Below are 70,767 nucleotides of genomic sequence, written 5' to 3'. Positions count from 1 at the left end.
CACCCACCCCGACAAGCCCTGGGGGGTCCCACAGCTGCAGACTGGGAAGAGGCCTCATCGTTTGGCAAGGTCAGGCGGGTCTCTCCTGCCACATAGCAAAGGCAAAAAGCAGAGAGGCACCCGATTGCCGGGAGTACCAATGGCCTCCTAAAGGGGGCCTGATTCCCAGCCCCAGGATACAGACAAATCCCACTGGAGTCAGTGGGGAGCCAGCCACTAATGGGGTGGGGAAGTCAGATCCCTCTCCCTGATTCCTCTCCATTTGCTCTCCTCCCTTGTTGGTCAGTGCTGGAGTCTAGGCTGCAGGCCACATGCCACATGCTGACACAAGAGTGAGGGGGGATTTGATAGCAGCCTTCAACTCCCTGCAGGGGGTAGGGTGACCAGATGTTCCGATTTTATAGGGACAGTCCCGATATTTGGGGCTTTTTCTTATTTAGGCACCGATTACCCCCCACCCCCTGTCCTGATTTTTCACATTTGCCATCTGGTCATCCTAGAAGGGGGGTTCCAAAGAGGCTGGAGCTCGGCTGTTCTCAGTGGTGGCAGATGACAGAACAAGGAGCGATGGTCTCAAGTTGCAGTGGGGGAGGTCTAGGTTGGACAAACACTATTTCACTAGGAGGGTGCTGAAGCACTGAAATGAGTTCCCTAGGGCAGTGGTCTCCACAGTGCCAGGGGATGCACAAGAGGATCCTTCGGGGTGCGTGGCAGCAGGAGCGCCGCCGGAGCAGTGCCGCTTTTTTCCCCCCCTCCCTCAGCAGTTCGTCCGGAAGTCCAAGCGTTTGTTTGTTTGTTTGTGTTTTGCTTTGACAGTTCGGCCGGGAGCAGGGGGGTGCGTGCTCAACATTTTTTTCCTGATGGGGTGCATGATCAAAAAAGTTTGGAAACCACTGACCTAGGGAGGTGGTGGAATCTCCTTCCTTAGCGGTTTTTAAGGTCAGGCTTGACAAAGCCCTGGCTGGGATGATTTAGTTGGGTTTGGTCCTGCTTTGAGCAGGGGGTTGGGCTAGATACCGCCTGAGGTCCCTTCCAACCCTGAGATTCTATGATTCTATGACATGGGGGCCTGGCTCTGCCTGGTGGTCCACAGAGACTTCTCCACACATGCCCCCCACCCACAGGCCCTCTCTCACTTCCCTCACTGGCCTGGCAATCCCAATGGATGGGGGCAATCCCAATGCAAGGGTGGCAGAGCCTGCTGCCCAGGAGCGTTTGGCACTGAGTCACTGGGCCTGTTGTGGAGCTCCTGCTGGAGCCCGGCCCACCGTGGGCTGTGCTTTAAAAGCCACACTCTGGCTCTAAGCACGTAGCAGCAGGGTGGACTGAGGCAATCCAGGAATCGGACCCTAGACACAACCACATGCTAGAGTTGCCAGGTGTCCGGTTTTTGACTGGAACACCTGGTCAAAAAGGACCCTGGCAGCTCCAGTGAGCACCGCAGACTGGGCTGTTAAAAATCTGGTCGGTGGCACAGAGGAGCTAAGGCAGGCTATCTGCCTGGCCTGGCTCCGCACAGCTCCCGGATATGGACAGCATGTCTGCCCCTAGGCGCAGGTGCGATCAGGGAGGTTCCACACGCTGCCCCCACCCCAAATGTTGGCTCTGCATCTTCCATTGGCCAGGAACTGTTGCTAATGGTAGCTGCAGGGGCAGCACCTGTCGGTGTGGGCAGCGCACACCATGCAGAGCCGCCTGGCTGCCCCTGCGCCTAGGACCCGGACATGGTGGTTGCTTCCGAGAGCCGTGTGGAGCCAGGGCAGGCAGGAAGACAACTGGAAACTGCCTGAGGTAAGCGGTGCCCAGGTGCAGCCTGCACCCTGAAACCCCTGCCCCAGGTCAAAACCCCCTCCCACACCCTAACTCCCTCCCAGACCCTGCACCTCCACCAGCACCCCAAACCACTGCCCAAGGTCAGAACCCCTCCCACACCCTAATTCCATCCCAGAGCCCGCACCCCTCACCCTCTGCCACACCCCAACCCCCTGTCCCAGCCCTGATCCCCCTCTTGGAGCCCGCACCCTGCACCCCCTCCCCCACCTTAACCCCCTCCCCCAGCCCCAAGGCCCCTTCTGCACACAAATTTCCTCCTGGAGCCTGCACCTCCCCACACCCCAAACCTGTCATCCCTGGCCCCACCCCAGAGCCAACCCCCCCCGCTGGAGCCCTCACCCGCTCCTGCATCCCACCCCCCTGCCCCAGCCCAGTGAAAGTGAGTGAGGGTGAGGGAGAGCGAGTGAGGGGAGAGGGGGGATGGAATGAGTGGGGGGAGGGACAGGGGATGGGGCAAGGATGTCTGGTTTTGTGCAATTAGAGAGTTGGCAACCCTACCACACGGGGGGTGGGGGGTGGAAAGCCCCACCCTGACATGCCCCTCCCCTTGGGGTGTCAGAAGACACCTCGGCCAGGCAGGCTGGAGGCTCCCTCCTGCGAGGTTCCTGACCTGCAGCCAGTCTCTGAGCAGGCCAGCCATCTGCTGGCACCATCTGCTGGCGAACAGGTCAACTTGCCTCACTGTGCCACGGCTTCCCACAGTGCCTGGGACAGGAAATAAATGTTGGGTGTCTGCTGGCAAATGCCTGTTGCAGGGTGACCCTGTGAGCTGCTGGAGGAGCTGTGCTCCCTTGGGCACAACAGCAGACTGTGGCTCCACCAGCCAGGCCTTCACAGCAACTTCATTAGACATCTAGACGGGTGTTTGCGGGGCAGCGAGTAGTATGGGCCTGTGGTGCCCGGGATCTATGAATATTTAGGGCCTGGGGGCCCGGCTCCACCAATGTTCGGGGCCAGATCTCTCCTCCGGCCCCGCCGGCTGCCCCCGCATGCCTCCCAGCACCTCCTGCTGCCCTGGCGGCCCTCAGCCGCCGCCACCACCACTGTCAGCGTAGCGGGACTGCCCGCGGCAGCGCTGTGACATGGGCAGTGTAGACCCACTTTATCGCTGGGGAGAGCTCTCCTAGCGATAAAAAATAACCGCCCTGAATGAGGGGTGGTAGCTTTAACGCCGGGAGCATGGCTCCCGCTGAGAAAGTGCTGTCTATACTGGTGCTTTTCAGCGCTAAAACTTTTGGTGCTTGGGGGGGGGGGGTTCACACCCCTGAATGACTAAAGTTTTAGCGCTGAAAGTGGCAGTGTAGACACAGCCTAAGGTGACTTCCTGCTCACCATCTCTGCAGCCCCAGGGGCAGGAGGGGAGGGGGGGGTCTCCACACATTGCCCCCACCCCGAGCGCCAAGCTGCTGCCAGAGGGGTGTGTGGGTCACTTTTGGGAGCTGGTGCTGCCCGAGGTAAGCGCCGACCCCTGACCTCCTCCTGCACCCCAACCTCCTGCCCCCCCCAGAGCCCACATCCTACACCCAAAGTCCCTCCCAGAGCCTGACCCCTCACCCCTCCCACACCCAAACTCCCTCCCAGAGCCCAAACCCCTCCTGCACCCCAACCCCTGCCCCCGAGCCCACATCCTACACCCAAAGTCCCTCCCAGAGCCTGACCCTCACCCTCCCACACCCAAACTCCTCCCAGAGCCCAAACCCCTCCTGCACCCCAACCCCTGCCCCCGAGCCCACATCCTACACCCAAAGTCCCTCCCAGAGCCTGATCCCTCACCTCTCCCACACACAAACTCCCTCCCAGAGCCCAAACCCCTCCTGCACCCCAACCCCTGCCCCCAGAGCCCACACCCTACACCCAAAGTCCCTCCCAGAGCCTGATCCCTCACCTCTCCCCCACCCCCACCCCCGCCCCGAGCCCAAACCCCCTCCGGCACCCCCACCCCCCGGCCCCCCCGAGCCCACACCCTACCCCCAAACTCCCTCCCCGAGCCTGACCCCTCCCCCCTCCCACACCCAAACTCCCTCCCAGAGCCCAAACCCCCCCCTGCACCCCACCCCCCCTGCCCCCCCAAGCCCACACCCTACACCCAAAGTCCCTCCCAGAGCCTGACCCTCACCCTCCCACACCCAAACTCCTCCCAGAGCCCAAACCCCTCCTGCACCCCAACCCCTGCCCCCGAGCCCACATCCTACACCCAAAGTCCCTCCCAGAGCCTGACCCTCACCCTCCCACACCCAAACTCCCTCCCAGAGCCCAAACCCCTCCTGCACCCCAACCCCTGCCCCCGAGCCCACACCCTACACCCAAAGTCCCTCCCAGAGCCTGACCCCTCACCCCTCCCACACCCAAACTCCCTCACAGAGCCCAAACCCCTCCTGCACCCCAACCCCTGCCCCCCAAGCCCACACCCTACACCCAAAGTCCCTCCCAGAGCCTGACCCCTTACCCCTCCCACACCCAAACTCCCTCCCAGAGCCCAAACCCCCTCCTGCACCCCAACCCCCCGGCCCCCCCGAGCCCACACCCTACACCCAAACTCCCTCCCAGAGCCTGACCCCTCACCTCTCCCACACACAAACTCCCTCACAGAGCCTTAGGTGGGGGAAGAGGGGGGACTTGGACCCATTCTGGGCACCATCAAAAATTATCCAAACCTGCTGCCTCTGGGTGTTTGCGATGACCAGGTGAACTGCATGGTGAATTGCCTGCCTGTGACGTTATTGATATAAACTGGGACCATATAGAACATGGTTTGCAACCAAAGTCCTGTAGTGGCACCAAATCTTAGGTAAAGGGGGTCATATAAGGTGTCTAAGACCAGGTTATGGGTTGCTGGTTATGATTATGCTGTCTGTATGTATGTATCCTTTTGTAGTTGAAGTTATAAGTATTGAATCTATACTGTCTGTATTTCAAATTTGTGCTGTGTTTTTGGAAACATCCCAGACAAGTTGGTATTAGCTCTGCCTAGCCTGCTTGATGGCCCATTAAGGACCATCAGCTACACAACTGACCCATGGAGAGAAGGCAGATACGCCTTGTGACTCAGCAAATATGCAGGGACTTACCCATGTGACTCCAGACTCCATTTTGCTGTAATTTTTCACAGTAAGAACAGAGAGGTGTTCTTACACCTGAAAAAGCCTATAGAAGGCTGAAGCCTCATCTCCATCTTGTCTTCAATCCTGCTTCTTACCTCTGGAGGGACTTTACTACAAGCTGAAGCTCTACACAAGGGACTGGATGACCCATCCCAGCGGGGGATGTACTCCAGAGACTTGATTTGAACCTGCAGTTTATGCCATCACTGCTACAAGCCTGAACTAAGAACTTTGCCATTATTGTATGTAATTGATTCCATTTAACCAATTCTAGCTCTCATCTCTACCTTTTTCCCTTTATGAATAAACCTTTAGATTTTAGATTCTAAAGGATTGGCAACAGCGTGATTTGTGGGTAAGATCTGACGTGTATATTGACCTGGGTCTGGGGCTTGATTCTTTGGGATCGAGAGAACCGTTTTCTTTTATTGGGGTGTTGGTTTTCATAACCATTCATCCCCAGGAGGAGTGGCACTGGTGGTGATACTGGGAGACTGGAGTGTCTAAGGGAATTGCTTGTGTGACTTGTGGTTAGCCAGTGGGGTGAGACCAAAGTCCTCTTTGTCTGGCTGGTTTGGTTTGCCTTAGAGGTGGAAAACCCTCAGCCTAGGGCTGTAACTGCCCTGTTTGAGCGATTGGTCCTGAATTGGCACCTCAGTTGGGTCCCGCCAGAACCACATCGTCATACTGCCAGCCAGGTGCAACAGTTGCAGATCTCTCGAGATATCTAGACAGGCTTATGTGCAGGGCTGGGAGGAGCTGGTGGTCATGGTACATGTAGGTGCCAATGACATAGGGAAGGGTAGGAGAGAGATCCTGGAGGCCAAATTTAGACTGCTAGGTAAGAGATTGAAGTCCAGGATCTCCATGGTAGCATTCTCTGAAATGCTTCCAGTTCCACCTGCAGGGCCAATTAGACAGGCAGAACTGCAGGGTCTCAATGCCTGGATGAGATGATGGTATAGGGAGAAGGGGGTTAGATTTATTAGGAACTGGGGAACATTTTGGCAAAAGAGGAGCCTGTACAGGAAGGATGGGCTCCACCTAAACCAACAGGGAACCATGTTGCTGGCATGTAAAATTAAAAAAGTCATAGAGGAGTTTTTAAACTAAACGTTAGGGGGAAACGGAGGAGCACGTGGTTCGGACAGAGACATCCCTTAGGGGAGTATCTAGTAATCTATTAATGGGGATTCTCTGTATCCTAGTAAGGAGGAGAGGTTTAAAATACAGGCAGGATCTGATGTGAAACAGTCAAATGAAAAAAAAGTTCCATTCAATTACATCATGTAATGTCAGACAGCTGAAAAGTGACAAATTGTATAAGTGCTTATGTACAAATGCTAAAAGTCTAAATACTAAGATGAGTGAACTTGAATGCCTAGTATTAAAGGAGGATATTAATAAAATAGGCATCACAGAAACTTGGTGGAATGAGGATAATCAGTGGGACATGGTAATACCAGGGTACAAAATATATCGGAAGGACAGAACAGGTCGTGCTGGTGGGGGAGTGGCACTATGTGAAAGAAAGCAGAAAGTCAAATACCTGTATAGTAAAAATCTTAAATGAACCAAATTGTACCATAGAATCTCTATAGATAGTAATTCCATGCTTGAATAATAAGAATATAGCAGTAGGGATATACTACCGACCAGCTGACCAGGATGGTGATAGTGACTGTGAAATGCTCAGGGAGATTAGAGAGGCTATAAAAATAGAAAACTTAATAATGGGGGATTTCAGCTATTGACTTGGTCCATGTCACCTCAGGACGGAATACAGTGATAAAGTTTCTTGACACCATAAAATACTCCTTCTTGAAGCAGCTAATTCTGGAGCCCACAAGGAGAGAGGCAATTCTTGATTTAATCCTAAGTAAAACACAGGATCTGGTCCAAGAGGTGAATGTAGCTGAGCTGCTTGGTAATAGCGACCATAATGTAATTCAATGTAACATCCCTGGGGGGGAGACACACCAAAGAAGCCCACCAAAGTAGCCTGTAACTTCAGAAAGGGGAACTACACAAAAATTAAGAAGTTAGTTAAACAGAAATTAAATGGTACAGTCCCAAAAGTGAAATGCCTGAAAGCTGCATGGAAACTTTTTAAAGACACCATTATAAAGGCTCAAATTAAATGTATACCCCAAAATAAAAAGCATAGTAAGAAAACCAAAAAACTACCACCATGGCTAAACAGCAGAGTAAAAGAAGCAGTTACAGGCAAAAAGGCATCCTTTAAAAATTGGAAGTTACATCCTACTGAGGAAAATAGAAAGGAGCATAAATCTGGCAAGTCAAGTGTAAAAGTATAATTAGGCAGGCCAAAAAAGAGCAACTAGCTAAATACTCAAAAACTAATAAAAAAAAATTAAGTACTTCAGAAGCAGGAAGCCTGCTAAGCAATCAGTGGGGCCACTGGACGATCGAGGTGCTAAAGGAGAACTCAAAGATAATAAGACGATTGCAGAGAAACTAAATGAATTCTTTGCATCGGTCTTCATGGCTGAGGAATAAGGATATGAGGGAGATTCCCAAACCCAAGCCATTCTTTTTAGATTACAAATCTGAGGAACTGTCCCAGATTGAAGTGTCATTAGAGGAGGTTTTGGAACAAATTGATAAATTAAACAGTAATAAGTCACTAGGACCAGATGGGATTCACCCAAGAGTTCTGAAGGAACTCAAATGTGAAATTGCAGAACTGCTAACTATCATCTGTAACCTATCATTTAAATCAGCCTCTGTACCAGCTGACTGGAGGATAGCTAATGTGACACCAATTTTTAAAAAAGGCTCTAGAGGCGATCCCAGCAATTAAAGGCCAGTAACCTTAAGTACCAGGCAAACTGCTTGAAACTACAGTAAAGAACAGAATTATAGATGAACAAGATTTGTTGGGGAAGAGTCAACATGGTTTTAGTAAAGGGAAATCAAGCCTCACCAATCTACTAGAATTCTCTGAGGGTGTCAACAAGCAGATGGACAAGGGGGATCTAGTGGATATAGTGTGCTTTGACTTTCAGAAAGCCTTTGACAAGGTCCCTCACCAAAGGCTCTTCAGCAAAGTAAGCAGTCATGGGGTAAGAGGGAAAGTCCTCAGTAACTGGTTAGAAGATAGGAAACAAAGGGTAGGAATAAATGGACTGTTTTAAGAATGAAGAATTAAATAGCGGTGTCCCCCAGCGCTGTTCAATATATTCATAAATGATCTGGAAAAAGGGGTAAACAGTGAGGCGGCAAAATGTGCAGATGATACAAAACTACTCAAGATAGTTAAGTCCAAAGCAGACTGTGAAGACTTACAAAGGGATCTCACAAAACTGAGTGACTGGGCAACAAAATGGCACATGAAATTCAATGTAGATAAACGCAAAGTAATGCACATTGGAAAACATCATCCCAACTATATATATATAAAATGATGGGGTCTAAATTAACTGTTACCACTCAAGAAAGAGTCATTGTGGATAGTTCTCTGAAAACATCTGCTCAATGGACAGCGGCAGTCAAAAAACCCAATAGAATGCTATAAATCATTAGGAAAGGGATAGATAATAAGACAGAAAATATCATATTGCCTCTATAGAGATCCATGGTACGCCCACATCTTGAATACTGCATACAGATGTGGTCGCCCCATCTCATAAAAGATATATCAGAATTGCAAAAGGTACAGAAAAGGGCAACAAAAATTATTAGGGGTATGGAATAGCTTTTATATAGGAGAGATTAAAAAAGACTAAGACTTTTCATCTTGGAAAAGAGATGAGTAATGAGATATGATAATCTATTAAATCTTGACAGGTGTGAAGAAAGTGAATAGGGAAATGTTATTAACTCCTTCCCATAACACAAGAACAAGGGGTCACCCAATGAAATTAATAGGCAGCAGGTTTAAAACAAACAGAAGGAAATATTTCTTCACACAACACACAGTCATCCTGTGGACCTCGTCGCCAGGGGATGTTGTGAAGGCCAAAACTATAATGGGGTTCAAAACAGAACTAGATAAATTCCTGGAGGATAGGTCCATCAATGGCTATTCACCAAGATGGACAGGGACGCAACCCCATGCTCTGGGTGTCACTGTCCCTAGTCTCTGCCAGAAGCTGGTACTGGACAACAGGGGATGGATCACTCAATCGCCTGTTCTGTTCATTCCCTCTAAAGCACCTGACACCGGCCACTTTCGGAAGACAGGATACTGGGTAGATGGACCCAGTGTGGCCATTCCTATGTAACCCATTGGCCATGGCTGACACAGGACAGAGCATTAACAGCTCTTTCCCCACAATGACTGGGAGCCTGAGCTGGCCAGAGAAAAATCCCATTGGGAAACCTGTCTGGTGGGCAAAGGGGCTTCCCCACCAGTGAGAACCCCAGCAGAAATGCAAATCTATTTTAGCTCCTTCTACGGCTCCCTCTATCGGGACAGTCCCGATTTTATCAAAGCCCCTTGGCCCCCCCAAAGGGCGGAGCCCAGGGCGGTCGCCCCGATTCACCTGACCCAAGGGACAGCTCTGCCCACTGGGCTAGGCACTGTGTGGCCCGTAACACAGCATTCGTGGGTTTACCCCATGCTGCGGGGCAGTATGATCGCATATGAGCTGGGGATTAATATGTCCATTGCACAGAGCACATCGCAAGTTCACATGATTCACCAAAGGAATCAGTGACAGGCAAGAGTGAAAACTGACCCCAGCTTTCCTGTGTCCTAGGCAGGGCCTGAACCACACAACCATCCTGCCACTGGCCACAATGGAAAGTGCTCTGGTGTTCACAGGGCTGGAACTCCTTCTCAGCAGCCTCTAAGTCCATACGAATTTCCTTCACTACCTCCAGAGATCCTATCCACACAGAGCTTGTGGAAACATCACAAGCACAGATTTCCCCGAGAGGGGTCACATCCTCCGCTGCACTCTGGCTACAGCCAACCGATGTACCCAAAGTCCCATGCTGTGAGTAAGGGTGGTAAGATTTTGCCTGAGAATTCCATGCTTTGGGGCATTGGGTGGCAGGAGGGAGCTATGAAACTGCCTTCATAATCTCAGCTCTGGATCTTTCAGCATCTAAGAACATGCCCCACTTACGGAGTTCAGAAGTCATTGGGTTCTCCAAGTAGCTGCTTAGAATCATAGAAGATTAGAGTTGGAAGAGCCCTCAGGAGGTATCTAGTCCAACCCCCTTCTCAAAGCAGGACCAATCCCCAACTAAATCATCCCAGCCAGGGCTTTGTCAAGCCTGACCTTAAAAACCTCAAAGGAAGGAGATTCCACCACCTCCCTAGGGATCCCATTCCAGTGCTTCACCAACCTCCTAGTGAAAAAGTTTTTCCTAATATCCAACCTAAACCTCCCCTACTGCAACTTGAGACCATTACTCCTTGTTCTGTCATCTCGTACCACTGAGAACAGTCTAGATCCATCCTCTTTGGAACCTCCTTTCAGGTAGTTGAAAGCAGCTATCAAATCCCCCTTCATTCTTCTCTTCTGCAGACTAAACAATCCCAGTTCCCTCAGCCTCTCCTCATAAGTCATGTGCTCCAGCCCCCTAATCATTTTTGTTGCCCTCCGCTGGACTCTTTCCATTTTTTCCACATCCTTCTTGTAGTGTGGGGCCCAAAACTGGACACAGTACTCCAGATGAGGCCTCACCAATATCGAATAAAGGGGAATGATCATGTCCCTCGATCTGCTGGCAATGCCCCTACTTATACCGCCCAAAATGCCGTTAGCCTTCTTGGCAACAAGGGCACACTGTTGATTCATATCCGGCTTCTCATCCACTGTAACCCCTAGGTCCTTTTCTGCAGAACTGCTGCCTAGCCACTTGGTCCCTAGTCTGTAGCAGTGCGTGGGATTCTTCCATCCTAAGTGCAGGACTCTGCACTTGTCCTTGTGGAACCTTATCAGGTTTCTTTTGGCCCAATCCTCTAATTTGTCTAGGTCCCTCTGTATCCTAGCCCTACCCTCCAGCATATCTACCACTCCTCCCAGTTTAGTGTCATCTGCAAACTTGCTAAGGGTGCAGTCCACACCATCCTCCAGATCATTAATTAAGATATTGAATAAAACCGGCCCCAGCACCGACCCTTGGGGCACTCCACTTGATACCGGCTGCCAACTAGACATGGAACCATTGATCACTACCCGTTGAGCCCGACCATCTAGCCAGTTTTCTGTCCACCTTACTGTCCATTCATCCAGCCCATACTTCTTTAACTTGCTGGCAAGAATACTGTGGGAGACTGTATCAAAAGCTTTGCTCAAGTCAAGGAATAACACATCCACTGCTTTCCCCTCATCCACAGAGCCAATTTTCTCATCATAGAAAGCAATTAGGTTAGTCAGGCATGACTTGCCCTTGGTGAATCCATGCTGACTGTTCCTGATCTAATGAGCTAATTCGTGAGCTAATTCGTTTCCAAATAAATGGGAGGATAATCAATAGTGCATCTGAGACTAGGGTGTATGATTTCAAAAGGGCTAATTTTACTAAATTAAGGCGACTAGTTAGGGAAGTGGACTGGGCTAACATATTTAGGGATCTAAGGGCAGATGACGCCTGGGGTTACTTCAAGTTGAAGTTGCAGGAGTTGTCAGAGGCATGTATCCCGAGAAGGGGGAAACGGCTCGTAGGTAGCAGTTTTAGACCGAACTGGATGAGCAAGCGTTTTAGAGGGGTCATTAAGAAAAAGCAGAAAGCGTACCAGGAGTGGAAAATGGGAGGGATCAGCAAGGAAACCTACCTTATTGAGGTCAGAGGGTGCAGGGAAGCTGTGAGAAAGGCAAAGCGACGAGTGGAGATGGACCTAGCGAAGGGATTAAAACCAATAGCAAACGGTTTTTAGCCATATAAATAGGAAGAAAACCAAGAAAGAAGAAGTGGACCGCTTAAAACTTTAAATGGAGTGGAGATTAGGGATAATCTTGGAATGGCACAATATCTGAACGAATACTTTGCCTCGGTCTTTAATGAGGCTAATGAAGGGCTAAGGAATAGTGATAGAGGGACCGATGGGAATGAAGATATGAGGGTAGACATTACGGTATCTGAGGTAGAAGCCAAACTTGAACAGCTTAACGGAAGTAAATCGATAATCTTCATCCTAGAATATTAAGGGAATTGGCGAGGATATTGCAGCGATAATCTTTAATAAATCCTAAATTCGGGATTGTACCGACTGACTGGAGATTAGCTAATGTAGTTCCTATATTCAAGAAGGGGAAAAAAGTGACCCGGGAATTATAGGCCTGTTAGTCTAACATCTGTAGTATGCAAAGTCATGGAAAAATCTTAAAAGAGAGAGTGGTTCGGAGCATGAGGGCGATGGCAACTGGGATAGATTACAGCATGGATTTACGAAAGGTAGATCATGCCAAACCAACTTGATCTCCTTCTTTGAGAGAGTAACAGATTTTTAGACAAGGGAAATGCGGTGGATCTCATATAGCTGGATTTCAGGACGGCGTTTGATCCGGTACCGCAGGAAGAATTACTGGTTAAATTGGAAAAGATGGGGATCGACGTGAAAATCCCGCGGTGGATAAGGAGCGGGTTAAAGGAGACTGCAGAGGGTAGTATTGAAGGGGAACTGTCCGGTTGGAGGTTACCAGTGGAGTTCCTCAAGGCTCGGTTTTGGGTCCGATTTTATTCAATCTATTTATTGCTGACCTGGGAACCAAGAGTAGGAGTGGGCTGATAAAGTTTGCGGATGACACCAAGTTGGGGGGTATTGTCAATTCGGAAGAGGATCGGATATTCTCCAGGGAGATTTAGATGACCTTGTAAACTGGAGTATTAGTAACAGGATGAAATTCAATAGTGAGAAGTGTAAGGTTATGCATTTAGGGATGTCTAACAAGAACTTTAGTTATAAGCTGGGGACGCACCAGTTGGAAGTAACGGAGGAGGAGAAGGACCTAGGAGTCCTGGTTGATCGCAAGATGACTATGAGTAGGCAATGTGATGTGGAAAAGCTAATGCGGTCTTGGGTTGCATTAGGCGAGGTATTTCTAGTAGGGATAAGGAGGTGCTAGTCCCGTTATATAAGGCGTTGGTGAGACCTCATTTGGAGTATTGTGTGCAGTTTTGGTCTCCCATGTTTAAGAAGGATGAATTCAAACTAGAACAGGTACAAAGAAGGGCCACTAGAATGATCCGAGGAATGGAAGGCCTTTCGTATGAAAGGAGACTTGAGGAGCTCGGTTTGTTTTCCTTAACCAAGAGAAGGATAAGAGGAGATATGATTACACTCTTTAAATATATCAGAGGGATAAATACCAGGAAGGAGAAGAATTATTTCAGCTCAGTGCTAATGTGGACACGAGGACGACGGATATAAACTGTCAGTCAGGAAATTCAGGCTTGAAATTAGACGGTTTCTAACCATCAGGGAGTGCAATACTGGAACAGTCTACCGAGGGAAACAGTGGGGCGAAGGACCTCCATGACTTTAAGATTAAGCTAGATAAGTTTATGGAGGGGATGGTATGATAGGATAACGGGCTTAGTCAATAGGTCAATTATGTGCCTGGTATGATATAACCTTTTCCAGAGGGTTTGGCTGGAGAGTCTTGCCCACATGCTCGGGGTTCAGCTGACCGCCATATTTGGGGTCGGGAAGGAATTTTCCTCCAGGGAAGATTGGCAATGGCTCTGGAGGTTTTTCGCCTTCCTCCGAAGCATGGGGCAGGGGTCACTTGCTAAGGAGTGGGTGGATCGGCTTATGTGGCCTGCATCTTGCAGGAGGTCAGACTAGATGATCATAATGGTCCCTTCTGATCTTGAATTCTATGATTCTATGATTCTACGATCACTTTCCTCTCCTCTAAGTGCTTCAGAATTGATTCCTTGAGGGGAGGTATAGCTCAGTGGTTTGAGCCCTGGCCTGCTAAACCCACAGTTGTGAGTTCAATCCTTGAGGGGATCACTTAGGGATCTAGGGCAAAAATTGGCTTGCCTAGTAAAGGCAGGGGGCTGGACTTGATGGGGTCCCTTCCTATTCTAGGAGATTGGTATATCTCCAATTATTACCTGCTCCATGATTTTTCCAGGGACTGAGGTGAGGCTGACTGGCCTGTAGTTCCCCAGATCCTCCTTCTTCCCTTTTTTAAAGATGGGCACTACATTAGCCTTTTTCCAGTCATCCAGGACCTTCCCGATCGCCATGAGTTTTCAAAGATACTGGCCAATGGCTCTGCAATCTCATCGGCCAACTCCTTTAGCACCCTCGGATGCAGCACATCCAGCCCCATGGACTTGTGCTCGTCCAGCTTTTCTAAATAGTCCCAAACTACTTCTTTCTCCACAGAGAGCTGGTCACCTCCTCCCCATACCGTGCTGCAGAGTGCAGCTGTCTGGGAGCTGACCTTGTCTGTGAAGACAGAGGCAAAAAAAGCATTGAGTACACTAGCTTTCTCCACATCCTCTGTCACTAGGTTCCCTCCCTCATTCAGCAAGGGGCCCACACTTTCCTTGACTTTCTTCTTGTTGCTAACATACCTGAAGAAACCCTTCTTGTTACTCTTAACATCTCTTGCTAGCTGCAACTCCAAGTGTGATTTGGCCTTTCTGATTTCACTCCTGCATGCCTGAGCAATAGTTCTATACTCCTCCCTGGTCATTTGTCCAACCTTCCACTTCCTGTAAGCTGCTTTTCTGTGTTTAAGATCAGCAAGGATTTCACTGTCAAGCCAAGCTGGTCGCCCGCCATATTTACTGTCCTTTCCCGTTACTGAGGAGATGCACACACTGTGCTTTCCCCTCCCAGAGACTGTGAGACCAGTAATATGAGACCAGGGGAAATGACACTGACAAAATAAAACCAGGTTAAAGTTCTGAGTAAGAGACTGGGGCTCTTCTGCAGCAGCTCAGCTGTCCCTCTTGCGTTCCACAGCCCCGCAAATGTCTGGCCTCACACTCTAGCCTGTGCTTTTGATAATCGGATACGTAGCAGTGTAGGGCCTGCTTTGCACTTGTCTCCCATAGAAGGCTAGATTTCAATAAGAACTCAGCATCCCCCAGGCTCCCATCCTGCTGAGTTCTTTGGAAAATTCTGACCTGTGTGTCACTTCCATAAGTGCACTGTGGGTATGAAGGTGGACTCCTCCACTCAGTCACACCGGTGGTTGTATTCTACACCTGCCCAGCCTGGGTGTCAGTGACAACCCCGTATGCAATGCAGAGCAGAATTGGACCCACTAGGTATATGTGAAGGGCTTCAAAGAACAGTTTCAAAGCTACAGGAACACCAGAGCAGAGCATGAAATCCCAGAAGAAAGAATTCCTCATTTTACACAACCTTTCCTCCACCATGCTGCCCAACTGCAAAGAGCCCTGGGATTATCGGCGCTGCATTAACCCCAACAAAGGGAACCCCCTGCCCCCCAAGAAATACACCCACAACGGGATTTCTACAATTGTTTTATTATCTGCCCAGGAAAGTTTCTCCGAGATGTGGCTCTTTCAGCTTATCATGCGTTATTAGCGATGGTCTGAAAGAAAAGCAACCCAAAGTATATCAGGGCAGGATACAATAAACTACGGCACAAATTGTATTCCCAGGGCTTCTGAAGCCCTTTGCATGTGTAACATGATGCCCCTGAATAGCTCGAACCTGGGACCTAGGGATCAGAACTAACCCAGCAACCTCTAGTGCCTGAGCTGAAAAAGCTGCTTCCCTTAGCCAAGGCTGGAGCAGGCTCATCAGCCTCCGCCTCTAGGCCAGCAGCTCCCAGACTTTTTACTAAGACAACCGACAACTGCATTTTGTCACCATTGCCCCTGTGCACCCCACCCCCCCCGCTCAGTCCTCCAGCCCTGTTCTCCCCTCCCCTCTCCTTCTCAGCCCTTCAGCCTCCTGCTCCCCTTTCTCTCCCCAGCCCCCCAGCTCTCGCTCTCCGAGTCCTGCAGACCCCGTCAAGCCCCTGCAGCCAGGCCACAAATCACTATCCCACTGCTGGTGACCGTCCATTCGCTGGCTCCAGCAGCTTCCTCTACGCTGCTGCCACCGCCCAGGGGAGTGAGAGCACGGGGGGCCCAGACCCTTCCTCCAGGACCCGCCGTTTGGGGTGGGGGTGTCCACTCCCCGCCACACGCCAGAGGTTACCCAGCTCCAGGCCCTTTCCTGACACAATCTGCCCTTCTCGCTGCACTCAAACAAGGAAGGGGGAACGGTTGCCCCCAAATCATCTGCTAGGAAAACTGAGGCCCCCAAGGCCCAGGCCTGCTCTCAGTGACGCTGGTTTGACATTTGTGGAGTTTGTCTGGGCCAGTTTGTGCCCTGAGTTACACAGGTGTAAATCCAGAGCGCCATGCCCCCCACTGCAGCAGACGCCCTGGTGTAACTGAGAGGGGAGCCTGGCCCTGACGCCAGAGGAACTCTGACCCTGGGAGCAGTGAGATCCAAATCCAGCCCCAAGGCGTCAGCCAGAGCACAGGGCAGCAGAGCTGGGAGCACAGTGCAGAAACTCCAGTTTGCAGGTGCGTGCTTCAGCCACTAGGCCATGCTGCCCCCCCAACACCTCCCTCTGCCTGCCTCCAGCCACAGCCAAGCCAGATGTTCTGTCTCAAACCATCCCTAGAGCTGGGTGGTTGGTGCTGCAGGCCACTGAGCATCCTGCTTGTGGCTCTGGGCTGTGTGCCCAAAATGATGGCTCCCAGCAGGCTCCAGGGTCATCACACGTGTCAGCGGAGAAGCACATCCAAGCTAGTTTGTCTCCAGTATCTGCTGTGCTGAGACCAGCTCTTCCAGGCTCCAGATCTTACAGAAACCCCTTTGCAGGCCAGACTCAGCTGTTCCTTATTTTGCTCTGCAGTGACATGGGCTGCTGGAAGAGGTGAGGCACAAGGGGGACCAAAGGTGATGTCACATGACCCCGGGGTCCCGCTTGCTCAGTGCTGTGTGCAGGGCAGCTGGCTGTGATCTCTGGATGGGGCCCATGGCACTGAGCTCGGCGCAGAGCCCCAGGAGGACACCACACTCAAGGGGCCTGCACCAGACTCAAATTCTGTTCCTGGAGAGAGCCCCCAAACATTGTCCGTCTGTCCCGTCCCAGGACCCCCTGCCCGGCCTTCGGATTTCTCCCTGACCCTCTCCAGGAACAGACCTCCCTCCCGCTGCCGCGCAGTAACATGGCTGGGGGCTCACCTCTGCAATCCAGTCATCGAAGGCGGAGACGCGGGTGAAGACAGTGGGTTTCTTTAAGGCGTTGCACCCAAGGGACGAGACAAAGCTGGCGATGCCGTGCACCTGCCATCTCCCATCAGAGGCCTGGCAGTTAAGGGGGCCACCAGAGTCACCCTGAAAGACAGACAGCCCCCATGGGTAAGGGCGAGTCAGATCCCTGATCCCTCACTCGCTGCCTGCTACAGCTGCACACCAGGCTCTGGGGGCGAAGTCCAGTCCACTGGGGCCATCTCCACGGCTGTCACCGCAAGGAGGCCTAACCAGTACCTTGAACTCTCTCACCCAGAGCTGGCTGTGAATTGGTCAGGCTGAGAGGAGGAAAACATTCCAGTGCAGCTGAGTCTGACCTCTCCGCCCCATGGGATTAGGCGAACAAAGACAAGGCTTTGGCATCAGCCCTGCAGGAATGTCTGAGCAGGAGTGTTACCTACGCCTGGGCGGGTGAATGGGAGCTCTTCACTCAGATGCTCAAAGCAAATTTCCAACCTGATATTTGTACCGTTTACAAATCACATAGCGCTGGTGTTCCAGCCTCACTGCTCTGGTTTCTCCTCCTTGACTGGCTGACATGTAACTAACTAACAGACCAGACGCTGTCAGTTTTACAGTCGATCTGTGCTGTGCTGGCAGTGCCAGCTGCCTGTTGTGTGTCTGGGTGTGATAGCTACAGCCCAAACTGCAGGCATCAGCTGATTACCGGGAGAAAGGGTGAAATTACTATGAATCACACTTCAGAATTTCCCATCCTGGCAACTGATGAGCAGAGAAACATGGATAAATCATTCCCTGAACGTTCCTTGCTGAGCTATTCTAATGGGCTTTGCCTTTCAAAGCTGGGTGCAGGCTGCACAGCTACGTGGAGATGAGTTTCTGCCTCCTGCAACCTTCCTGTACATCTTTGGTGGGTGCAGTGAGTGCTGCCTACAACAGCGACAAAGCATGTCCCCCCCCCACCCCGGTAACAGCTGAGTCACCACTGTATGTTTGACTAGTGGGTGCCTGCATCAGATGCAGTAATTTGGTCAGACAGATCATATGCACACACGAGCCAGCGCTGCACCCAAATTTTCTGCCGCTCTCTTTCTACTCACGTTGCAGCCTGATCTGATGTCCCCGCCGGCGCAGACCATGCTCTTTCTGATAGCGATGCTGCCCCACCAGTCACTCTGGGTGCAGTGTGCGTAGTCCACCACCGGGAGCAGAGCCTGCTGCAGCTTCTCAGGGAGGGACCCGCCAGCTGCAAACGGAAGATGCACCCTTCCTCAGTGACACCAAGCCCAGGCACTGGGTTCGAGTGCCACCTCTCCTGTCTCATTTGGAGCTCAATCCCATGCAGCACTGAGCACCCCTGGGAGCTGTTGATCACCTTCAGTTCCAATCGAAGTCAGTGGGTGCTGGGAGCACTCGGCACCTTGCAGGAGAAGGCCCTAGGTGATGTTTGGCTCCTGCTGCTCTTGACTTTCCGACAGAACCAGAGAGAGCCTGGGCTGGTTGGAGGAGCTGGTGATGAGCTAGGGAACCTGTCACCCCTTCCTCCCCAGCTTGACGCCCTCCCACACGGGTACCAGTCAACGCTCACTGCTGTCTGATGGAGGGCGGGTGCCCATCCAGCTCGTAGGGGGAAGGTGACCATGTTCTAGAATAACTAGTTCTGGTGACACAAATTGGCAGCTTCCCTGGTGCCCCTGGAGGAGGCCCCCCTAGGCCAGGATCGAGGCACACTGGCAAGGGGCAATGCATGTGGAAGAAACCCTGAGCTGCCCATGCTGCACTTCATTTGTGGAGACTGGTCTCCGGGGCTGGATCTCTGAGGCCTCTCAGTGCTAGCGGAGAAGGAACCCACCCAGAGGGACAATGAACTAATGCGTCCCCAAGCGATGCACCCCAGCGTGGCTGCCCTTGTGCTTTCCCATGAGAGAGCTGTCCAGCGCAGAGCCCCCCGGGCACGTACTGGAGAGGCGTCCCCAGCCAGTGATGTAGCAGGGATAGTCGTTGGGCAGGACCTCGCCTGCAGGCGGGAGGCAGCCCAGCTGCACTGCGTCGTTCAGCTCGGCACTCCGGGACAGCTTGAGCAGGGCGATGTCATTGCTGCAAGAGAAGGAGTCAGAGCTCACTGGAAGGGCGGGTGGCTCGGGGGTCTGGCCATGGAGCCGTCCACCAGCAGACCAAGCGAGACGCCAAGGATGTCACAGGGCGACAGCTCTTATTGGCTCGGGGCTCAGTCCAGGTCTCTGGGGGACAGGTGTCCACAGCATGACAGACCCCCCTTGTGGGCAGCCTAACCAGCGAGGCCTGGAGACTGCGCTCGAGGTGTCCCCCCAGGGCAGCAGGAGGGGGCCAGGGGGGGCTGCTCTCCTGCTCCATGGATTGAAGACATCACTGCCTAGGGCTAAAAACCCACCCCTTGCACCAAAGGGGGATGATACGTCCCTTAGAGACTAACACATTTATTTGAGCATAAGCTTCGGTGGCTACAGCCCACTTCACCGGGAATCATAACATTCAAAAAGCAGTGGGAGAACACTTCAGCCTCTCTAACCACTCAGTGACAGGCCTGAAGGTGGCACTTAGGTTTGAACAGGGACTGGGAATGGTTGGGCCATTACACACATTGAATCTATTTCCCCATGTTAAGTATCCTCAAACCTTCTATGCGTCATCTCGGTTATCACTTCAAAAGTTTTTTTTCTCCTGCCGACGACAGCTCATCTCAATTGATTGGCCTCTTCCAGTTGGTCTGGCTACTTCCACCTTTTCATGTTCTCTCTATGTATAAATATCTTCTTGCTGTATGTTCCAGTCTATGCATCCCATGAAGTGGGCTGTAGCCAGAGGTAAAAGTAAGCTGGTACGGGCCGGTACGGAGGACCGTAAGAAAAGGAGACTGACTGAGGGAGGGAGAGAGAAGCCTGCTCCCTGTATAAGAATAGTTTAAACTCAGCTGTTCCCTGATGGTTCAGCCCCCAGGGCTCGGTTTCTGGCCTCCTTGTTAATTTCACTCACAGTAGCTGGGGGGAGGGGGTCGAGGGGAGGGTGTGTTTGACCATGGCAGGGGCAGTCCTTTTCTGCCCCTGGGATGGGGGGATCTCTCCAATACTAATATACACAACAAATACAAGCATTTGGCTGCACAGCCTAAATCCAGAGCTAATAAAAGCAGGTGGAAGGGGAAAACTCACTGTCACATTGGTTTCTCGGCTTCTCCCTCCCCCTCCTCCAGCCAGGCTGCAGACAAGGCTCTGCATTCCCCCCCCCCCCCAGCAGGGGTTCTCCTCTAGGCTCTAGCTTGCAGTAGGGACACTGGCTGAGATGCCTGCTGCTGCTGCCTGCAAAAGAACAGTTTAAACTCAGCTGTTCCCTGTGCAGTTCAGTGCCCAGAGTTAGGAGCCGTTTCTGGCATCCTTGTTCATAGGCGGCAGGTTTGTATAATTTTTATTGGTGCCCCGCCCTGCTCCCGCCCTGTAAGCCGATATAAAATGAAGCTACAACGCATTGGCACCACAAGATTACAAGGGTCAATTAAAAGTGGAAAGTCAGAAGCAGCACTTGCCTACTTCAATATACAGTATTATATTTTGTTGCACCTGTTGTGATGAAGTGGGAATGTTCTTAATATTTTCTCTGAATACTGTGTGGGTGCCTCAGTTTCCCCTGCAAGATGCCAACTGAAGGTGTTGGGGACAAAGAGATCAGGTGGCCTCCTTGTCCAGAACAGACACAAAGGTCAGAGGAGGGAGTGTCAGTTTGAAGCTGGCTGGGGAAATGGGGAGACATCCATAACTTGGGTCTGGGCTCCCCACCCCCTAAGATGGACCTGACTGAGGGGTCCTGTTTTCTGTACCTACAAGCTCTGTTTTGGACTGTGATCCTGTCATCTAATAAACCTTCTGTTTTACCGTCTGGCTGAGAGTCACGTCTGACTGCGGAGTTGGGGTGCAGGGACCTCTGGTTGCCCCAGGACCCGCCTGGGCAGACTCGCTGTGGAAAGCACACGGTGTGGAAGGGGATGCTGAATGTTCCGAGGTCAGACCCAGGAAGGTGTAAGCTTCTTGCCCTGCAGACAGTATGCTCAGAGAGAGGAGGCTCCCCCAGAGTCCTGACTGGCTTTGAATGGAGTAGTTCCAAAGCATCCCAGCATCCCCTTCCACACCATGCGCTTCCCAGAAGTCTGCACAGACACTGACACTCCCTCCTCTGGCCTTTGTCTCTTTTCCAGGCATTAGGAGGCCACATGATCTCTTTGTTCTCGAACACCTTCAGTTGGCAGCTTGCAGGAGAGTGGCCCAGGCCATCAGTTGCCCGGAGACAGGGTTTCAGCCATTCTCTGTGCAGACAGCTCACACTGTCCCTCTAGGGCTCTACAACAATCACACCCCCTTATCCCACCATCTAGATCCTTGAGAAACGCAGAGAGGAGACTGAGGCACCCACACAGTATTCAGAGAAAACATTAAGAACATTCCCACTTCGTAACACCTGTATACGACTAGTTATATACTTTAAAGGGTGTAAAATAATCAAGTATTGTGCTAAACACAATGATACTCCAAACTGACCACCAAATTTAAGTGGCACGTTTTCCCCCTCAGGTGAGGGCTCTGGGGTGGGGCTGGGGATGAGGGGTTCCCAGTGCAGGAGGGTGCTCAGGGTTGGGGTGCTGGGGGCGCAGGCTCTGGGCATGGCTGGGGATAAGGAACTTGGGGTGCAGACAGGCTGCCCCAGGGCTAGGGCCAGAGAGGACTCCCCCCACACACACTGGCAGCAGCAAGCTCCAGGGGAGGGACCCCTCCTCTTCCCCCCTCCCCCCCCCCGCCCACCCCGGCAGCACACTCACTCTGCACCACGGTCACTGCACATGCTCCTAGGGACTCTCTCAGGTCCAGAAAGCTCACTCGCCTCCCCTAGGGTGGGTGCCGGGGGGGGGGGGAGGGTTGCCATCACGTGTGGCCTCCCCTGCTGCTGCCCCTCACCATAGCCTCACTGGGGATGGGGGATGGGGCTGCCCCGTGCCCAGTGTGGGGCAGGAGTGGGGACTGCAGGGTGGTGGCTCGGGGGGGGGGGGGGCAGGGTGTCACAAAAATCACACAAGGCCCAGCTACTCAGGTCTAGGAAGTCCCCCATCCCCATCTCCCCTGTGGTGGGTGGGTGGGTGCTGGGGGGGGATTTCCATCACATGTGGCTTCCTTCCTCCCCTGCTGCAGCCTGCTGCCCCTCGCCCGAGCCTCACTGGGGGTGGGGCTGCCCTTTGCCCAGCACTGGGCAGGAGTGGAGGCTGCGGGGGGGAGGGGGTGGATCACAGGGTCAAACCTCACCGAAGCCCCAGCAGCTGCTCAGGTGAGTGAGGTCCACCCCAGATGTCCATCTCCTGGCTGGAAGTCCCCTTGCCGTCTCCTCCAGGTGGGTGCCGGGGACGGGAGAGAGAGGACTGCCAGGCACGTGTGTGCCTCCTCCCCCCTCCTCTCCCCCCCTCCCCAGGTGCTCCAACAGTCTGCTGGCCGCTGCTCTCTACAGCCTGAGGCAGAAGCAGCGGCAGGCAGCCGGCAGCACAAGCAAGGGAGAGACACGGGCTGTGTTTTTTCAGGCAGGGAAGCTCCGAGGCGGAGGGGGGGGACGACACTCCGGGACGGGGGGGCCAGGGCCCGCTCCAGGCAGGGCCAGGGAAGAAACCCAGCTCCAAATATTGGTGGAGCAGAGCCCCCAGTCTTGAATATTGGTGCTCGGGCACCTTGAGCCCATATAACCTGCCACCCATGTCCTTGTTAATTTCACTCCCAGTTGTTGTTGGGTGTGTGTGACCATGGCAGGGGCAGTTCTTTTCTGCCCCTAGGATGAGGGGATCTCCTAAACACAATCAAAATCAGGAACCATTTCCAAGTTCAAATCTATCCCATTCCCTCCCCAGCAGAGGTGAAAGTAAGCCGGTCCGGTCTGGTACGGCATACCGGCAAGAGCCAGTACACTGTGCTGGACCGCATCGACTTCCACGGCAGGGATTGAAAGGGCTCTGGGCTGCCCACGGGCTCTGAGCCCTTTAAATCATGGCCACGGCTGAGATTTAAAGGGCTCAGAGCTCCCCTCCGCTGCGGGCAGCCCAGAGCCCTTTCAATCCCAACCACGGCTCTGGCGGCCGGGCTGGGGCCAGGATTTAAAGGGCTCCGGGCTTCCCTCAGCAGCAGGAGCTCTGGGCCCTTTAAATCCCTGCCCCAGCCCTGCAAAGCTCAGGGCTCCCCGCAGCAGCCAGAGCCCCGGGCCCTTTAATTTGCCTCTGAGCCCCGGGGGGCTCCCAGCCACCTCTGCAGCTGGGAGCCCCTGGTTGATTTAAAGGCTCTGGGTCTCCCAGCCACAGCTGGTTCCCCAGGGCCTTTAAATCTTGAGAGGCCCCGCCCCTTCTGATTGAGGCCACACCCCCTCAGGACTCCGGCAGTACCGGTAAGTCCTGTACGTTACTTTCACCCCTGGCTGTAGCCCACGAAAGCTTATGCTCAAATAAATGTGTTAGTCTCTAAGGTGCCACAAGTGCTCCTGTGCTTTTTGCGGATACAGACTAACCCGGCTGCCACTCTGCAATATGTCCCTGGCACAGAGCTTGGCAAAGAGAGCCCGCAGCCCCCTCACCGGTCCCGTCCCAAAGGAAGGGCAGTGTGTGCTGATCAGGACGAAGACCCCAGCCAGGTTGGGTCACAGGCCTGCCCAGGGCCTGCTCTGCTATGAGCGGAGCCCATGGCCATGGAGCCAGCGTGGCAGATAAAGCCACACTATTCCCCTGCTGGCTTCTGCAGCCCCTCAGCACCCGCCGGCCTGCAGGGTGCTGCCCAGGGCACCGGCGACATGGGAACAGCTCTGTGTGTGTCTTTCCCTCCCAAGCCGTTCGGATAACAGACTGTTCCCCGTCTGCCGCTGCCCTCCCTGGGAGCCCTGCCAGCCCCAGGCAGCGCAGAAGGGCGGGCAGCCGCAGCCTGGCACGCGCCTGCATTGCCTTACCCGCAGGCCACGCAGATGGAGTTCCAGCGAGGGTGGACGAAGATGTCCTCAGGATTCACCGGGATGCGCTGCTCAGAGCCCTCTGCTACGCTCCTGTCGTACTCCCCCAGCACCACCTCGTAGGTGCGGGATGTACTGGAAGGAAACCCCCAAGAGCCTGTGAGGGGACAGCCCAGGGATTGCAGCGGGGGGCAGCCTGCAGTGCCCCCTTGGGACTCAGAGGGGGCTGAGTCCTGCACACCATGCAGGAGACATCACCCTACTCCCTGTGTTGGCCTCTAGCCCTGATCAGCAGCAGCAGCAGCACCCCCCAGCTGGCCCATCCCAGCCTGGGCACTCGGGGCCCAGCCAGCCCCTCACGCGGGGACACACAGCGCAGGGACACTGTCGTGGCCGGACTGGCCCCTCGAAGGAAAGTCAGGGCCACTCTACCCCTGATGGTCTTCTGTAAGGAGACTGAACCTATCCTGAACCCCCTCTCCCCAGTAGTGAGGTGCTCAGCAGCTAATTGGTTAACAAGCATTAGGCCTGTTAAGGGGCTCCCAGAGCTCAGCTGAAGGAGGAGCTCCTGGAGGGAGGGGCTGGGAGGCTTTTAAAAGGTCCACGGCCTCACTAAGCGGATGAACTAAAGGAATCAGGTCCCAGGAAAAGGGGAATGTCTCTGAAAGACTCTGCTTGGGTGGGGAACCCAGAATGGGGGCTGACATAGGTGTCGTTTGACTACATTTGGGGCGGGTGGCTCCAGTCAGGCCAATGGGGCCGTGCATGGCTGGGGGGGGGCACATTCTGTGCCTGCCCACAGGGGCACCATTTCAGATTGGGGGGGGGGGCGCAACTTTAACTATGATTCCAGGGGGTACTTAGGCAACTGTAAACTCCAGTGTTTTTGTAGATAATAACTTAGAAACTATCAGACAGGAGCACGGTACCTAATTCCTATATCAAGAAAGAAAATTAAATAAATATTAGACCCACTCAGCTCTAATCCTAACATGCTCTGACACCTTGTGGGAAGTCACTTAAGGGACACTGGCTAGGTTTAAAGTGGTCATGTATATTCTTACTCAGATACGCTTACTGAAGAGGGAAGGGACCAGCGTGATCAGCTAGTCTGATCATGCACCTCGCAGGCCACAGAACCTCACCCACCCACTCCTGTAATAGATCCCTAAGCTCTGGCTGAGTTATTGACATCCTCAAATCGTGGTTTAAAGATTTCAAATGACAGAGAATTCACCATTTACACTAGTTTAAACCTGCAAGTGACCTTATGCCCCATGCTGCAGAGGAAAGTGAAAACCTCCCCCAGGGTCTCTGCCAACCTGACCCAGGGAAAATTCTTTCCCGACCCCAAATATAGTGATCAGTTAGACCTTGAGCATGTGGGCAAGACCCACCAGCCAGACACCTGGAAAGAATTCTCTGTCATAACGCAGAGCCCTCCCCACCTACTGTCCCATCTCCAGCAGCTGGGGATTTTTGCTACTGGCCATTGCCGATGGGCCACATGCCATTGCAGGCAGTCCTGTCATACCATCCCCTCCATAAGTTTATCAGACTCAGTCTTGAAGCCAGTCAGGTTTTTTGCCCCTACTCCTCCCCTTGGGAGGCTGCCCCAGAACTTCACTCCTCTGATGGTTAGAAACCTTCGTCTAATTTCAAGCCTAAACTTGTTGATGGCCAGTTTATATCCATTTGTTCTGGGGTCCACGTTGGTGCCTAACTTAAATAGCTCCTCTCCCTCCCCGGTATTTATCCCTCTGATATAGAGAGCAATCGTATCTCCCCTCAGCCTTCTATTGGTTAGGCTAAACAAGCCAAGCTCTGTGAGTCTCCTCTCCTAAGGTAGGTTTTCCATTCTTCAGATCATCCTACTAGCCCTTCTCTGCACCTGTTCAGTTTGAATTCATCTGTCTTAAACATGGGAGACCAGAACTGCACACAATACTCCAGATGAGGTCTCACCAGTGCCCTGTATAATGGTACTAACACTTCCCCGTCTCTGCTGGAAATACCTCGCCTGATGCACCCCAGGACTGTGTTAGCCTTTTCATGGAGGGACGTGCCCCAGGCTGCAGAGCGTGTCAGTTACAGGGCTCCATGGCAGACCTGGGCCCTGTGGCTCCTGCCCCAAGACCCCATGGTGCATCGGCCGCATTAAATTTTAGGCAATCGGAAGAGGAGGAGGCTTACGAGATGCAGTGCGCAGCCGTCATGACCCATGTGGGAGCAATGAGGGTTCCCCCGCAGGTGTGATGGAAAGCACCATCCCTCTCGTACTGCAGGGAGATCTGCCAGGAGACAAGACAGGGCAGTGGGGGACCTGCTATGGAGCTCCAGGGCTCCCCATCTTCTGGCTCCACTGTGGGGAGGCTCTGAACAGTGGGAGCTTTGGGGTTAGCCACCCACTGAAACAGCCAGAGACCATGGCCCATCGGAGTGCTAGCATGGCCTGGCCCGGCTGTGGAGGCAGGCTGCTCTCTGGGGGGCTGTGGTTACACACAGTGGAGTTACCATGGCACACAGTCTGACGGGGCAAACCCTCTCCCTGCTCACACAGCACCAGAGGGCAGCAGGCACCGAGGGGCTGACCCATGTGGACTGTCACTCAGAAATGCCCTGGGAGTTGAGGGGAGCAGCTAGTCTCTGGCTCCCACTGGCACTCCCTCACGCCCACCCCCTGGCAGAGCCCTGCTGCCCCTTCCCAGTGAATTGTAGGGCTTTTTTGCTTCTCCCTGTGCCCATCAGTGCCATGGGCTGGAACATGGGCACAGACACAGAACTGCTAAGAAACTCAAAGGCAAGGAATCCGCCGTGCCCTCCCCAGACTGCTGTGAGCTGGAGCCCAAAGTCTGATGTTTGACAGGGCCCTGATTTCAGAGGGTGGGGCTCAGCTATGTCTGAAACCAGCCTCGTAAGCACAGCCGGAAGCTTGTGCCAAGCCTGGCCTTGGGCTGCCCAGTCTATCGGTAGGGGCCATGGAATGCACACGGCGGGACCTGCAATAGGCACAAGCTGGGATCCGGATAAAACAGCTGCTAGAATTTCATGCACATCAGAGGTGGGACTTGTTCTCTCAAACTGTAAGGTCAGCGGGGGGTTGCCTAAGGACTGCAGGGCGGGGTGTTAAACCAAGGGCGAGTTTGGCTTCCTCAATCCAGCCATGAGGAGAAGGGATGAAGAAGATGGAGTTTCCTGTCCCTTTAGCTCTCCTTTGCTCCATAAACGGGACACTATTCAAGCCACCCCCACCCCCACCCCCTTTGCTTAGCCTGTCCATCACCACAAGAGCTTGGTGTGGTCAGAGCAACTCTGCAGGTCTAACCCCTGCAACCCCCAGTCCTGGGGAGATTACAGCAGGGTGAATAATGGAGTTTTTTAGCTGCTCCAAAATTTGGGGGTGGGGGGAATTTCGTATCCACCCAAAGTGATTTTTTTTCCAGATTTTTAGGAAACCTAAACAGTTGAAGAAGAAATTGATAACGCTGCAGCCGTGTCAGGGCAGGCCCATGGACCCGTGACGGGTCAAATGAAATATTTCATTTTGCTTTTCAGTGTTTGAAAATGTTTTTAATTTTTTTTAATAACTGGACGTACTTTTGAAAGATTCACTTTGAACTGAGAAATCGAAACATTGAGCTTCACAAAGAAATATTGGGGAGGGCTCCAAAAAATGTTTCAATATTCTTCTGACCAATCAAATTCATCGAACTCAAGGCAAACACAGGTAAGGTTTCAAATCTGGATTTTTCAGTGGGGAAAAAAAAAGTTTGCTGTGAACCCAAACACCCCGCGCTAGTGCAGACGGTGCGATCGCATCAAGCCTCGGTGCTGATTGGCTGTCACCGCGGCCAATGGCTGGATTCCACTCACCTGCCAGGGCCAGCTGTACGGCACGGCATCCTCTCCGTTCACCACCCTTGTGTGGGGGGAGTAGATGGGTGTCCCACACCCGCAGGCTGGAAGGGGAGAGAACTGTGCATCACACAGATGGCAAAGGCACCAGACCCTTCGGCTGAGCAGAGGAGGCTGGACAATGGGGAAGCGAGACGTGGTCATGGCAGCTCACCCTCTCCAGCCGAACCCTGGACGTCCCCAGTCACGCCCCAGTCCTGAGGTGCTGCCCCGGGCTCTCCATGGGATGGTCACAGGGCAGCCCGAGGGGGAGGGACAAGTGGGGCAATTTGCCCCGGGCCCTGCAGGGGCCCCCACAAGAGTTTTTTGGGGGCCCTGGAGCAGGGTCCTTCACTTGCTCCGGGGGCCCCAGAAAACTCTCACGGGGCTTTTTCTGCGCCGGGTCTTTGGCGGCAATTCAGTGGCGGGGGCCCCCCGTCGCCAGAGACCCCAGGCCCCCTGAATCCTCTGGGCAGCCCTGGATGGTTACCTTGCCCAGTGTAGGCCCACCCAGGGTCTCATCCCCTCCTGATCCAACTGAGGCAGGCACCAGGGCCCGTTCCCCTGACAGCACCATGCACAACCTCCACGAGGTTGAGGGGCACCGGGGGGCTAGGCACAAGGGGCCAAGGGGAGCTGTGTGTGTCCTGGGGCTGCAGAGGGCACGAAGGGCCTTCTTCCTTCCTTCCGTATGTGCCCGAGGCAGGGCGCTGGGGCAGAGGAAAGAGTCTTCGCTCTCGCCCGTTTCTTACCACCAGCCACAAGCAGAACGGGGATCAGCAGCCTCAGCATCTTGGTCACAGGGACCACAAGGACCAAGGGCCCTTTAATACTCCCCTTTATCAGAGGCTGCAGGGAAGGGAGGTGCCTAGCAGCTCTGGGAGCAGGTGTTGGAATATCCTGTGCCCTGGTGCAAGGTCACTGCGAGGAAACAGGGCCCTGCCCGGCCTTGGGCAGATTGGGATGTGGCCAATCGATGAATGCCCAGAGCATCACTCAGCAAATGGGCTGAGTCACTAATTTTTCCCACCCATGTGCAGAATGACTTTTGTTATGTGCGCCAATATAGAGGTGATGTGTCCACCTTAGGGCACATAACAAAGTGTATGTGGTGGGGGTGGGGCTGAGGGGTTTGCAGTGGGGGAGGGGGCTCAGGGCTGGGGCAGAGGGGTGAGGGCTCCAGCTGGGGGTGCAGGCTGTGTGTGTGTGGGGGGGACAGAGGGTTGGGATGTGGGGGGGAACAGTGGGGGGTGAGGTCTCCGGCTGCGAGTGCAGGCTCTGCGGTGGGGCTGGGGATGAGGGGCTCAGGACTGGGGCAGAGCGTTGGGCTGGAGGGGGGGGTGGGCTCTGGGGTGAGGTCGGGGATGGGGGGTTTGGGGTGCAGGCTGCCCCAGACTATGGCAGCAGCACCTGAGCTGATGGGGGAGAGGTGCCTCTCCCTGCCATGGCAGCTCCGGGGCTGGGTTGGGTTGAGACCAGGTGCCTCTTCCCCGTCTGCGGGAGGTCCAGGCTGGCCTGGGTTGGGACTCGGCTGTGGCAGATCCGGGGCTGGGCTGGGGCCAGCAGGGGAGAGGCGCCTCTCCCCGCCGCAGCAGGTCCAGGGCTGGGGGAGAGGCGCCTCTCCCCACCGCAGCAGGTCCAGGGTGGGGGAGAGGCGCCTCTCCCCGCCGCAGCAGGTCCAGGGTGGGGGAGAGGCGCCTCTCCCCGCCGCAGCAGGGCCAGGGGGGGGGAGTGGCGCCTCTCCCCGCCGCAGCAGGTCCAGGGTGGGGGAGAGGCGCCTCTCCCCGCTGCTGCGGGTCCTGGGCTGGGGGGGCGGGGCCTCTCCCCACCGCAGCAGATCCAGGGCGGGGGAGAGGCGCCTCTCCCCACCGCAGCAGGTCCAGGGCTGGGGGAGAGGCGCCTCTCCCCACCGCAGCAGGTCCAGGGCTGGGGGAGAGGCGCCTCTCCGTGCTGCAGCCCTGAGCGCCTGCACAGTGCTTAATAGGCTGCTGCATGGCCACACAGCTTAGAGAGAATTTAGGTCACAGAGCTGGAGAGGGAGTGGGGCCACCCTAAGCCTGGGCACTGGCATGGGTCCCAGGGGGCTAGAGGAATGGAGTCCATCCTCCACTGCAGCCCCCTGCTGTGGGGAGGGGAATGAGCAGAAGATCTGCACAGACATAGGCCAGCTGGCCTGGTCCTTCTCCCTGCACTGGGGTAAGGACTCAGGGCCTGATCCAAGTCCCACTGAAATCACGGGAGACTCTGACTTCACTGGGAGCTGGAGCAGGCCCCTCGTAAGGTCCCTTACGGGGCGAAGGGGACATAGGAGCCAGGGCCGGCTCCAGGCCCCAGCCCGCCAAGCGCGTGCTTGGGGCGGCACGCCACGGGGGGCGCTCTGCCGGTCGCCAGGAGGGCGGCAGGCAGCTCTGGTGGACCTCCCGCAGGCGTGCCTGTGGATGCTCCACCGGAGCCGCGGGACCGGCGACCGCCAGAGCGCCCCCCGCCGCGTGCCGCCGTGCTTGGGGCAGCGAAATTGCTAGAGGTGCCCCTGATAGGAGCAGCCTGTGCCTCGTGCTGCCATTCTGCGCAGGGGTCACTTGCAGTGAATGGTGCTATTAACAAGGTGGCTGCATCAGGGCAGGACAATGAACCTGTGAGAGGCCAGAGCCCACGTGGGACGGTGTTCAGCTGCAGATGTTAAATGCAGGAAATTTGGTCACACTTTATAGGTAGGTGCTGTTAATAGATGGCTTGTATGAGGTTACTAAAGTCTGTTATAAACGTGTCCCAGAGGTCAGCAGTGTGTATTAGAGGTGGTTATAAGCCCATCAGCAGCCGGGGTTATGGAAGGCTGTTGGCCAGGGGTGCAAGCCACCCACACATCTATTGGTCTCTATAACAATCTACAGCAACCGATTAACAGTTCTTAAAATATCTACTTAGCCTTCGTTAGCTCTCTATAAACCGCTTCCAAATGGAACCTTTATGCACAGTGTGCACCTAAAGTTGATTCAGATTCAGGGTTCCCTTGAGACCATGCAGGGTTTTGTACTGTTTTCTATGGGACTCATTTTAATGCCTTATTGACACAGGGGGCTGACCCCTTTAAGGGGAATCAGGGCCCAGTCTATCCACAACAGGCTTTGTTAAGGAGAACAAGCCCTTCTCAGCTCACCTGTAAGTAACTAACTGCCTGGGTGGCTGGTTGGCAGCTAGCACCTGGACTGGATAAACGGCTACCAGGGTGCTCTTAGCGAGAGAAGATCCTAGAGAGACACTGGGAGGAGAAGGCGGCTTAGCTTATAGTACATAGGGCCCAGGAGTTGGGCAGAGGGATTCTCGGCACAAGGAGGGAGCTGCCTGAACTCTTACACAGAGCCAGGAGGAGGCTGTGGGAGCCTGAATTTCAGAGAGGACCCAGGCTCCAAGGGTTAAAGAAGCTGTGCTCTGTACAGGAGTGAATAAATAAGACTTACAGAGGGACCCTTGGTTGAAGTACTCTGGGCTGGGAGTCAATCATTGCAAGAGGGAGAAAGTGCAGCAGGCCTGCCGGGCTACGCGGTCCCACAAGGCAGTGTGCGTGAGGGTGGCACCCCGTCACTCTGACCTGGCACTGGCACCCCGCGTGGGTTCTCTCTGCTGAGGGAATGCTCATTTAGCTTTCCTGGCGTGTGCGTTGCACCTCTTGCATTTAATTTCCCTGCGTTATTGTAATTGTTGGATTTAGAAGAAATGAGAAGGGCAGAGTGTTGATCTCCCATTCAGAGAGACACGGGGCCCCAGATTCCATGGCGGGGGGAACTGCAGTGTTTTCTGCAGAGTCTCCCGGGGCTGGATTTGGCTTGTGTCCATTGTCTGAATGTACAAGATCAAAGTCAAATAATCGCACCCAGTTCACTTCCAACTGACCCCACAAGGCATTTCCCACTAATGGCCCTTTTCCCTCACTCTAGGTCTCTGGCACAATGGCAGTTGTGACAATGGGCAGGGCCGGCTTTAAGCCGATTCGCCCGATTCCTGGGAATCGGGCCCCGCGCCTAAGAGGGCCCCGCACCTTTGGCGCCTTTTTAATTTTTTTTTTTTACTTACTCCAGCTGCCGTCTCTCTGCTCCGGGGTCTTCTGTGGCCCCGCTCCCCTGACCAAAGTGCAGACGGGAGAGCGGCTGCCCCACAGCCTCGCTCTCCCAGCTGCAGCTCCGGCCAGAGTGCGGCAAGCCCCACAGCCCCGGCTGGAGCTTCGGCCGCAGTGCAGCAAGCCCTACCCTGCAGCCCCGCTCTCCCAGTTGGCGCCCTGGGGTAGCGGGGGGCTCCGGGGACTATTTAAAGGGCTGGGGCTCCAGCTATCTCTGCCACCCCGGTCCTTTAAATAGCCGCCGGAGCCCCGGGTTGCCCCTATGCATTCATCAGGGCTCCCGCAGCTATTTAAAAGGTCTGAGGTGGGGTAGAAGCAGGGGAGCCCCGGGCCCTTTAAATAGCCCCCAGAGCCCTGGGATAGAGGGGGTCTTGGGGGCTATTTAAAGGGCCAGGGCTCCAGCTGCCTCTGCTGCAGCCCTTGCCTTGCCCTGCCTGCACCAGCTCTGCCCCCCCATGCCTGCAGCCAGCTCTGCACCCTGTGCCCACAGCCAGCCCCTGCCAAACCCCCTGCCCTGTCTCCAGCCAACCCCTGCCACACACCCCTGTGGCCCTGCCCAAAGCCAGCCAGCCCCACACACACCCCTGCCCACACCCAGCCCCGCACACCCTGCTCTGTCTCCAGCCAACCCCTGCCACACACCCCTGTGGCCCTGCCCAAAGCCAGCCAGCCCCACACACACCCCTGCCCGCACCCAGCCCTGCACCCCCTGCTCTGTCTCCAGCCAACCCCTGCTGCACCCCCCTGCCTGAAGCCAGCCAGTCCCACAATCCTCTGTCTCCAGCCCTGACAACCCCTGCCACACACCCCTGTGGCCCTGCCCAAAGCCAGCCAGCCCCACACACCCCCCTGCCCGCACCCAGCCCTGCACCCCCTGCTCTGTCTCCAGCCAACCCCTGCTGCACCCCCCTGCCTGAAGCCAGCCAGTCCCACAATCCTCTGTCTCCAGCCCTGCCAACCCCTGCTGCACTCCCCTGCGGCCCTGCCTGAAGCCAGCCAGCCCACCCCACACCCCCGTCTCCAGCCAGCCCCGCACCCCTTGCCTTGCCTGCAGCCAGACCCTACCTCCAGTCAGCCCCTGCCCTGCCTCCAACCAGCCCCATGTCCACTGCTGCCCTGCAGTTCCCAGGGCAGTAACCCTGCACACCTGCTTCAGTGAGGGAGGGCAGGGAGCAGCTGAGACCCACACATGTGCACACCCCCAGGGAGTGGCGGTGACCCACACATGTGAAACGGCGTTCATTAATAACCAATCAACAGCATATATGAATCAATGTACATAATATATCATTGTATTATTTATATAGTTATGGAAAGTAAATCATAGAAGGAAGAAATGAAAGGGCTTTTTTTTTTTTAGTCATCCCTGCCAGGGCCCCGCCAAAAATGTTCGAATTGGGCCCCGCACGTCCTAAAGCCGCCCTGGCAATGGGCATCATTTTCTACAGGGTGGTTTGACCCAGGGAACGGGTAACCTCAGCTGCTGGGTGAGCCTCCCAGGCCTGCCCATCCCTGGCTGTCCTCTGCCTCCCGACCAGCCTTTCCAGATGCTGATCCCCTTCATGGTGTCAGCATTTGTGCCTTTCCTGAAGCTCCACTCCCAGGGGAATAAGGCCCCTCTGAACAGGATCAAAATTAGTCTGGGAACAAGAACAGGTGGCATGAAATGAGTGTTAACAATTAACAAGTGACCCTGGTTTAGCAGGGGATTTGTATTTTTTCCCCCACAAGGTGTTGTCAGATCTGCTGCCAGACTCCAGAGGGAGGCGATAAAGGCAGAGGTGAAGGACAGAGAGCAGCAGACTTGCGTACACAAGGCTTAGTCACTTTACCATCAAGGTGTCAGGGGCTAGGCCAACACAGCACAGTTTCTCCGAGCTTCAGCTAACCTGGGCAGAGAGTGACAGCGATGAAAAACCCCTGATGTTCTCACCAGGATGGTCAAAAATTTCCAGTCAGACTGGTTTTTCCCAGGATGGGGCCGTGGGCAGAGGGTGAAATTGCAGATTCCACCCCCCTCATTCAGAACTCCTAGGCCAGGCCCCTTCTACACATCACGAGATTTAAAAACTAATAAAATTTGCTGGATGATTATTGAGCTTTCAAGGGGTCACATTTCTGTGCCACTGCCAGAGCTAGAAAATACTTCCCCAGCTACTGCTTGGTGTTTGAAATGGAAGCTGGGTGTCTCTCAGAATCACATGACTCCAGGAGCTGGAGGCTTTCTGAAAAACACCAACTCGTGCTACAGCCAGGAGAGTTGCCAGCACTGGAACATTGTGGCGTGTGCTGCCCCCCTCCCTGCATGCTTGCCTTCTGTCTCCAGCCTGGTTAAGCTCAAACCAGCCATGGCTGCCAGAACTAGAGCAGAGTCTGAGCGTGATCTTCGTGCACCAGGAGCAGGTGGTGTGATGGCTGCGCTCCTCTGCCATGGCGTTAGCAGCAGAACCCTGATGCAGATCATAAGATCCCACATCCCTTAAAGCCAGGAAAATGGGGGCGTTGCTGGCTGTATGGCCATGCAGCACAGCCTGGTGCACTCTCAGCCATTATAGATGGGCATGTATGTAGCATGCTCTTGCACTCTGATCTTCGTCTGCCCCAAGAGGAAGATGCTGCTGTCCCTTTCCTAGATGTGTGGGCCCCAATTCTTCTCTCTCACGTGACTGGAGTAATTGCAACGTACAATTACAGCAGGGGAGTGGAGAGCAGAACCAGGCCTGGACCCAGCCGATAGCACTGTACCGAGGGCCTTGCCAGAGTTAAACTGCACCCCTGAGTGGCTCTTTGGCACCTCGCCACGACCTGCCCTTAGCATGAGATGCCTCTGCCTGCTGTGGAGCAGCTCCCTGCAACCTGCAACCTCTGGCAGCACCTGCCTTCCAGGCCTGCACAGACCTCGCCCTCTCCGTGCAGGCAGTGACAGGTGCACAGTAAGTCCCGAGTGCCCTGTGGCATCCAGCCCCTTAGCCACTGAACACTTCCAGAATTACCAGCCTGCTGTTCCCAAGGGAGCAGCTTGTGAGAGTCAGCTCAGGCCCAGCACCAACACCACAGCACCGAGATATATGTGACGGGTTGGACCCCCCCTCTGGGGTGTCACCTGATGTGCTGGGGTCTCACTGAGCCCACCCTTTCCACCAGCCTGGGTTTCCTCACCCTGTTCTGCTGAGCCAGGCCCTCAAGCCTCCTCCAGCACACACAGGTAGGGCCACACCCAGCTGCAAATGGACCCAGAGACACGGAGATCAGCTCGGTGTGGGAGGAGTCAGCTCGGGGATTGCCCAGCACTCACATGCACACCTCCTTTGGGGATAAACCCCAGATAATATTGGTTTGTGCTGTTTCAGCGCAAGCTCATGAAAATTCACCCTCTTCCTCAATGTGGAGAGAGATACGCCCAGCTTCTTGCCCCCCCAGATCGGAATTGCACAAACTGGGGTCTGAAATAAACAAGAAATAAGTTTATTAATTATAAAAGATAAATGTGAAGTGATTATAAGGGACAGCAAACAGAACAAAGCAGATTACTGAGCAAATAAAACAAAACACGCAAACTAAGCTTAATGCCAAGTATCGGGGGTAGCCCTGTTAGTCTGTATCCATAAAAAACAACGAGGAGTCCAACCCCCATGGCGCTTTTTTACCCACGAAAGCTTATGCCCAAATAAATCTGTTAGTCTTTAAGGTGCCACCGGACTCCTTGTTGAAAGTAAGCTTAATACACTCAAGAAACAGGTTACAAAATATAATTTCTCACCCTAAATGTTCTTTTAGGCAGGTTGCAGAGTTTCTGTAGCTTAGAGTTTCAGTTATTTCTCTTTACAGACTGGACTCCTGTCTCAGCCTGGACTCAGCTTCTGCTCCTGGGTGTTTTTAGCTATCTTCCTTCTTGGACAGGGAGGCAATGGAGAAGAGTCCTGATTCATTTACTCCCCAGCCTTAAATAGAATTTACATAAGGCAGGAGCCCTTTGTCTCCAGTGGAAAAATACTAGCAGAGTCCAAGGTGGTCCTCCGTACCAGGTGACATCATCAAATGACCCTGCAGTGTCAAAGCAAAACCCAGGAAGCTCCTCAGGATGGTGGGAGATTAGTATCTTCAAAGTTCTATTGTCCTTTTTAAATGGCTCATTCCGGCTGATTGCCTGCTGTCGTTCCCCCAAATACACACATAGCTGTAAATTGTTACATAGTCAATATTTCTAACTTCAGATACAGAAATGATACTTGTATACAAATTGGATAATCACATCCAGCAAATCATAACCTCTCCTGGGATACCTCACATGGCCCATCTTGCATGAAGCATATCTTAGTTATGCCATATTCATATCATAGCAATATTTCTATGACAAATATGGGGTGTAACGTCACAATATATTTATAGTGAAAACAAGGATATGTTAATACCACAGAACATTCAGGTGACAGTGAGTAAGAATATTGCAAACAAATGGTTCCATATGAAACAAAACCATAACATGCCTTTTTGAGACTAAACCTAACTAACGAGTTATCCTCTCATCTAAAGAAACCATCTCACCCAAAGATCTCTCCAGCGCTCCCAGCCAAGCCTGGTTGAGATCCCACTTTCAGGAAGCAAATTTGCTGTCCTAGGTGAGGGATGCCAGGGTGTTGTCTTTATCCCCCCAAAATAGTAGAGCAAACCTGTGATGTGCACTTCATGTATAAGTAGGGGCATTGCCAGCAGATCGAGGGATGTGATCATTCCGCTCTATTCAGCACCGGTGAGGCCTCATCTGGATACTGTGTCCAGTTTTGGGCCCCACACTACAAGAAGTCTAATGGCATTTTGGGTTGTATAAGTAGGGGCATTTCCAGCAGATCGAGGGATGTGATCATTCCCCTCTATTCGGCACTGGTGAGGCCTCATCTGGATACTGTGTCCAGTTTTGGGCCCCACACTACAAGAAGGATGTGGAAAAAATGGAAAGAGTCCAGCGGAGGGCAACAAAAATGATTAGGGGGCTGGAGCACATGACTTATAAGGAAGGGAACTGGGATTGTTTAGTCTGCAGAAGAGAAGAATGAGGGGAGATTTGATAGCTGCTTTCAACTACCTGAAAGGGGGTTCCAAAGAGGATGGATCTAGACTGTTCTCAGTGGTAGAAGATGACAGAACAAGGAGCAATGGTCTCAAGTTGCAGTGGGGGAGGTTTAGGTTGGCTATTAGGAAAAACTTTTTCATTAGGAGGGTGGTGAAGCACTGGAATGGGTTCCCTAGGGAGGTGGTGGAATCTCCTTCCTTAGAGGTTTTTAAGGTCAGGCTTGACAAAGCCCTGGCTGGGATGATCCAGTTGGGGATTGGTCCTGCTTTGAGCAGGGGGTTGGACTAGATACCTCCTGAGGTCCCTTCCAACCCTGAGATTCTATGATTCTATGATAGGATTCTCCCCGACTTTAAGAACATAATTTTCCACCTACATATATAACTCCTTACACAACATCTGTATGTGTGTTTTGCGATGATACTGATGAGCAGTGGGCCACAGGCTTTCACCTGAGACGTTCCAGGACACACTTTGGTGAACTAGAATCTAAAGGCTGGACTCAATAGACCCCTGCAGCCCCCTGCACCCTCTCTCTGCCCTTTGCCAGTTGGCATTGAGAGGTTCCGGGTCACCCCTGGGATATCTGGATCTAAAAGCACAAGCCTGTCCTGCCTGAGTTAAATGATCAAGCTGTGTTAGCTAAGATTGTAGCAGGCCTCTGAACCTCTATATGTGGCTCAGTCACCACTCGAGAGGCATCGAGTGAATGGGCATTACACCATTGGACACGAGGGCTCAGATCGTCAGAGGTGTTTAGGCACCTAACTCCCATTGATTTTAAGGAGAGTTAGGCACCTGAATACCTTTGAGACTCTGGGTCTAGTGGGCTAAGGAACAGCTGGAGACTAGGAACAGCTGGTTTCTTGTGTCTTGCTGTGCTGCTGATTTCCTGTGTGTCCTGAGCCAGCCCCAGCCCCTTTCTGTGCCTCAGTTTCCCCATCTGTACAGTGGGGATGATATTTCTTTACCCTCCTCCCACGGGCTGTGAGGATTCATTTGCTAACACCTCCATGATGCTAGGAATTATTGCCGTCTCTTGAATTTCCTGCCCTCTATTGACTGCTCCTTGGATTGGCTCCATCTCTAATCAGGAAAGGGAAATAAACATGACCCTGCTTTTCCCATGGCTCTGCAGTTAGTGTACAAGAAGGGGAATAAGCTACACCAGTCTGATGCACTGTGGCTCCCCATTATGGGTGGTAGTGGTACAACCATTTCAGTCAAAAAGCCACATCCCTAACCAACATAGTTACACTGGTGCAAAACTGCATAGAGCAAGCTTAAATACCAGCGATCCACCCTCCGAGTGCAACCAGCCAATTAGAGTTTAGCAGATGATGTAACATCTCTACTTGTTTCATTGGCTCAGCCTGTCCTAAGCCACTAAGATTCATTAATGCATTATGCTTTGGAATGCCCTACCTCATAGGCGCTGGAACTAGGGGGGCTGCTGCACCCCCGGGCTGGAAGTGGTTTCCATCATTTCCAGGGTTTACAGTTTGGTTCAGTGGCTCTCAGCACCCCCACTACACACATTGTTCCAGCGTCCCTGCCCTACCTGAGAGGCAATTACAGCATTACAGCTCTAACAACATTGCTCTTCTGAGCAAGTTACGGCTGGAAACGTAGGAGACTCTGGTTTAAAATTCTAATTGGGGATTACAGCTTCTGGGCCTCTCCTTTAGAGATTCTCCTCTTTGCCTGGCTGCAGCACGTCATTTTTTCCAGAATGTCCTTGCCTCAATGTGAAAAGTCACAGGGTGCTAAGCTGCAGGCCTCATGCTGGACAGAGAGGTGTGAGTGCAACCACTGGCTCCATCATGGTGTATAGATTCGCTCACCCCCATCAAACAGTAGCAGACCTTGGGACCTTGCAAGTCATTTTCTCGTTGGAGGGAAATAAGCGAAGAGTCTGGGTTTTTTCTTAGTGTAACTTGTTTATTTACACATCAGCCAGTCATAGAAGAGCAGTGGGCCCAAACAGCATGTAGACAATCCCCTTTCAGTAATCTCAGGCAAATACCAAGGATTTTCAGGAAGCCTTTGACAAGGTCCCTCACCAAAGGCTCTTAAGCAAAGTAAGCAGTCATGGGGTAAGAGGGACGGTTCTCTCATGGATCAGTAATGAATTAAAAACAGGAAACAAAGGGTAGGAATAAATGGTCAGTTTTCAGAATGGAGCGAGGTAAATAGTGGTGTCCCCCAGGGTCCGTACTGGGCCCAGTCCTATTCAACATATTCCTAAATGATCTGGAAAAAGGGGTAACAGTGAGGTGGCAAAATTTGCAGATGATACAAAACTACTCAAGATAGTTAATTCCCAGGCAGACTGTGAAGAGCCACAAAAGGATCTCTCAAAACTGGGTGACTGGGCAACAAAATGACAGATGAAATTCAATGTTGATAAATGCAAAGTAATGCACATTGGAAAACAGAATCTCAACTATATATATAAAATGATGGGGTCTAAATTAGCTATTACCACTCAAGAAGGAGATCTTTGGGTCACAGTGGATAGATATGGCCATTCGTATATTCTTATGTTCTTAACTTCAGCTTAACTGTTACCACTCAAGAAAGAGATCTTGGAGTCGTTGTGGGTAGTTCTCTGAAAACATCCACTCAATGTGCAGCGGCAGTCAAAAAAATGAACAGAATTCTGGGAATAATTAAGAAAGGGATAGATAATCAGATAGAAAATAATCATATTGCCTCTATATAAATCCACGGTACGCCCACTTTTTGAATATTGCGTGCAGATGTGGTCGCCCCATCTAAAAAAAAAGATTTATTGGAATTGGAAAAGGTTCAGAAAAGGGCAACAAAAATGATTAGGGGTATGGAACAGCTGCTGTCTGAGGAGAGATTAATAAGACTGGGACTTTTCAGCTTGGAAAAGAGATGACTAAGGCAGGTGTAGTGAGTCGGTGTGGCTCCCCTCTTGCCCAGCAGAGGGAGCGCCCCTGCAGACACCCAAGTGGGCGGAGCCACCGCCGCCTGTTCCCGCCCCCCAGAAGTCAAGGGGCGGGACAGGAAGTATAAAGGCCGGCCGCCAGAGCTCAGTCAGAGCCCAGCCGCCACAGGGAGCAGATGTGCCACCGGGAGCTCGCGACTGGGAACCCTCCAGGACCCGAGGCTGCTGTCCTGACTGGCCGGAGCTTCCCTGCGCCCACTACAAGGAGGAGCCGCCGGAGCTCCCCCGTGCCCGTTACTGGGAAGAGCTGCTGGAACTCCCCCGCACCCGCTACGAGGAGGAGCCGTCAGAGCCTCCCCATCCCTGCTGTTACCCGGAGGAGCCACCCGAGCACACCTGGCCAGACTTCCCCGAGGAGCTGCCGGACCTGCCACCAAGCCCTGGTCGAGAGGAGCCCATGCTGGTGGACTGGCCTGGAACCGGTGCCACGGACGAGGTAGGCCCTGAGGGGGAAACTGGAAGTAGCCCGGGGGCAGCCGACCCCAGTCAGGCTACAGACACAGACGTGCCTATGTCAGCGTGTTGCGGTCAGGACCCTACTGACCTGCAGCGGTGATAGCCGCTGCTAGGGCCCCGGGCTGGGACGCAGTGGAGTGGGTGGGCCTGCGTCCCCCCTGCCACCCCACTCACGGGTGGCATTTTCCCACTCACCCAGCACTCAGGTGTAAGGACCTGGGCTTGTATAAGGTTTGCTGCTCAGACCCTGCACCAAAGGGCCTGAGCTCCCAATACTGTTTGCTGCTCAGCCCCTGCACCAAAAGGCCTGAGTCCCTCGTACTGTTTGTTGCTCAGCCCCTGCACCAGGGGGCCTGAGCCTCCTCGAGCCGTGTACTGTTGCTCAGCCCGTTCAGCAGAAGACGTGTAGTGAGTCGGTGTGGCTCCCCTCCTGCCCTCAGGAGGGTCGAGCCCCGGCGCAAACGATTACAGCAGGATATGAGTGAGGTCTATAAAATGACTGGTGTGGAGAAAATAAATAAGGAAGTGTTATTCACTCCTTCTCATAACACAAGAACTAGGGGCCACCAAATGAAATAATAGGCAGCAGGTTTAAAACAAACAAGAGGAAGTATTTTTTCACGCAACATACAGTCAACCTGTGGAACTCCTTGCCAGAGGATGTTGTGAAGGCCAAGACTATAACAGGGTTCAAAAAAGAACTAGATAAATTCATGGATAGGATACAGAGGGACCTAGACAAATTAGAGGACTGGGCCAAAAGAAACCTGATGAGGTTCCACAAGGACAAGTGCAGAGTCCTGCACTTAGGATGGAAGAATCCCATTCACTGTTACAGACTAGGGACCGAGTGGCTAGGCAGCAGTTCTGCAGAAAAGGACCTAGGGGTAACAGTGGATGAGAAGCTGGATATTGTTAGCCAAAAGGGCTCGTTTTCCCCTGGAGCTTACCTAATTACACCAAGGAGGCACGGAGACAGGAAGACGAGTACCACACCCTTTATTGATCGATCAGCTGAGCGGGTGTTCCTCTCGGCTAGTGCCAGAGAAAGAGACACACCTTTCATGGCCAAACGGCCTACCTTTATAGCCGGTAACAAACAACTTAGCCTACGTTTGTCTACGTCATTTGGTTGACCTATAAACCCTGTGGATAATTGGGTACGCAGGATACATATATTATTTTGTGGGGGCTACAAGAGACATACAGCTGTTGAGGATACATTTGTCATTCTGAAGGGGACACAAGATACATCCGTTGACCCTTTGTACTAGATACTTTGGATGCATACATGTGAACGCAGCTGCATACACTTGGGGAGCCAACATATACTTGGGGAGCCAAACAAAACTGATAAGCGAAATAGCTGACTTAGGTAGATACACGGCCTTCAGTTTAATGAGTTCTGTAAGCTTTCCAACACAGTTTGGACAAGCATAACATAACTTTGGTTTACTCAGGCCTAATACGGAAAGGCTTCATTAGCACTATGATTTTTCCAACAATATGAGTCAACAGTGTGGCCTTGTTGCCAAGAAGGCTAATGGCATTTTGGGCTGTATAAGTAGGGGCATTGCCTGCAGATCAAGGGATGTGAACATTCCCCTCTATTCGACATTGGTGAGGCCTCATCTGGAGCCCTGTGTCCAGTTTTGGGCCCCACACTACAAGAAGGAGGTGGAAAAATTGGAAAGAGTCCAGCAGAGGGCAACAAAAATGATTAGGGGGCTGGAGCATATGATTGATGAGGAGAGGCTGAGGGAACTGGGATTGTTTACTCTGCAGAAGAGAAGAATGAGGGGGGATTTGATAGCTGCTTTCAACTACCTGAAAGGGGTTCCAAAGAGGATGGATCTAGACTGTTCTCAGTGGTATGAGATGACAGAACAAGGAGTAATGGTCTCAAGTTGCAGTGGGGGAGGTTTAGGTTGGATATTAGGAAAAACTTTTTCACTCAGAGAGTGGTGAAACACTGGAATGGGTTCCCTAGGGAGGTGGTGGAATCTCCTTCCTTAGAGGTTTTTAAGGTCAGGCTTGACAAAGCCCTGGCTGGGATGATTTAGTTGGGTTTGATCCTGCTTTGAGCAGGGGGTTGGACTAGATACCTCCTGAGGTCCCTTCCAACCCTGAGATTCTATGATTCTATGATTCATGGAGGATAGGTTCAACAGTGGCTATTAGCCATGATGGGCAGGGATGGTGTCCCTGGCCTCTGTTTGCCAGAAACTGGGAATGGGCGACACGGGATGGATCACTTGATGATTACCTATTCTCTTCATTCTCTCTGGGGCACCTGGCATTGGCTGCTCTCAGAGAACAGGATACTGGGCTAGATGGACTATTGGTCTGATCCAGTGTGGCCATTCTTAAGTTTTTATGAGCAAAGCTCCCTCAAAAACGGACTCTAGTTTAATAGATTCTAAGGCCAGAGGTGAACACTATGGCAGGGCCACCCAGAGGATTCGGGGGCCTGGGGCAAAGCGGGGGAGCTGCGGCGCTTGTACTAACCCAGCGGCGGTCCGGGTCTTTGGCGGCATTTCGGCAGCGGGGGGCCCGTCAGTCGCTCCACATTTTCAGCAGCATTGAAGGGCCCCCCGCCGCCAAAATGCCGCCAAAGACCTGGACTGCCGCTGGGCCAGGGCTCGTGGGGCCCCTGTGGGGCCCAGGGCCTAGGGCAAATTGCCCCACTTGCCCCCCCCTCTGGGCGGCCCAGCACTGTGGTCATAGAATCATAGAATCTCAGGGTTGGAAGGACCCTCAGGAGGTATCTAGTCCAACCCCCTGCTCAAAGCAGGACCAATTCCCAAGTAAATCCCCAAATCACCCCCTCAAAGATTGAACTCACAGCAGGCCAGAGACCTGCCCCGAATTAATCCGTGTTTGAATTAGAGCAAAGCTCTTATGAAAACACTCAGTCTTGATCTAAAAATGGCCAGTGATAGAGAATCCACTGGGACCCTTAAATTGTTCTAAAGGTTAATTACCTTCATTGTTACAAAAATTATGCCTTAATGCCAGTCTTAATTTGTCCCACTTCAACTTGCAGCCATTGCATCTCCTACCTTTGTCTGTTCAACTGAAGCATAGGTGCCAACTCCATGGGTGATCCAGGGGTAGGGGCGGAACTGGGCAGGAAGAGGCGGGACGGGGGTGGGGACTTGTGGGAAGAGGTGGGCAGGGCTGGTGTAACCACTAGGCGAACTAGGTGGCCACTTAGGTCGCCAAGATTTGGGGGCGCCAAAAAGCGGTGTTTGGCATCACGGGAGTCAGCTGAGCGGGGCAGGGCAGGGAGCCCCCTCAGCGAGGGGCGCCATGCAGGACAGTCAGTGGGAGCCTGCGGCAGAGCAAGGAGGAGACAGCCGGCCGGGTGCAGCGACCAGCACGGCCGAGGGATGGAGCCGTTGTGGGAGGCAGGACGTGGTCCTGAGCTCAGATGAGCTTCACCCTCCAACGCGCTGCACCTGGGGCCGGGCACAGCTGCCTCCCGGGGCGAGGAAAAGTGAAACTAAACCCCGCAGCGCGACGGAGGGGAAAGGGCTGGCGCAGGTGCTGCTTCCAAACACCCCGATGGCACTGTGCCAATGCAGGGAGCCAGCCCTGAAACCCAGGGAGATCCTCACCTGCTCCCGGGAGGGAGAGCCCGGCTCTGCCCTCCTTGCCCCTAGGTCCCCCCCGGAGGGCAAAGTACTCAGAGCCTGGGAACGTTTAGAGACCCTGCGAGCTGGGGGCATCCTCAGCCTCCTCCTTGCTCACAGGTTCCCCCGGGCCAGAAGGGACCATTGTGATCATCTCCTCTGAGCCCCCTGTATTAATGCTAATGAACAAGGCCACATTATGCAGGATTCATTTTTGAAAGTTTATAATAAGTGATGCTCTGGGGGGATGGGGGGGGGAGGGGGAGAAAAGGTGGAAGTTTCGCCTAGGGCACAAAATATCCTTGCACTGGCCCTGGGGGTGGGGTGGATGGGGATGGGGCCCAGGGCAGAGCAGGGTGGGAGGAGGCAGGACAGGGTGGGGGCTTGGGGAAAGGGGGCAGGTGGAGGTGGGGCCCAGGGCAGAGCGGGGGGTTGAGCACCCCCCGCACCCAGAGGAAGCCAGCGCCCATAGACTGAAGAGCCCATTATTAGACATTTGTTCCCTGTGTAGGTACTTACAGACTGGGATCAGGCCATCCCTGAACCCTCTCTGTTAAAGTGAGCAGTTCGAACTCCGTGAGTCTAGTGGGAGAGATGAAGGCAGAGAAAACCCCTGATACTGGCAGCAACTTCCCCTGAAAAGAAAGAGCATCACGAACCAATGGCCATGCAGCATTTCACAGTCTCTCAGGCTGGGACAGGGACTCTTCAAGGCAGAACTGCATTTTCCATGGAACACTGCATTTTTCAGCACCCTCCTAGCAGGGCCGGCTCCAGGCACCAGCCGAGCAAGCTCGTCTTGGGGCGGCAGATTCCCAGGGGCGGCATTCTGGCCACCCTTTTTTTTTCTTTTTCTTTTTGGTTCGCTGCTCTGGCTGTCCTGTAGGGGGCAGCGGTGCGGAGGAGGGGAGCGCCCAGCAGCAAACTCGGCAGGGCAGCCCGCGTCCTTCCCTCCCAGCCGACCGGAGCAGCGCGGAGCCCTCCCGGCAGGCAGCGCGGTGGGAGGGGCCGCGTGGCGAGCACCCCGCTGAAGCGCTGGCCGCCCCCCTTCTCTCTCTCCCCCCCGCTCCCTCCCCCTCCCCCCACTAGACCGGGCGCGCACTCCGCTGCACGTCTGCAGCACAGGGAGTCCCCCTGCACCCTGGCTCCGGCTGCCCCACAGGTGGGGTTTTTTTGCTTCGCTGCTCTGCCCCGTCCCCTCCCCCCACCCCGAATTTTTTTTTGGGGGATGGCAAAAAAGCCAGAGCGGGCCCTGCCTCCTAGTGAGAGAGTTTTTCCTAATATCCCCAACTGCAACTTGAGACCATTGCTCCTTGTTCTGTCATCTGTCACCACTGAGAACAGCCGAGCTCAGGGGTCGGCAACCTTTCAGAAGCGCTGCGCCGAGTCTTCATTTATTCATTCTAATCTAAGGTTTCACGTGCCAATGATACATTTTAACGTTTTTAGAAGGTCTCTTTTTATAAGTCTACAATATATAACTAAACTATGGTTGTATGTAAAGTAAATAAGGTTTCAAAATGTTTAAGAAGCTTCATTTAAAATTAAATTAAAATGCAGAGCCCTCCGGACCGGTGGCCAGGACCCAGGCAGTGTGAGTGCCACTGAAAATCAGCTCACGTGCCGCCTTCGGCCCCCGTGCCATAGGCTGCCTACCCCTGGGCTAGCTCCATCCTCTTTGGAATCCCCTTCAGGTAGTTGAAAGCTGCTATCAAATCCCCCCTCATTCTTCTCTTCTGCAGACTAAACAATCCCAGTTCCCTCAGCCTCTCCTCATAAGTCATGGGTCCCAGCCAGTAGCATAGCTGGGGTGGCGGGACAGCGGCCGCTCCCCCACTGAGCACAAATGGCATCTTGTCAATTGTTTGGCGCCTTTTCAATTTGTACTCACCCAGAAGCACTCCGGGTCTTCGGTGGCACTTCAGCGGCGGGCCCCTACTCGTTCCGGGTGTCTTCGGCAGCACTGAAGGACCCGCGGAGCGAGTGAAGGCCCCGCCGTCGAGGTGCCGCCGAAGCACCACCCCCTCAGTAAAAGCGCCGCAGTGGGTGGCACCTTTTTTTTTTTTGATCGCTCTCCCTATTCCCTCCACCTGGCTACGCCACTGGCACCAGCCTCCTGACCATTTTCGTTGCCCTCCACTGGACTGTCTCCAATTTGTCCACATCCTTTCTGTAGAGGGGGAACCAGTACTGGATGCAGTACTCCAGGTGTGGCCTCACCAGTGACAAATATAGAGGAATAATCACTTCCCTCGATCTGCTGGCAATGCTCCTACTAATGCAGCCCAAAATGCCATTAGCCTTCTTGGCAACAAGGCCACACTGTCAACTCATATCCAGCTTCTCGTCCACTGTAACCCCTAGGTCCTTTTCTGCAGAACTGCTGCCCAGCCATTCGAAACCTAGTCTGTAGCAGTGCGTGGGATTCTTCCGTCCTAAGTGCAGGACTCTGCACTTGTCCTTGTCGAACCTCATCAGGTTTCTTTTGGCCCAGTCCTCTAATTTGTCTAGGTCCCTCTGTATCCTATCCATGAATTTATCTAGTTCTTTTTTGAACCCTGTTATAGTCTTGGCCTTCACAACATCCTCTGGCAAGGAGTTCCACAGGTTGACTGTATGTTGCGTGAAAAAATACTTCCTCTTGTTTGTTTTAAACCTGCTGCCTATTATTTCATTTGGTTACCCCCTAGTTCTTGTGTTATGAGAAGGAGTGGATAACACTTCCTTATTTATTTTCTCCACACCAGTCATTTTATAGACCTCACTCATATCCTGCTGTAATCGTTCTCTGCACTTGTCCTTGTGGAACCTCATCAGGTTTCTTTTGGCCCAGTCCTCTAATTTGTTTAGGTCCCTCTGTATCCTATCCCTACCCTCCAGCGTATCTACCACCCCTCCCAGTTTAGTGTCATCTGCAAACTTGCTGAGGGTACAGTCCACACCATCCTCCAGATCATTAATGAAGATATTGAGCAAAACCGGCCCCAGGACCAACCCTTGGGGCACCCCACTTGATACCGGCTGCCAACTAGACATGAAGCCATTGATCACTACCCGTTGAGCCCGACCATCTAGCCAGCTTTCTATCCACCTTACAGTCCATTCATCCAATCTATACTTTTTTAACTTGCTGGCAAGAATACTGTGGGAGACCGTATCAAAAGCTTTGATAAAGTCAAGATATATCACTGCCACCGCTTTCCCCATATCCACAGAGCCAGTTATCTCGTCATAGAAGGCAATCAGGTTGGTCAGTCATGACTTGCCCTTGGTAAATCCATGTTGACTGTTCCTAATCACCTTCCTCTCCTCCAAGTGCTTCAGAATGGATTCCTTGAGGACCAGGGTTCGTCAAATAAGTTGTTCACTGAACATAATGGTAATTTCTTCAGTTTGGTAGAGCGCCTTGGGAAATACAATGATGTCAAGCCTGAACACCTACGTCGAGTAGTTCATAAAGAAGTTATGGACCATTACTTATGGCAAGGAAGGTGCTTGATAACATATTGATGTGGCTCGGCAAAGTGAAGTACTATGCCATAATAATGGCCTGCACTCCTGACATTAGTCACAGTGAAAAGATGTCATTTACAGTAAGATTTGCTGACGACACGGACGGCTGTACCCAAGTAATGGAACACTTTGTTTCCAGTCTGTGGACGACTCTGCTGGAAAAGGTCTAACTGAACTGCTTATGGATGTTTTGAATGAGACTAAAATAAAGTTTCAGGACTGCTGCCGCCAAGGCTACAACAACAGTGTGAACATGAAGGGCAGTGACAGTGGTGTCAGGCAAGGATCCTTGCCTTGAATCCAAGAGCTTTTTTCATGCCTTGTGGCTGCCATTCCCTCAACCTGGTTGTGCCAGATGCAGCATCATCTTCTTTAGATTCAGTAGCTCTCTCTGAGTACTGCAAAGGACGTACGTCCTGTTTTCAGCACCAGCTATTAGGTGGAAGATCCTTATGGACAACGTTACAAATCTGACCTGAAGCCGCTAAGTGACACTCACTGGGAGATCCGCATTGACTGCGTAAGGCCAGTAAGGCACCAAGTGCCTGTGGTTTACGATGCCCAGATGGAACTGGTGCAGTCAAGTAAAGCCAAGGCCAGAATCCGACACGAGGTGCAAAGCCTGGCAAACCAGATCACTGACTTCACATTTCTCATCTCAGTTGTGGTTTGGAATGAAATCCAGTTCCAAGTCAATGTTGTGCACAAGGCATTACACACTCCGTCGATGGACATCGCGACCGCTACTACTTTGATGAGAAGCTGCCTTGATTGCATTGTGGCCTGCAGAGATAACGGATTTTAAGATGCCATCGCTGCTGCCAAAGAAATGGTGGAAAACTTAGGAGTTGAGCCTGTCTTCAAGGAAACTCGTATTCATCAGAAGAAGAGACAGTTTGGTTACAAGGACAGAGATGAGGTGCTGGGAAGCTCAGAAGAATAATTCAAGGGTGAGATTTTTTGCCTGCTCGCTGAAACTGCTCAAGTGTCCATCAAAGAAATGTTTGGACAAATGAAGCAGCACAAAAAGACCTGGGGGAGTTTATATGACCATAGTAAGCTGACGGCAGACAGGAAAACACTCCTGAACAATTGTATGAACCTTCACCAGATGGGGAATGTTTGGACATCAATGATAACGACCTCTATGCCAAATTGGACTACATCTGTCACATTTTGCCACAAGGGAAGTGCTCTCCACTCCACCAATGGTAAGCCCAGGTTTTCGAAGCTCAGGCTCATTAAAACATCTTCGATCAACAATGGCCGACAAGAGACTGACATTGCTGGCTATTTTATTGCTTGAAAATGCCATTGGTCAGTCTGTGCTTCAGTTCGCGAGGGCAAAGGGGAGAAAAGCGACCTGTTGAACTAAAGGACTAGACAGTCATTCTCAGGCAGTCATTACTGTAACACTATTTAATGCTGGTCCACCCAATGTCGATGCACAGTTCAATTTCTTGATGTCAGTACATTTCACTTATTCTTAAAATGTAAAAGTTTCTGTAAGCTTAGAGGAAATGATTTTTTTATTTGCTTACATATAGCATGACTAAATACAGATTCACAGATCCTAGCGTGCAAATTTATCATCTTATACAACAGGGATGAATCATTCATGCAAATCGTGCATCAAAGTCGTGCAATGGGCTACAAGTGTAATAAAATACAAGGTATTCAAAAGTTGAACAAATGGAGGCTGGGACACCATTTGGTCCTCAGCCGACCCTGGTCCTGTCTACACCACCACAGACTCAGGACACTGCATCCCTGCAGCCTGTGCCAGCTGGAGAACTCAGCACCTGGCTGTGGATCCCTCTGCTGCAGAGTCAGCCTCTGCAGAAGCACAGGAGGACTGCGGGGGTTGCTGGAGGGCAGAAAAAATGAGCCCCCAGCACCACACCTGCCAGGCACCATGGGGCCAGCTGGTGTCAGCCAACCTAGCTCCACTGGCTGCAGCAGGGCTGTGCTGGTTACAACAGCGAGGGTCTGCTTTGGCCCAGAGGTACCAGTGCAGGACCCAGTGACCCAGCTCTCAGCACTCCCGCTAATTGCAGCGGCAGGGCCCTGTACACTGGCGAGGACAATACAGTGCTGGGGGGAGTGGCTGCTGGTGCAGATGTCAGTCAACTCACCCTCATTGCCCTCTTGTAGCTGCCTCTGCTGTCTCGCAGGGGAGAGCTCTTCCCCCTGCATCAAAAGCCCTCAGCTCCCGGGGCAGGTTCTCAGTAACATCCTGCACTGGTGCCCCCAGCCAGTGATGTAGCAGGGGTCCGTGCCACACCCCTTCTCTGAGGCCCCGCCCCCACTCACTCCATCCCCCCTCCCTCTGGTGCTCGCTCTCCCCACCCTCACTCACTCGCTCATTTTTACCGGGCTGGGTGTTATGTTATTGATATCATCTGGGACCATATAGAACATGGGTTGCAACCAAGGTCCTGTAGTGGCACCAAATCTTATGTAAAGGGGGTCATATGAGGTGTCTAAGACCAGGTTCTGGGTTGCTGGTTAGGATTATGCTGTCTGTGTGCATGTGTCATTTTGTAGTTGAAGTTAGGAATATTGGCTCTATACTGGCTGTACTTCAAACTTATGCTGTGCTTCTGGGAGACATCCCAGACAAGTTGGTATTAGCTCTGCCTAGCCTGCTTGATGGCCCATTAAGGACCATCAGCTACACAATTAACCCATGGAGAGAAGGCAGATACGCCTTGTAACTCAGCAAAGTATGCAGGGTCTTGCCTATGTGACTCCAGACTCCATTTTGCTGTAATTTTCCACAGTAAGAACAAAGAGGTTCTTACACCTGGAAAAGCCTATAAAAGGCTGATGCCTCATCTCCATCTTGTCTTCAATCCTACTTCTTACCTCTGGAGGGACTTTGCTACAAACTGAAGCTCTGAACAAAGGACTGATGACCCATCCCAGTGGGGGATGTTCCAGAGACTTGATTTGAACCTGCAGTTTACTCCAGCACTGCTACAAGCTTGAACCAAGAACTTTGCCATTACTGGATGTAATTGATGCCATGTAACCAATTCTAGCTCTCCTCTCCATCTTTCTTTTATGAATAAACCTTTAGATTTTAGATTCTAAAGGATTGGCAACAGCGTGATTTGTGGGTAAGATCTGATGTGTATATTGACCTGGGTCTGGGGCTTGATTCTTTGGGATCGAGAGAACCGTTTTCTTTTACTGGGGTGTTGGTTTTCATAACCATTCATCCCCAGGACGAGTGGCACTGGTGGTGATGCTGGGAGACTGGAGTGTCTAAGGGAATTGCTTGTGTGACTTGTGGTTTGCCAGTGGGGTGAGACCAAAGTCCTCTTTGTCTGGCTGGTTTGGTTTGCCTTAGAGGTGGAAAAACCCCAGCCTAGGGCTGTGACTGCCCAGTTTTAAGTGATTTGTCCTGAATTGGCACTCTCAGTTGGGTCCCACCAGAACCGCATTGTTACACTGGGGCAGGGGATTGGAGTGCGGGGGTGTGTGAGGGCTCTGGCGGGGGGTGCAGGCTCTGGGGTGGGGCCAGGGATGAGGGGTTTGGGGTGTAGGAGAATGCTCCGGACTGGGCCTGAGGGGTTCAGATGGTGGGAAAGGGATCTGGGCTGGGGTAAGGGGTTGGGGCTCGGGGTGGGGGGCTCAGGGGTGCAGGTTACCTCAAGCAGCTCACAGAAACAGTGGTGTGACTCACTGTGTGACCTGGGACTCTGGCTCCTATGCAGGGGCACGACCAGCAGGCTCTGCACATTGCCCCGTCTGCAGGCGCTGCCCCCACAGTTCCCATTGGCTGAGGTTCCCAACCAATGGGAGCTGCGGGGGCGGCGCTTGGGGTGGGGGCAGCATGCAGGGGACCCCGGCTGCTCCTATGTGTAGGAGCCAGAGGGGGGACATGCTGTCTGCTTCCTGGGAGCTGCGCGGTGCGGAGGCTGGCAGGGAGCCTGCCTTAGCCTCGCTGCACCACACCGCCAACCGGACAGTCAACGCCCTGGACAGTGGTGCCGACCGGAGCCGCCAGGATCCCTTTTCGACCAGGTGTTCTGGTCTAAACCTAACCATTGAGTCTGATCAAAAACCGGACACCTGGTCATCCTAGGGCAGAATCTCTGCTGAAGGCAGAGCCTGCTCCAGCCGGCGAGATGGGCACTGGGCCGGCTCCTCTCTTCACTGCACCAGGGGCAGCCACTCCCCTGAGGCCAGTGGGTGAGAGCAGCGTGAGTGCGAGCAGGACCATCAGAAGTCACTGGTCCTCTGCAGGGGATCTCGAGGTGTCCAGGGGGCACAGAGAGTGCTCCATGCACTGGCAAGGGGAGGGAAATGACCAGCAGCCTCAGCATCATGGCCAGAGTCACCTGGCAGAGCCCGTCTGGGCCCTTTATCAGCAGGGCCTTGGAGCAGGTGTCAGAACATCCTGGCTTATCGCAGGGAGACCCAAGGCCGCTTTGTTTACCTGGCTGGGGGCTGGTGCCCAGCCTTGTTTATACGGCCTTGGGGGAGCCTGTGATTGATTCCCCTGCAGAAAGAGCTGATTCATGGCTAGGCTAGCCGGCCTGTGGGAGGGGAAGGGGCAGGGCCCTGAACACACAGCTGGCCACTCAGCTCAGGTGCCTCTGCTTTGGGGAGCTCAGATGGGGACACTGGGGCCTGCCTGGGCGGTGCTGAATCCTGCAGCTTTAGGGGATGCTCAGTAGTGCTGGGAATCCAGCCCAAGTTGTCTCCAGTTGCATCCTAAAATTGAGTCACCCCAGATCAGTGCCCCGGGTGCCAGTCTGTGCCGAAGGCAGCGCTGCCAGTGCGAGGAGCTGGCAGCTAGTGGGGGGAGACTGACGGGGGCTGGAGGATGTGATGAGATGGGGGCTGCTCTAGCAGCTTGACCTGAAGCCTGGCCAGTGCAGCGCTCCTGGAGCGGCCGGAGCCTGTTGTTAAGTGCCTGGCCAGTGCAGCGCTCCTGGAGCGACCGGAGCCCGGAGCTCGGGGGAGGCTCAGGCTGTACTTCTCTTCTGGCCCCTGGAGGGCGCCCTACGCACACAAGTGCTCTCTTCTCCCCAGTGCCATGGCACCAGCCCGCTGCACCCAGACACGCCCCACGGGGCTCCCCAGCGGTGGAACTCCTGAGGCCAAAGGTGGGGCTTGGGGCAGCATGAATGGCCTGGCAGCTGCTGCTCCCTCCTCCGGGACTTGCAGCTCAGCCCCCATGGGCACAACCAGCTTCCCACCCCCCCAGCCCGCCCCAATCCAGGGAGACTGGCCACGGCCATGTCCTTTCCAGCTGCTGTGTTCTGGGGCCCTCCCGGCCCTAGGTGCCACACGGCCAGCAGCGGGCAGTCCCACGATGCCGTCACCCCGGGGCTGCACGGAACAGCACCCAGACCAAGGGTGATTTGTAACATGAGCAGCCCCCCCCTTCGCTCTGCTCCCTCGTGCATCTGCTTGGGCGCAGCTTTGCTCTCACAGCGACTCCTGCACTGCCAGCTACCAAACCGGTGTGAGATCGGACCCAGGCCCATACTGAGAGGAAGGCAGGGTGGCTCAATGGTTAGGGCCCTAGCCTGGGACTCGAGAGCGCAGCCTCTGATCCCTGTGTGACCTGGGGCAAGTTGCTCAGCCTCTCTTGTGCCCGGCTGTCCAATGGGGACGTCGAGGCAGCGAGGGGAGATGGACATGGGGCATCTCGTGCAGCCTGGCATGCAGGGTACTCGCGGGTGAGTCTCAGTCACCGCTTGTGTGGCCAGCCCCATTCAGGGTGTCTGCCCCCAGCCACGGCTCTCGGACTCTCTCCGGCTGTTCTCCAGGACACCAGGAATCAGCCAAAGGCCGCTCCCCCCACACCTCCTCCTTTAGCTTCCGCTGACAATGCCCCACCTCCACCTGTAGCTGGCCCAGCTGATGCCCTGGCCCTGCTCAGCTGCTCTGGACACCCCGGGGCGGCTCTCTAGCCTGGCATCAGAAAGCCTTGGGCTTAGGTGACATGCGGGGCCCACCCCTCAGCATCCAGGCTGTCAGGGGCAAGGGAGCCACAGCCATGCCAGGGAGCTGGGGACGGGGGCCAGGACTCTTGTAAAGAGCCAGGCCTCCCTCGGGGGACAGGACTATCGCAGATCAGCGGCCCAGCAAGGCGCCCCCTCCCTGGCCACTGCCTTTCTTGGGTGGAGACCCGCGTCTCGCTCCCTTCGCCCTGCGGCATGTCCGGGCGGCACAGGCCCCTGGCTAGACGGCGTTAGCCCCGGCAGAGACAGGCTGCCCATGCACACCTGCTGATGGCTTCTTCTCGCAGTGACTGCCGCAGGCACCGCTCCCCCCGCGCATCCTAGGCCAGCCTGTCGGTGAAAGCATTGCCGAGAAAACATGCCGAGCAAAAGAAGCCACCTGCATGCGAATAAACTCACTAGAGACCCCACTCCCGTCCCGACATGGGCGCTGGCCGGAGCAGTCCTTCCAACCCCCCCAAGGGCTTCCCTCATCCCAGCTTCAGCTCAGAGCAAGCACTGGTAGGCCCAGTCCTTCCAACCCTCCCTAAGGACGTGCGCCCTGCATGGACCTCGAGTCCTGGCCATTTGCTGTGCAAACCCCGGCTCTTCAGCCAAGGCCTTTCTCTGGCAGTTTGTCCCTGGAGACCCCAGGGTGAGCCAGCCCAGGCCCGGGGGTGCTCACAGGAATGCCATTAGCAGCCCCCCCCCCCCCCGCCAGAGGAGATACAGGCACTGCCCCAGTGACACCCACACACCTGCCTTTCAGTGCACTGCCCCAAGGTGGGACCCCTCTGAATGCCACAGTATTGTCAGTCTGTCGCACCCGCAGTGACTCCCTGCTCTGGCTTGTGCCTCCTTCCTCCTGGCTGAGGGATGCTGGGTGGGGCTGAAACAGACTTGACCCCCTGCCCAGCATGTCTGGGAGCCCCCACCCCCTGATATCCTGACTGCCAACAGGGCACAGGACACCGCTGAGTCTGGCGTGAAAGGTGGGTGCCTCCTGCTGGCAGCATGGCAAGATGGAGGCCAAGGTGGGTTGGGGACACCACGGCAGAGTCTGCCAGAGGGCGGGGGAGTTCTCCACACATCTGCGCGGTGAAATGCAGGGGATGGCCCTGCCATAGCTGTGTCTCCAGCTCCTCATGGACTCAAGGGGCCACGGGGCGGAACCTGCTCGTGGGCCCTGAGTGCGAGCTCGGAGACCAGTGGGCAGCAGGGCCAGAGATCGGACAGAGCTGCGGGAAGTGACCCAGTGAATGGGAACAAGGTCCCGTGCCAGTGATGGACGAGGAAGGCTGGCAGCAATAGCCGAGCTCCACCAGGCTCAGGCCTGGCCTGCTAAGGGGAGGCAGGAAGAGAACCAGGCCATCCCCCTGGTCACCCAGTGGGGCCCACTCCCATGCCCTGTCTAGGCTCTCAGTGCAGCTCCCCCAGCCCCCAGGAGCCCTGCTTAGCAGGGCCAAGCTGCAGCGAATGCAGACAGTGTCCCCGCCGCCTGGTTCTGCATCCTGCTCGGCCCAGCTCTGGGCCTGGGGCCTCGGCGCCATGGCGAGGCCCTGGGCGATGGATCAGGGTTTAATCTTTCCTGAGTCAGTGCATCCCAACGATGCCTCAGGCCTGTTCCTCGGCTGCCGCATGGGACGACCGACCGCAGCAGCTCCTGCAGCAGCCATCTCTGGCGCCGGCTCTGTTTGCGGCTCAGATAAGGGGGGTTGAGCAACATGTTAAACTGACTGGTGAGAGCAAACAGCTGGATCTAAAGCTGCAGCGCGCTCTTGGCGTGGGCTGCAATGGCTTGGTGACTGCCCCCCCCCCACACACACACACATATTCCAGGCGGTGTAACCCACCCATCGGGAGGGTACAATCCCACATACAGGAGTGTGCAGTCACAATCACGCCCCCGTGGTACAAGCGCTGGCTCGCTCACACTCGCCCTGTACAACTGCCTTCGCTTGCCTTTTGGGAGGAATGCAAATAAGGAAACCACTGAAATAGCTGGGATCTTGGCAGGCATAAATAACGTGCTGCTCTCACTCCCCCTGCACTGCAGAGAGCCAGGGCCTTATCCCACCTGTGCAGCCCCACTGACGTCACGGGGTGAGGGGGAGCTTGTTCAGCCCCGTCCCACCCTCTCCTGATCCTCTGACAAACAGGGTGTGAAATACCAGCCAGAGCTGCGCTCCCTGGGCCTGGCTCTGCACTCCACAGCGCCAGCTCCATCCATGGAGGGGTGTGGAGGAGCGGCGAGTGGGCTGGCTGGCGCTGGAGGGCAGATGGAGCCAATGGACTAGCCCTGGAAGCGGCTGGAGGTGATGGGGCTACGAGGGGCACTTTGAAGCCATCCCAAGTTATCCCCCAGCTCGCCTGGGCAGCAGGAGCAGGGCCGCCTCCTGGGGCTGGTTTGAGGGAGAGAGCTAAGGTGCCATGTCATATGCTCAGCTGGTGCATGCAGCAGCCCCGGCAGGGGCGGGAGGGGGCCACCAGGCCGTGCGAGACCACGAGCCAGGCCATGGCTAGCTGCAGCAGCCCGCTGAGCTGCAAGATTTGCCTTCCAGGGACAGTGTCCAGGGGATGCCCAGGCACCCACAGGACATCAAGCAGCGGCTACGCCTGGCGCCAGTGCACGGTGCAGGGTCGAGGTCTAGGCCAGCCGCTTTGGGGCCAGGGCTCCTCTTGGTTCTGCAGGGTGAAGAGCCGCCTGTCTGTGTCTGTCTGCAGGCTCGGCCGGGCAGGGGCTATGCTGGGAGAGCCCCAGGCTGGAAGTAGCCAAGCCGCGAGGATGCTGAGCCCTGGGGCTCCCTTGATTCTGCTGACTGAAGCTTCGTCACTCCCGTTCCTGTTGCCCATATTCCAGCATCCTCCACACCTGCACCCACTTCTGTCCCCCCTGCAGCTCCCCCTCTATGTGCACCTGGTCACCCCCATCCCATCAACTGGGCGATGAATGTATTTGCCCAGGTTCTTGCCAAGCGTTTCCTTCAGCCCCGTTTCCTGCTCTGTGCCCCACGGGCTCGGCGGGCAGGGGCCATGGGGCAGGTCTGTGCCAGCTGGGGACCCAGAGCAGAGACTTCCAGCCTGAAGCCCCCTTTCCTCGCCCATAGGGGAGTCCAACTCCCTGCTGCATTTTTCTACTCCCCCATCCCTGGCCCCCACCCTGAGCAGACCATGTTCTGCCCTGTGTTACGCAGCTCAGGACGGGCCCTCGGAGCAAAGGGACGAGTGGGTGACTAGCCAGCAGGCAAAGCAAGGAATCGATGGGGTAACGAGCAGGTGGAGGCCCCTGGTCCATGCAGCGGTTGGTTTCTCCGCACAGGCCCCCATTGCTAGGCCCGGGGTGGCAGGGGCCAGAGTCCAAGAGCTGTTTGATTCCTGGGCCCGTCATTCCGATCAGGGAGCTCTGACGCAGCCGGTACACGTGCAGCGCCTGGCACCAGCAGCCTGATCCCCGGTGGAGCCTTAGGCCTGCCCGGAGAGAAATAACTAACCAGTAATGACTCAGCCGCGAGCCGGCCTTGCTTTGTCACAGTTCAGCTGTTCGCCAGGCCCCGCTCCCTGGGCTTGGGTTGCCGCCATGGCGCCTGACCGAAGTGACCCAGCAAGGCCCAGCCATGGGGCAGGATGCGCCAGGCTCTGTGCCGACAGGCTCTGTGCGGGTTGTGCCCTGGCGTCTGGAGTTCGCAGCTCTTTGCCCCAGGCACACAGGGCAGGTAATCAGGTTTCTGTCTGAGCAGGGAGGGAGTCACTAAGGGGGAGGGGAGGCTGCACCTTTAACCCCTTTGAGCCCTGGGCTCTGGTCTCCTCATTGGAGCAGGGTCAATGCTTTCCTCACAGCGCCGGGAGGAGCAGCTAGTCCTTGCCCCCTGGGAGGGGTTCGGCTGTGCTCCAGCAATGCGAGGGTTAATGGGGGAGTGCCAGGTGAGCTGTGTGCGAGGGGAGGACCCACACAGGGCACAGAGGTGTGGGCGTTGGGCAGGCTCAGCCCCTGCCTCTGGAGAGCTGAGTGCCAATCCTGTGAGAGGTCCCAGAAGCAGAAATGAGTTTGGCTCAACCTCATTCCCGTTTCCCCAGTCAAACCACACCCAGGGCTTTGAGAGAACTCAAGAGAATCCCAGGGCCAGGAGCAGGGGCTGCGGGTCGGGAGTGAGGGGCACCGGCAGGGCTGTGTGTGGGGGGAACCCAGGGCCAGGAGCAGGGGCTGCGGGTCGGGATTGAGGGGCACCGGCAGGGCTGTGTGTGGGGGGAACCCAGGGCCAGGAGCAGGGGCTGCGGGTTGGGAGTGAGGGGCACCGGCAGGGCTGTGTGTGGGGAGCCCAGGGCTGGGAGCAGGGGCTGCAGGTCGGGAGTGAGGGGCACCGGCGGAGCTCTGTGTGGGGAGCTCAGCACTGGGGTACAGAGAGGCTGTTGGTCAGGATCAGGGGGCACTGGCAGAGCTGTGTGTGGTGCCCATTCCCAGCTCTGCTCCAGGGCCCTGGCGAGGCCCCCAGTCCACACAAGGCCCATCTCAGGGAGCCTGAGCTAGGGAGATCTGCCCCTGTTTCCTGGCCAAGGGGAGCTGGAGGTGCTGGGGGATTGTCCTGCCCTGTCTCGGGGGGCTGCAGAGGTACAGGCCTGTGCTGGGGGTGGCAGCCCATGGGGATAAATCTCGAGGCACCAGTCAGCCTCAGGACACTGCAGGGAAAGGAAGCCCCAGGCACTGTTCCTTGGGGGGAGGCTGCTCCCCCTCTGCATCCAGCCAGCTCCACTAGAGCAGGGCCGTGACCCCGCCTCAGCCCCTTTGGAGGGCAGCACAAACACCCCACAGAAAAGGATCCTGCAGCCAGCAGCTACAGCAAGCAGTGCAGAGGCAGTGCTCGGTCCCACTGGGAGCAGGGCTCCATTTCCCCGCGAGCTGCCTGCTCTCCGCCTATGCAGTGGGATGCAGACCAGGCCCCATGCTAGGTGTGTTTCTCTAGAGCATGGATCCATCCTGGTCTCCCCCCCAGGACGGCCGAGACCCCCCCACTGCTACACTAGGGACTCAAGGCCACGCAGGCAGCGCCCAGCACAAGGAACTGGCCAGTCCCTGCTTCTCCCCAACCCCCAGCCCAGCTGGCAGGTGGGTTTGTTCCCCTGATCTCCACATGGGCTGGGGGCTGATGACACAGTGGGCAGCGGAAGGCCCGGCCAAGCACCAGTGAACCTCTGCATCCCTCCCGGAAAGAGGCCTTGGGGAGCGCGCTGAGCAGCAGCGGAACAAACAAGCAGGGCTATTCCTGTCGCTCGCACAGACACTTCCTCTGACTGCAGCAGGAGCGCTCCTTGCCTGGGCCTGCCCTGGCCGCCTACTGCAGGAACCCCAGTCCTGAGTGTGTGGGGTCTCGGGGCTCCTGGCACACACCAGTCCCATGGCCTGTTGGGGAAAGCTTAGCCCATCTCCCTACCTCCCATTTATTTAGATGTCTCAATAGACCTACTTACAATAGACAGATTAACAAACTCCATCCTGGGATGGACCCCGAGACCTTTGGTGCTACAGCACAGGTGTCTACTGCTTGTCCTAAAGGAGGAACTCTGTTAGCTGGTAGATGTAGTGGGCTTTATCCGCTGCCGGGCCTAACCACTGGGGCCAGAGACACACCAAGCTTAATCAGAGCATCACATGTCCTTGGAAGGCTTCAGGACTGGTCAGTCAATGTCAGGAATCGTCAGTTAAGCCCAACCACAGACGTTTGTAGCAGAGGCCATGGAAACGCCCAGTGTGTCGCTGCAAGGGGGCGTGTGAGTCCCACACTGGCAATGCCAGGGTTCAGGGCAGGGGCGACTCCAGGCCCCAGCACGCCAAGCACGTGCTTGGGGCGGCATGCCGCGGGGGGCACTCTGCCGGTCGCCGGGAGGGCGGCAAGCGGCTCCGATGGACCTTCAGCAGACGTGGCTGCGGAGGATCCGCTGGTCCCGCGCAGCTTCGGTGGACGTGCCTACGGGAGATCCCCCGGAGCCGCGGGACCAGCGACCGGCAGAGCGCCCCCCGCAGCATGCCACCCTGCTTGGGGCGGTGCAATTCCTAGAGCCGCCCCTGGTTCAGGGGAGCAGGACAGCCCGGTTAGCCCATTCTGGGGCCCAGGCAATGGAGGCTCAGCGCTGGCTGGGACGCTGTGAGGCAATGGGAGGAAAGCCTGCTTGGAAGTGTCCTCTCTTTGGGAAGGAATGAGAGGGGCCTGCAGGAAGCAGCTTGTCCTTTGGGACTGTCCCTGAAGCTGGGGAGAAGGAGGCCCCTAAAGCAAGCCGAGGAGAAGAGAGCCTCCAGGGAAGATGCCCTGAGGATCAGCGGCTTGGGAGAAGCCTGGCCTCCTGGAAGAAAGCCCTGTGACCGAGGGAGGAGGAATGCAGCAGAGCCCAGGAGAGGGGATTGAACTTGGGAAGGGGGGAAGCGTTTTAGTCCTTGGTGCTGGGCGTTACCCCAGAAGGGCTGGGCTGGTCAGTGTCACCACACAGCAGGAGGGTGAGGCTGAGGGCGGCAATATGAGGGCTTGCCATAAGGAGGCGCTCTGGGAGGGTGAGTGTCTGACAAGTCACAAAGCGCCGCTGCTGGAGCTACAGGAGCAGCTCTGCAGTTGGCAGCCGACTCGTAGATGTCTGTGCATGTTGCAGCCACGAGATGAGGACAAGGAGCCACCCGGCTAGCACAGGCGAAACTGGCACCTGGCACCTGGCGGATCAGTGCGTAAGAAAGGAACGACAGTAAAGGTGAGGCTCAGGTGTCGGGGTTACTTCTACATTTCAGCATCTATGGGCAGCAACTGATGGTGAGGGGCTCCTGCCACGGGGGCCCAAACAGCATTTCTGGGTGCCCAGCTTTCGAGCTCTAGAAGTTAAGCACCCATTTTGGAAGGGCCGTGTCGAGCCAAGGGGCCGAGGGTGCCCACAGCCTTCGCTCCATGGGGCTGCGGGGGCGGGGGGTGTTTATTCTGTGGGCTTGGTTTTGTTTTCATTTCCAGCAAGTGCAAAAACTGAAGTTGGTGGAAAGTCAGGAGCAAAACTAACCTGGGTGTAACCTGGATTTTATGGGGTTCCTGACCCCTCGCTAGCACCTGGCGCAGCCAGGGCCAGGGCAGGGTTGTACTGAGATCTGCAGAAGAATGCAGCCTTCAAACAGAAGAATCAGATAAGCATTCGCCTCTCTAGTGTAGATGCCAAGCCAGTGTGCTTATGTTCCAGCAAAATCAGTCGAACAGCCTCAAATGGCACGCACACCTTTGTGCACGCGTGGCATGCACACGACTGCACGTGGAAGTGTGAATCTGATCTGCACACACTGTGACTAGCCAGGCGCCCGCCTGGCAGAGCCCTGGTTTGCACACCTTTGTGCACGCGTGGCACGCACACGACTGCACGTGGAAGCGTGAATCTGATCTGCACACACTGTGACTAGCCAGGCGCCCGCCTGGCAGAGCCCTGGTTTGCACACCTTTGTGCACGCGTGGCACGCACACGACTGCACGTGGAAGCGTGAATCTGATCTGCACACACTGTGACTAGCCAGGCGCCCGCCTGCCAGAGCCCTGGTTTGCACACCGCGTGAATCTGATCTGCACACACTGTGACTAGCCAGGCGCCCGCCTGGCAGAGCCCTGGTTTGCACACCTTTGTGCACGCGTGGCACGCACACGACTGCACGTGGAAGCGTGAATCTGATCTGCACACACTGTGACTAGCCAGGCGCCCGCCTGGCAGAGCCCTGGTTTGCACACCTGGCAGGCGAGCGGCGGGGCTGCAGCTTCCAGCTGAACAATGAGTCCCAGAAGTCTGCCCCGCCCCTGCAAACACTGGCCTTGGTGAGTGTGTTTGTCGGGCTGGCTCTGTGTGTTCATTCACCTCCCTGCCCTGCCCCGGGCCAGCCCTGGAAAATCCTGCTTAGACAGGAAAGAGAAGAGACGGCGGAGAGAAAACAAGGGGCTGTTCTGACCTCCGAGGCTCAGCAGCGCGTTCCTCTCTCCTGTTCACCTCCCCAGGCCTCGCAGGCTGGGCCGGGTGGCTCTGGAGCGTCTCAGCTCCTGTGAGCAGCCGGCTGCAGCCTCCCCAAGGCTGGCAGGGCAGGACGCGGCTGCCCCTTCATCCCCAGGTTGAGCCCAGCCAGGGCTTCTGGCTGCAAAAGCAGGCGAGGAGCTGGAAGAAGCAGGATGCTGCTGGGTGCCGGGGCTGAGACAGTCACTGGTGCTGGAGGCTCCATCTGCTGCCAAGCTCCTGTCCCGGCAGCTGGGACTGACCGGCTGGGACGCTGACCCTGCCAAGATGGAAGGGGCAGAGGGGCAGCACCTTCCCCTTAGCCCGCCTGAGCTGCACTGGAGCTGAGCACCTGCACCCAGGGTGCCCAGCCTGCACCCCCCTGCAGCTCCCTGGGGTGATGGGAATGCTGCTGGCCCATGAGCCCAGCCCTGCGGTGACTCCTCCCCAGCACGTACGTGATGCAGCCGAGCCTGGTCACTCGCGGCTGCCTTTGCTTTCCAGGCCCTTTGCCGTCACTCCCCACCCTGCCTCTCATCTCTCACCCGCTGCCGAGCCGGCCAGGCGTGCTGGGCTCTGCTGCCCGCTTGTTACATTTGCAAACGAGACCCTTCTTCTTTCTCCCAGGTGACCCTGCCCACAAAGCTACTGCCTTGTCCTCTTCACATCTCTCCCTAGCGCTGCCCATTGCCGGCCTGCAGCCGGGGGTCGCCTGTGGGTGTGCTGACCCCACCACTGTGCCCTTGTTCCGGGGCTCTCCCCGCTGTCATTGCCTCGGCACTAGGGGAGCTCGTTGGGGCTGCCACCTGGCACCTCGCGCACTGGGGCAGGGGACACTGGAAATGGGCCCAAAGTGCCACTTCAGAGCTGGATCTCGACTCTCCCGGAGCGCGGGGAGCGGGGAGCAGGGTTGGCCCCTCCTGTCTGGGACCTTGTCTTCACTCGGAACAAAGGCGCGTTCCTAACACACCGCAGCAGCACGTGGCTTCCACAGGTGAGAGCAGGACAAGGGCAAACCTGTGGAGGAGATGGGCTCATCTCGCCCCATGAGAGCTCCCAGCTGCCTTGGCTTCCCAGCTCACGGCGGTCAGTCTCCCCATGTCGGCTCACAGGTGGAAGCAGGTGAGAACCGGAGTCGGGCAGGGAATGGCTCTCCCGACCCTTGAACGTTTTCAAGCTTTCCATGGTGAGAGCAGCCCCCCCACTAGCCACCAGCGGGCTGTAGGGGAGCCAGGTTCAAGGCCTGCTCTGCCTAGTTCAGATGCGCTCTAGCCTGGGTCTCATCCACTCCAGCCCAGTGCCCTGGCCAGGGCATCTCGCTCTCCAGCCAGGAGCTGAGAAACCTTCTCCACAAAGCACCATTTTCCCACAAGAAAAGTTTATCGAAACATTCCCAGCCAGCCCTGGCAGGACGCCCGCTGGTGAACATGTGGGGACACACATTATCTCCTCATGAGCACAGGGGCTAGCCGGCTCAGTGCCCGCTGGCAGTGATGGGGCAAAGCTCCCCAGCTCACAGCCAGCACGGGCGGCAGAGCTTGCAGATACCCCAGGGTCCGGGGCTGGCTCCCCTCACTGCTCAGCAGTTCATTACCCTGGACCCCCAGCTGGGCAAATCCAGAGGTCACAGCTCATATGCTACGCTAGGCTCTCTCCTCTCCCTGCAGCGGCAGCCCGGCCTTTGCCAACCAACCGAGAGGAGCAATGGCAACTTGCCCGGAGCACGTGGCTGCCCACTGATAGGCTGTGACAATGCGGTTCTGGCGGGACCCAACTGAGGTGCCAATTCAGGACCAATCGCTCAAACAGGGCAGTCACAGCCCTAGGCTGGGGTTTTTCCACCTCTAAGGCAAACCAAACCAGCCAGACAAAGAGGACTTTGGTCTCACCCCACTGGCAAACCACAAGTCACACAAGCAATTCCCTTAGACACTCCAGTCTCCCAGTATCACCACCAGTGCCACTCGTCCTGGGGATGAATGGTTATGAAAACCAACACCCCAGTAAAAGAAAACGGTTCTCTCGATCCCAAAGAAACAAGCCCCAGACACAGGTCAATATACAAGTCAGATCTTACCCACAAATCACGCTGTTGCCAATCCTTTAGAATCTAAAATCTAAAGGTTTATTCATAAAAGGAAAAAGGTAGAGATGAGAGCTAGAATTGGTTAAATGGAATCAATTACATTCAGTAATGGCAAAGTTCTTAGTTCAGGCTTGTAGCAGTGATCAGGGGCGGCTCTAGAAAGTAGGCTGCCCCAAGCAGCGCGCGCTGCCTGGCTGCCCTCGTTCCCGGTCCGGGGTTCCCTCCTCTCCGGTTGGTCCTGCCGCAGAGGCTGCGGCATGCCAGGGGGCGGGGCCCCGAGAGCGGGGCGTCGTCCTGCGGGCGCTCGGCGAGCGGCGGGAGGCCGGGCGGAAGAGCGCGCCGCGCGATGCGGCAGCCGCGTCCCGCGTCCGCGCTCCGCCGGGCCGCGCCGGCGGGAGCTCCACCGGCCACCCGCCGCCGCCGCCGCCCGCGGCCGCGCCCCCGGCGCCCGCTGGCAGCGCTGGTGCTGTGTGCGCCCCTGGCAGTGATGGTGTGGCAGTGATGGTGGGCTGGGGTTTTTCCGCTCTCTAAAAAAAACCAAGCCAGCAGAAAAAAAGACTTGGTCTCACACCACTGGCTTACCACACACACACAAAATTTCCTTCCCTTACAGTCTCCCCCTCCCAGCACCACCCACCACCACTGTCCTGGGGGGATAAATGGTTATGAAAACCAACACCCAAAAAAAAAAAAAGGATCCCTCGATCCCAAGCCCAGAAGCCCCAGACCCAGGTCAATATACATCAGATCACACATCTTACACACAAATCACGCTATTAGCAAAGGAAAAAGTAGAGAAGAAGAGAGGTAGAATTAATAAATGCAAAACACACAACATGTATGCAGTTGAATACATCCCCACCGGGATGGGTCGTCAGTCCCCCTGTAAAGCGTCACAAGGCGTGTCTGCCTTCTCTCCATGGTCAATTTGTGTGCTGATGGCTCTTTTGGGCCATCAAGCCAAGCCAGCTATGCTAACATAAGCTTGTTATAGACATTACAGAGCCAATACTTATAACTTTAACTACAAATGATACAGACATATAGACAGCATAATTATAATCAGCAACCCATAATCTGGTCTTAGACACCTTAGATGACCCTTTATCTAAGATTTGGTGCCACTGCAGGACCTTGGTTGCAACCCATGTTCTATATGGTATCCCAAGAGCCCCCTTCTGGGTCACATGAATGAATCTCCTTACAAACTCAAGTATAACTTGGGGCTTTTTATTTTCCCTGTGAAAAGTTGTATAGCAAGGCCCTTTACAGTCCTTGCCATAGCAACACATTAGTTACAGTGTCCATTTACAATCATATTTGTCATGCCATACCCTTGGCTCAATACCATTGGAGATTGGGCATTTTAGGGTTAACTGTGGCTTCCTGCAAAATTCAGGCTGATGGGGTGGGCCCTCTGTGCTAACAGCTATTAGCAATTCTGTCTCCCTGCCAGCCAAGTAATCCGCATCAACACAGACACTAGCTTTTAACTCTTCAGCTGCTTGGATTCCAAGGCTGGACTTTGTCTAACACCAGTAACTGAATCTGTCCTCAGATCCTGAAGCACAGACTGCTCACTTACAGATTCAGCATGGAGACATTCCTGTCCCAACAGCATTGTCTGTGGTTATAGGGCTGCTCAACTTCCTAACAGCTTCTACTCCCACTGAGACCTGATTAAATCACTTTTACACCCTTCAGTTGCAGTAAACTGCTTGCACAGGCTACCATGAGATCCTCTCCCTAGCTTCTTCTCTAGCAATTTCACCCCCTCTCAGAAATTCTGCCCTTCCCCTTCACCTAGGGCTTGCTCTAAAGGAACACTTCCTGAGCAACCACAGATGCTACAGACTTTCTAGATAACAGGTCAGAAGTAGTCTCCTTCCTTTGGCCATGAACAAGTTCAGGAATCTTTTTCTTCTTGCAAGTTGTCAAACACACTAACTGGATGCAACCTAGTCACAGTGCCATTCTCCCCAGCAGACCCAAACTCAGGACCATTGGCTTTAGCTGTATTTACAACCAACTTTGAGACAACTGAATCACATTACAGGCTGACAGGCACCTTCTGTCTGCTCCACAGTCTCCTTCACCAGACACACAGCTTGGGATCTCATTTTGTCCCAGCACACAGGGCTGTTCACAGACAACTGCTTGGAGACTGAGGTAGCTCCCTTCATAGGCAAGTCAATACCCCTGACAGAGACAGGCACATTCCCCTCACTGTCACATTTCTCCACACAGGAAACAGGTAAGGGACAGGGACACTCATCTTCCACTATCCCTCCCTTCCCAAACTGCTGATTAGACAAAGCCATCAGCTCACAAGGCTGCCTAGGCTCCTGCAAACTTTCCCTACCAGGCACATTGCCTCTCCCAACAGATAAGCTGCTGCTCTTTTCACTACACTGAGCTACTTTTAGCAAATCACAGTTCCCCATTTCAGGTTTGCCAACAATCCATTACCCATCACAAATTTACCCTCTCCTTCCTCAGTTAGGGATTTAACCTGAGAAACATTTTCCTCCCCAATGAGATCTTTCTGCTCTTGATCTAACTCCAGATTCACTTCTGAGACATCAGACAGACATTCAGAAACTTCATTCCCAGACAAACTGCTTTCTTGTACAGACAAACAGATATTTCTCCCCAGGTTAGAACTCCCATCTCCCCAGCCATAGCAAAACTGGTTAAACACAGAAAACTGCCCAGAGTAACCCCATATATCAACACAGTTATAAACTGGACTTTCAAGAGGATACAGTTTCTGCCGTTCTTCCCTTGCTTTTTTGACTTGGAGCTGGAGTCTAGCAGTTTCTTGTTGTATTTTGTGAGTCTCCTGCTGCACCTTGCGAGTCTCCTCCTCAGCAGCCAGCACCTCCAGACGTCCCTTACGAGCTTTTTCTTCTCTCTCAGCAGCCTCTCTCTTTCTCTCATCCGCCTCTCTCTTTCTCTCAGCCGCCTCTCTCTTTCTCTCAGCCGCCTCTTTCTCCAGCTGGGCCAAGACTTGCTTCTCTTCCATTCGAATTTTTGCCAGTTCTTGCTCATAATCAAACTGCAGGCTGTCTCTCAAGGCTTGCAGTTTCCTTTTTGTCTCATGGTCACTGATCTTTAACCAACCAAACTCTCAATCCCACATTTAAATTTTAGCTTAATTGACCTGGTTCTGTGGATCCTGGACCCAACTGAGAGTGCCAAATCAGGACCAATTGCTCAAACAGGGCAGTTACAGCCCTAGGCTGGGGTTTTTCCGCTAAGGCAAACCAAACCAGCCAGACAAAAGGACTTTGGTCTCACCCCACTGGCTTACCACAAGTCACACAAGCAATTTCCTTAGACACTCCAGTCTCCCAGCATCACCACCAGTGCACTCGTCTGGGGATAAATGGTTATGAAAACCAACACCCCAATAAAAGGACCCAGGTCAATATACACATCAGATCTTACCCACAAATCACGCTGTTGCCAATCCTTTAGAATCTAAAATCTAAAGGTTTATTTACAAAGGGAAAAGGTAGAGAAGAGAGGTAGAATTGGTTAAATGCAATCAATTACATACAGTAATGGCAAAGTTCTTAGTTCAGGCTTGCAGCAGTGCTGGAGTAAACTGCAGGTTTTAGATTAAGTCTCTGGAATACATCCCCCACCGGGATGGGTCGTTCAGTCCCCTGTGTAAAGCTTCAGTTTGTAGCAAAGTCCCTCCAGAGGTCAGAAGCAGGATTGAAGACAAGATGGAGATGAGGCATTAGGCTTATATAGACTTTTCCAGGTGTAAGAATCCCTTTGTCTTCACTGTGGAAATTTACAGCAAAATGGTGCCTTGAGTCACATGAGCCAGTCCCTGCATACTCTGCTGAGTCACAAGGCGTGTCTGCCTTCTCTCCATGGGTCAATTGTGTAGCTGATGGCTCTTTAAATGGGCCATCAAGCCAGCTATGCCGGGCTAACATCAGCTTGTCTGGGACACTTCCCAGAGGCAGAGCAGAATACAAACTATAGACATTACAGAGCCAATACTTATAACTTTAACTACAAATGATACAGACATATAGACAGCATAATTATAATCAGCAACCCATAATCTGGTCTTAGACACCTTAGATGACCCCCTTTATCTAAGATTTGGTGCCACTGCAGGACCTTGGTTGCAACCCATGTTCTATATGGTCCCAATTTATATCAATAACGTCACAGATGGAGTAAACTGCAGGTTCAAATCAAGTCTCTGGAGAACATCCCCCACTGGGATGGGCCATCAGTTCCTTGTGCAGAGCTTCAGTTTGTAGCAAAGTCCCTCCAGAGGTAAGAAGCAGGATTGAAGACCAGATGGAGATGAGGCATCAGCCTTAGATAGGCTTTTCCAGGTGCAAGAACCTCTTTGTCCTTACTGTGGAAAATTACAGCAAAATGGAGTCTGGAGTCACATGGGCCAGTCCCTGCACTTTGCTGAGTCACAAGGCGTGTCTGCCTTCTCTCCATGGGTCAATTGTGTAGCTGATGGTCCTTAATGGGCCATCAAGCAAGCTGGGCAGAGCTAACACCAACTTGTCTGCAGTGTCACCCAGAAGCAGAGCACAATACAAAATACAGACAGTACAGAGCCAATACTTATAACTTCAACTACAAAATGATACACATGCACCCAGACAGCATAATCCTAACCAGCAACCCAGAACCTGGTCTTAGACACCTTAGATGACCCCCTTTACCTAAGATTTGGTGCCACTACAGGACCTTGGTTGCAAACCATGTTCTATATGGTCCCAGTTTATATCAATAACGTCACAGATGCACAGAACAGAAACGATTGCACCTGCCCTCATCTGGCAGCCCGGGTGGGGCCTGCAGGGACACGGCTCTGCAGCCTGCTTCCCTCGGGCCACAGCCTTGTGCAGGGGCCCTGTGTGATCGACCGCTAAACTGTGTTATGCTGTTCAGCCACTAAGGGGCACTGTGCATAAAATGCCTTATTTCCTCAAACCTCGGCCGCACCCGGCAAAGCATTAAAGGATCTAGTGATGAACCCAGCTGGGGTATAAGCACGCTCTGTGCCCAGCCCACAGCTAATGCAGAAGTACATGACATGGGGTCAGCAGTAAACTAAGAACAGAAACAGAAGGAACAGCACAAAGGTTGCAGGGTCTCATCAACATGCCACTGTTCAGTGCCCCAGAGAAGTGAAACAGAAATCAAACGGTACCGGCCCAAAAGTGAAATCCCTGCAAGCTGCATGGAAACTCTGTAAAGACACCATAACAGAGGCACAACTTCAATGTTCACCCCAAATTAAAAAACATAGTGAGAGAACCAAAGAAATGCCACCGTGGCTAAACAACAGAGTGCAAGAAGCAGTGAGAGGGGACCTTTAAAAAGTGCAAGTTAAACCCTATTGAGGAAAATAAAAAAGAACATAAACTCTGGCAAGTCACGTGTAAACGTATCATTAGGAGGCCAAAAAAGTGTCTGAAGAGCAACTAGCCAAGACTCCAAAAGTAACAGGATTTTTTTAAGTACATCGGAAGCAGGAAGCTGCCAAACAGCCAACCAGTGGGGTCACTGGACGATGGAGATGCTAAAGGAGCAGTCAAGGACGACAAGGCCATTGCGGAGAAACTAAATGAATTCTTTGCATCAGTCTTCATGGCTGTGGCTATGAGGGAGATTCCCACACCGGAGCCATTACTCTTAGGGGACAGGTCTGAGGAACTGTCCCACACTGAGGGGTCACTACAGGAGGTTTTGGAGCAAACTGATCAATTCAACAGTAACAAGTGACGGGGCCCAGAGGGCGTTTACCTCAGAGTTCTGAAGGAATTCAAATGTGAAATTGCAGCAATTGGCCCTGCTTTGAGCAGGGGGTGGGACTAGATCCCTCCTGAGGCCCCTTCCAACCCTGAGAGTCTATGAGTCTATGAACTACTATCTGTACTCTGTAATCTATCATTTCAATCAGCGTCTGTACCAGACGACTGGAGGAGAGCTAATGTGATGCCAATTTTTAAAAAGGGCTCTAGAGCTGATCCTGGCAATTACAGGCTCGTAAGCCCTTCAGTACCAGGAAAACTGGTTGAAATTATAGTAGAGAACAGAATTGTCAGAGACAAACACGTTTATTTGAGCATAAGCTTTCGTGGGCTAAAACCCACTTCATCAGATGCATGTAGTGGAAAATACAGTAGGAAGATATATATCTACACAGAGAACATGGAAAAAATGGGTGTTGCCATACTAATCAGTAATCAGTTAAGGTGGGTGTGACGGTGCTGCCCGTGGGAGCCAGCTGAGGTCACTCAATCAGGGTGAACTGCAAACCAAACGGGGCAGACAAACCCCAAACGCTGGTGGTTATTCCAATACTTAGATTTACCAACCAGCACAAAACAGCTTCTCCAGTACCTCACTGGTCACTTAGAGTCCAAACCATGTAGTTCCCTTAAAGTGCCCAGCCTCAGGCCTCCGGCCAGACACACCTGTCAGATATGATGATTTCTGAGAATCTTACTTCATCATATAAAAGAAAAGGTTCTTCCAATCCCAAAGGATCAGCCACATACCCAGGTCCATTATAACTTAGATCTTATCCAAAATACACGCTATAGCCTATTCTTATTAACTAAGCTAACATTTATTTAAAAAGACAAGAGAGAGAGTGTTGGTTAAAAGATTAATCTTCAGAGAGACTTGAATTCAATTCTTGAGGTTCGGATACACAGCAGAGATGAGCTTGTAGTTGCCAAAAGTCCTTTTAGAAATAGTCCATAGGTTATAGTCCAATGTCCATATTCAGGGTGGCTCCAGTCAATGACTGGGGATCTCAATCCTTGTGGCTTAAGGTTTCCCCCTCTTGAAACCCAAAGCAGATCTGAGATGAAGCAGGATCATGTCCCAGGCTTCTTATACATTTCCAGCAGCCTTTCGGCCTGAGAAAACAATAGGCTTAACTCCTTCTCCCAAACAT

At 54.1% G+C, this 70,767-nt stretch overlaps 1 protein-coding gene across 1 annotated transcript; it reads right to left on the bottom strand.

Moving 5' to 3' along the window:
* Positions 1–15,398: 15,398 nt before the first annotated feature.
* On the bottom strand, positions 15,399–28,797 carry CELA3B (chymotrypsin like elastase 3B). Its single transcript, XM_039509322.1, has 8 exons — positions 28,758–28,797; positions 27,985–28,070; positions 26,305–26,402; positions 24,112–24,246; positions 19,082–19,218; positions 18,222–18,367; positions 17,092–17,244; positions 15,399–15,436 (listed from the first exon to the last, which is right to left on the bottom strand). The coding sequence occupies exons 1-8, from the start codon at positions 28,795–28,797 to the stop codon at positions 15,416–15,418; spliced, it is 816 nt and encodes a 271-aa protein (XP_039365256.1). The 3' UTR covers positions 15,399–15,415.
* Between the last annotated feature and the right edge of the window lie 41,970 nt (positions 28,798–70,767).

The sequence above is a fragment of the Mauremys reevesii genome, linkage group 21 (assembly GCF_016161935.1).
Source record: "Mauremys reevesii isolate NIE-2019 linkage group 21, ASM1616193v1, whole genome shotgun sequence".
Classification (NCBI taxonomy): Eukaryota; Metazoa; Chordata; order Testudines; family Geoemydidae; genus Mauremys; species Mauremys reevesii.
Note: the sequence above shows the minus strand (reverse complement) of the source record. Positions and strands in the feature narration are given on the sequence as shown.

Coding starts and splice junctions, on each gene's coding strand:
- CELA3B (XM_039509322.1), bottom strand. CDS start 28,797: ATGCTGAGGCTGCTGATCCCCGTTCTGCTTGTGGCTGGTG. Junction 24,247..26,304: donor ACGGCTGCGCACTGCATCTC/GTAAGCCTCCTC, acceptor GTTTCCTTCCAG/TACATCCCGCACCTACGAGG. Junction 17,245..18,221: donor ACATCAGATCAGGCTGCAAC/GTGAGTAGAAAG, acceptor TCTGTCTTTCAG/GGTGACTCTGGTGGCCCCCT.